Source organism: Notamacropus eugenii, chromosome 5 (assembly GCF_028372415.1).
Source record: "Notamacropus eugenii isolate mMacEug1 chromosome 5, mMacEug1.pri_v2, whole genome shotgun sequence".
Lineage (NCBI taxonomy): Eukaryota > Metazoa > Chordata > Mammalia > Diprotodontia > Macropodidae > Notamacropus > Notamacropus eugenii.
This window is the reverse complement of record NC_092876.1, coordinates 160,693,021-160,765,109: the sequence shown is the minus strand read 5'-3', so window position 1 is coordinate 160,765,109 and position 72,089 is coordinate 160,693,021. Positions and strand designations below refer to the sequence as shown.

The following is a 72,089-nucleotide window of genomic DNA, read 5'->3' as shown; positions in this document are numbered from 1 at the left end:
TTTTGCTTTCTCTGAAATTTTGATTTTGATTTTCTCTGATATCTGTACTTGATTAAAGTGATTTTTAACCCCTGAAAAGGTGCCTTTCCTTTTAGGGAAGTAGATCAAAAAACCTGTGGTAGCAGGCCCTCCTGTGTGTGCTGGGCTGCTTAGTGACACATTTAAGTAATTCTTTTTATTTTATTTTGTTTTGTTTTGTTATTTATTTGCTTGTTTACAGTTTTCAACAATAACTTCCATATGTTTTAAATTTTGTCCCTCTCCTTCTATTCTCCCTCCCAAGGACATGGTATCTTATATGAGTTCTACACATACATACGTATTGAACACATTTTCACATTAGTCATGTTGAATAGAAACATCAAAATGAATGGGAGAAACCATGAAAAACAAAACAACACAAAACATAACACAAGAGAAAATAGTCTGTTTCATTCTGCTGTCAAATTCCACAGTTCTTTCTATGGATGTGTATGGCATTTTGCCTCATGAGTCCTTTGGGAATGTTTTAGGTACTAGCATTGCTGTGAAGGGATACGTCTTTCAGAAAAAGTCCTTGCACACTGTGGTTGTTACTGTGTGCAGTGTTCTCCTGGTTCTGCTCATTTCACTCAGCATCAGCTCATAGAAGTCCTTCCAGGCCTCTCTGAAGTCCTCCTGTTCATCATTTCTTATAGCATCATAATAATCCATTACATTCACATACCACAACTTGTTCAACCTTTCCTCAATTGATGGGCATCCCTTTAATTTCTAGTTCTTGGTCACCACAAAGAGAGCTGATATGAATATTTTTCTACCTGTGGGACCTTTTCTCATTTTTATGATGTTTTTGGTATATCGTCCTAGAAGCAACATTACTAGGTCACAGGATATACACATTTTTGTAGCCCTTTGGGCATAGTTCCAAATTGCTCTCCAGAATAGTTGGATCATTTCAAAGCTCCACCAACAATGAATTAGTGTTCCAACTCTACCACATCTTATCTCACATTTATCATCTTCCTGTTTTATCATGTTAACCAATCTTGTAGGTATGATGTGGTAACTCAGAGATGTTTTGATTTGCATCTCTCTAATCAAAAGTGATTTAGAGCATCATTGCATATGCCTATACCATAGATAGCTTTAATTTCTGCATCTGAAAACTATCTGTTCATATTCTTTGACCATTTATCAATTGGGGAATGGCTTGTATTTGTGTACCTTTGACTCAATTCTCTATATATTTAAGAAATGAGGCCTTTAACACAGACGCAAGTTGTAAAAATTCTTTCCAAGTTTTCTGCTTCCCTCTTAATCTTGGTTGCATAGGGTTTGTTTGTGCAAAAACTTTTCAATTTAATGTAATCAAAATTGTGCATTTTACCCTTTATAATGTTCTTTATCTCTTTTTTGGTCATAAATTTCTCCATAAATCTTACAAATATGCTGTTCCTTTTTCTTCTAATTTCTTTATTCTATTAGCCTTTATATGAAGATCATGTACACATTTGGACTTTATTCTTGTGTATGGTGTCAAGCATTGGTCTAGGCCCAGTTTCTGCCATATTATTATCCAGTTTTCCCAGCAGTTTTTGTCAAACAGTGAATTCATATCCCAGAAGCTGGTGTTCTTGATTTTATCAAATAGTATACAGCTACGTTCATTGACTACTGTGTCTTGTGTACTTCACCTATTCCCCTGTTCTACCTCTCTATTTCTTAGCCAGTATTAAGTGGTTTTGATGATTGCTGCATTAAATACAATTTGTATGGTCAAGTCACCTTCCCTATCATTCCTTTTCATTAGTTTCCTTGATATTCTGGATCATTTGTTTGTCTAGATGAATTTTGATATTACTTTTTTCCAGTTCTAGGAAATGATTTTCTGGGGCAGAGCAAAGATGACAGGATGAGAGCAAGGACTCACCTAAGCTCTATCAAAAATTCCTTCAGATACCTCTAAAAAGAGAATCAACAAATTTTAGAGTGGCAGAATCCATTAGGAAACAGAGTGTGGCAGATCTCTGACTCAGGACAGCCTGGAAAGTCAGTGGGAAGGATCTATTTACACAGGGCTGGGGGAAGTGAAGAACACATAGGTTATATCAGCACAGATCCCACCATGGCAAAGCTGATCAGGAATCACCATGCAGACTGAATCGGAAACAGCAGTGTAGATTCTCAAACATACCAGCCTAAGACAGGAGTTCCATGGAACTGAGTGAGAGAGAAGCACAAGACACCCAGTAACAGCAGCAACTGCTCCTGAGACTATCAGCCTGCAGATTAAATGCTTTTAAGTCACCTACTTGAACTTCTGGGAGCTAAGATGGCAGAGTGATTTATAAGTGCTCATACCCTCCCCTTGTTGATCTTGAAAAATACTGAGAATATTTCCCCAAGAAAAATTCTGGAATAGTGGGATGAGCTGAAGTGGTAAAGAGTCTCTTAGTTTAAGAGGCTAGGAAAATCATCAAGGAGAGATCCTCTTGCTGTGGGTGAAGGAGACCAGTGCAGGACTGGAGCTGTCACAGACAGTCCCACCTCAATAAACCTGAAGGAGATCTTGAGCCTCAAGGGGGTGTAGCCTCTAAGCACCAACACCAGGACCCCACCGCCTTAGCACAGCCAGGGGAATCTGGAAGATATCAGTGCAGATGGGAGTTCACCAAGTTCTGAGCCTGCCTGTGCTCTAGCTCAGGGGAGGAGACTTCCTGTGGCCAGACCACCCTTCCCCCACACCTCACACAGCGAACTTCAGAGAAACTCAGAAAGACTTCACCTGGCATCTGCCTTGGCACAACAGCCAGCTCAGCACCAGGTAAGTTGGAGCCTTCTAGCTGAAAAATACAGAGGCCACAACACACAAAGTCTCCAGTTCTCAGTACAAGAAACGTGGGACAGAGCCACCTGTGTCCCAGAAGCAGAGATTCACTGTAAAACCCAGAAGATAGGTAATCATCATGAGTAACAAGCAAACCAGAAAAGACCGTAGAATCTTTCCATGAGGATAAAGACCAAAATATCAATGCAGAAGAAGTGAACATTGAGAATGTACTCCAATCTGAAACCTCAGAACAGAATATGAACTGGTCGCAAGCCCAAAGAGCATTCTTGGAAGAGCTCAAGAAGGATTTTAAAAACCAAATTAAAGAGAGAAGAAAAATTGGTCAATGATTTTAAAAATATGAAAAAAATAATTCACTGAAGAGAACAGCTCCTTAAAAAGGAAAATTGGACAAATAGACAAGGAAGTACAAAAGCTAACTAGAGAAAATAAATCAATAAAGAAACAATTGGACAAATGGAAAAAAGAGATACAAAAGTTAACAGAAGAAAACAATCTATTAAAACTAGAATTGGGCAAGTAGAAGCTAATGAACCTATGACACATTAGGAAGCATTCAAACAGAATCTAAAGCATGAAAAATTAGAAGAAAATGTAAAATATCTCATTGGAAAAACAACTGACCTGGAAAATAGATCCAGGAGAGAAAATTTAGAATTATTGGTCAACTGGAAATCCATGGTGAAAAAAAAAGCCTAGACAGTATCTTCCAAGAAAATTCTTTCTTGGAAAAATTTCTTTCTGAAATTGGTACATCTAACCCCAAAATAAACAAGAAAGAATTTAAGCAGGTAAATAGAACTCTGTAAAAGTTAAATATGATAGATCTCTTGAGAAAAGTGAATGGGAATACAAAGGAATATACCTTTTTCTCAGCAGTACATGACACATGTACAAAAATTATCTGCGTATTTGGGCATAAAAACCTCCCAATTCAATGAAGAAAGGCAGAGATAGTCAATGCATCTCTCTCAGATCATAGTGCAATAAAATGATGTAATAAAAGGCCATGGAAAGATAGACCAAAAATTAATTGGAAACTAAATAATTTAATCCTAAAGAATGAGTGGGTTAAACAATAAATCATAAAAACAATAACTTAATTCAAGAGAGTAACAATGAGACCACCTGACAAAACTTATGGGTTGCTACAAAAGCAGTTCTTAGGGGAAGTTCTACATCATTGAATGCCTACATGAATAAAGAGAGAAAGAAGAGACCAATGAATTGGACATGCAGCTGAAAAAGGTAGAAAAAGAGCACATTGAAAATCCCCAAGTGAAAACCAAATTAGAAATACTGAAAAACAAAGGAGAGATTAATAAATTTGAAACTAAGAAAATTATTGAGCTAATAAATAAATTAAATGATTGGTTTTATTAAAAAATTAATAAACTTTTGTTCAATTTGATTAAAATAAAGAAAGAAGAAAATCAAATTATCTATAAGAAAAATGAAAAGGGTGAACTCACATCCAAAGAGGAGGAAATTAAAACAGTAATAGGAAACTACTTTGCCCAACTGTATGCCTATAAATTTGACAATCTAAGTGAAATGGATGAATGCTTTAAACATATAAATTGTTCAGATTAACAGAAGAGGAAGTAAAATCCTCAAATAACCCCATCTCAGAAAAAGAAACTGAGCAAGCCATCAATGAACTCCCCAGGAAAAAATCTACAGAGTCAGATGAATTTACAAGTGAATACTATTAACATTTAAAAAAACAGTTAATTCCTATACTATATAGAATAATTAGGAAAATTAGTGAAGAAGGAGCTGTAACAAATTCTTTTTGTGATACAAATATGGTTGTGATGTCTAAACCAGGAAGACCCAAAACAGAGATAGAAAATTATAGACCAATTTCCCTAATGAATATAGATGAAATAATTTTAAATAAGATGTTAGCAAAAAGATTATAGCAACTATTCACAAGAAAAATGCACTAAGATCAGGTAGAATTGATCAATATTAGGAAAACTATCAGCATTGTTGATCATATCAACAGCAAAAAAAGATGTGATTGTCTCAATAGATGCACAAAAGGCTTTTGATAAAATACAACACCCATTCCTATTGAAAACACTGGAGACCATAGGAATGAGTGGAGCCTTCCTTAAAATAATAAGCAGTATCTACCTAAAACCATGAGCAAGCATTATATCTAAGAGGGATAAGCTAGATTCATTTCCAGTAAGTTCAGAGGTGAAACAAGGATATTCATATCACCACTGTTACTCAGTATGGTACTAGAAACGTTAGCTGTCACAATAAGAGAAGAAAAAGAAATTGAAGGAGTTGGAATATGTAAAGAAGAAACTAAGTTATCACTCTTTGCAGATGATGTGATGATATACATAGAGAATCCTAGAGAATCAAGTAAAAAGCTACTTGAAATAATAAACAACTTTGGCAAACTTGCAGGTTACAAAATAAACCCATGTAATTTTCTACATTTCTAGAAGAAGACCATGCCATCAGAGAAATAATGACATGACTTGCACTTGACTTTGTTTTGAGTGAGTGAGGGCTGTGCAGGTTACCAGCCTCACTTCTGCTCCAGAGCCATCTGAATCCAGTGATCAGATATTCATCAGGATGACTGGAGATGACCCAGGATGAGGCAATTGGGGTTAAGTGACTTGCCCGAGGTCACACAGCTAGTGAGTGTCAAGTGTCTGAGGTGAGATTTGACCTCAGGTCCTCCTGACTCCTTCATTGGTGCTCTATCCATTATATTACTTACAAAGCCCAACAGCAAGAGACAGAGAAATCCCATTTAAAGCTACAATAGACACTATAAACTATATGAAAGTCTACCACCTAAAATAAGCCCAGGGACTATATGAACACAATTACAAAACACTTCTTGCACAAATAAAGTCAGATCTAAGTAACTGAAAAAACATTAGTTGCTTGTGGGTATGCTAAGCTTATATGATAAAAATGATTATTCTAACTAAAATAATTTACTTATTCAATGCCATACCAACCAAACTACTGGAAAATTATTTTCCAGAGCTAGAAAAAAGTAATATCAAAATTCATCTGGAAGAACAAAACGTCCAAAATTTCAAGAGAATCAATGAAAAGAAATACTAGGGAAGGTGGCCTAGCCCTAACAGATCTCAAATTTTATTATAAAGCAGTAATCATCAAAACCACTTGGTACCGGCTAAGAACTAGAGGGGTAGATCAGTGGAATAGGTTAGGCACTCAAGACATAATAGTCAAAGAATATAGCATCTACTGTTTGATAAACCCAAAGACCTCAGCTTCTGAGATAAGAACTCACTGTTTGACAAAAACTGCTGGGAAATCTGGACAACAGTGTGCCAGAAACTTGGCATAGACCAAAGCCTGACACCATACATAAGAAGAAAGTCCAAATGGATACATGATCTCAGTATAAATGCTGGTATTGTAACTAAATTAGGGGAGCAAGGAGTAGTGTATTTGTCAGATTAATCAAGAATAGAGAAATTTATGACCAACCAAGATATAGAGAACGTTATGAAGGGAAAAATGGACAATTTTGATTACATTAAATTGGAAAGGTTTTGCACAAACAAACACAATGCAAGCAAAATTAGGAGGAAAGCAGAAAACTAGAAAAGAATTTTTGCAACTAGCATCTATGATAGAGGACTCATTTCTGTAAAATACAGAGAACTAAGTCAAATGTACAAGAATACAAGTCATTCCTCAACTGATAAATTGTCAAAGTATATGAACAGGCAGTTTTCAGAATAAGAAATTAAAACTATCTATAGTATAAGCATATGAAAAAATGCTCTAAATCCCTATTGATTAGAGAGATGCAAATCAAAACAACTCTGAGGTATCACATCACACCTATCAGATTGACTAACATGACACAACAGGAAGATGATAAGTTTTGGAGGAGATGTAGGAGAGTTGGAACATTAATTGGTGGAGCTGTGAGATGATCCAACCATTCTGGAGAGCAATTTGTAACTATGCCCAAAGGGCTACAAAAATTTGCATACCCTGTGATCCAGCAGTATTACTTCTAGGACGATCTCCCAAAGAGATCATAAAAATGGGACAAGGTCCCATATGTAGAAAAATATTTATAGCAGCTCTCTTTGTGGTGGCCAAGAATTCGAAATCAAGGGGATGCCCATCAATTGGGACATGGCTGAATAAGTTGTGGTATATGAATGTAATGGAATACTATGATATAAACAATGATGAATAGGAGGACTTCAGAGAGGCCTGGAAGGACTTCTATGAACTGATGCTGAGTCAAATGAGCAGACTGAGGAGAACATTGCACACAGTAACAGCCACAGTATGTGAGTCCTCTTTCTGATAGACTTATACCTTCATAGCGATGCTAGTACCTAAAGCATTCCCAAAGTACTCTTGAGGCAAAATGACTTCCATATCCGGAGAAAGAACTATGAAATTTGAATGCAGAATGAAGCAGACTATTTTCCCTTGTGGTATATTTTGGGTTTTTTTGGTTTTTCTCATGGTTTCTTCCACTTATTTTAATTCTTCTGTGCAAAATGAATAATGTGAACATGTATTTAATAAGAATATATGTGTAGAACCCATGTAAGATTACATGCCATCTCAGGGAGGGAGGGGAGAGGGATGGGGAGAAAATCTAAGACTTATGGAAGTGATTGTTGAAAATGGTAAATAAATAAATAAATTTAAAAAAATAGCTTTCTGGTAGTTTGGTATGGCACTGAATAACTAAATTAATTCAGGTAGAATTATCATTTTATTATATTAGCTTAGCCTACACATAAGCAACTGATATTTGTCCAGTTATTTAGATATGACTCTTTTTTTTGTTTTTATTTTTTGTAGATTGGGAGCTTTATTGACCCAAAATCAGCAGTGCCTGAGATGCAGTAAGGAGCTAAACAAAGTCAATGCTATAGGAAAAGGACCAGGCTTATATAGAATGATTTTAGGGTTTACTTATGGAGGTTAGAAATGTAGGCTAAGTCTTCCAAGATAAAGAAGTCTTGCAAGATAAAGGCACAGGGTGAGAACGATGAATGTCACAAGATAAGGAAATGCTATTCCCCAGGATGAGGGGGGGGGGTGCAGGGAATCTTAAGTTCTCCCCTGGATGAGGGATGGGGACAGGGGATCTTATGTTCTCCCCTGGATGAGGGGTGGGGACGAGGATCTTATCGTCCAGGAAATGGGGAAGTTGTGATAAAGGGAGACTTTAGGGCACCAAAGACTTCACGAAGTCAATCAATATCATTTTAACTCTTAGGGCACTGTTTCTATCCACATCATTTCTCAACCACTAGGTAGGAGAATTCTTTTGGGGAAAAGGGGCAAAAATCATTGCCTTCAGTAGCTGCTTCCTGGGGAACAGGAGGGAAGAGTCTGCTTCAGGGGCCAGAATAGGTTAGGGGCGGGGTGATCAGTGTGAAGTGCAGAATGCAGGGCCAACTGAATCCACGTTGGAGAGAGGCAATCCACTTGATGACATCAAGGGCAGGGGCTGGTATCCTAAAAGTTGAAAGTGGAATTTCTGCAAGTAAGAAGACACAAAGTGAACCAGGAGGTTAAACAAGCACAGACCAAATAAAATGACCAATAATAGGCTCACAGTGGGAGAAAGAAGGGAGAGAAACCACAACCCCCAAGGGGACGTAGGGGAAGATAGGTTGGAGGGGATGTCTTGCATCCAAGAAACTGCCTGTAATATCTTTTGAGTGCTCAAATGAAACATTCCATGCAGGATCTTCAAGGATTATAGGGAGAGAGTCATGGGGTGTAAGCTAGGATCCTGGGCATGATGGTGACACACCCAACTATCATGAACTCTGCCTTGCCCCACAGAGTCCCCTATTTGAATTAAGGTATTAGACTTCCAGAGCTGAGGAAGCAGGCCTAACCCTTGGCATAGGGTAGGAATCAGGAATCAGGTGGGCTAGGAACAGAAGTGGTTCAAAGTGGGACCCAGAACACAAGTCCTCTCGGTGAGGGACTTCAATGCATAGTTTTCTTTGATCACTTTTCTGGCTAGGCACGCCTTGCATCTTATCTCACATTCTGCTTCCTGCTTGCTTCTCTTCCTCAGCACTGCTGTCTGCTTCACAGTCCATAGAAATACTTTTGGGAGAGGGACAAGGGCACTGTCCCTGCCTGAGTGGGGTGGGGCGGGGCGGAAAATAAAATGAGGTTGAAGAAGAGTTCAGGGGATGAGGAGAGATTAGAACAGGTATCCTTGTTGCATGACCATCTGCAGGTGGACAGCATAGTCTGGGAGACACAAATCTGACAAATAAGTTCAACGTGCAGGCCCCAAATAGGAACACTAAAAGTGATGTCAGAAAAGAGAAAAAACAAAAGACACCAAGAGCCCCATGATATTATTATTTACTTTTGACATACAGGATTTTCTGATTTTGTTATTTTTAGTTTCAACTTTCCTTTAGGAAGATCAGATGCTGTTGAGGATACAACTCTATACATTTAAATATAAGTAACAATACTTTGCAGATAGAAGCTTTCTACCCTTGAGCTCAATAGTTATACAGATGATTTTACTTATAAGAGACTGACATTTACTCCAGTTACCTTAAATACTTAGGAGGATCCATAAGTAATTAATTCCAAAACAGTGCAAATCAAGAAGTTGCTTATAATGAAACATGTTTGTACCACAGAACACAGAACATACAGTATAAATAGGTAACAAACTTTGAATGAAGTTGACTTTTCCATTAATGAGAAAATATTCCATGTTACCTCCTTCTAAGAAAGTTGCACTGAAATTCTTTTTCTCAAACTGAAGATGTTGTTGATCTAGTTTCAGTAATTAATACAATAGCAGGTAGGCCCCTCAATCAGGTGTACCAATACTCAATTATTTTAACATTATTTTAAAACATTTAACGACTTTATTCCATACAGACATAGATCTAGTAACAAGTAGATGACTAGGCCAAATACTCATTTACTAAATTGCTTAACATATAAAAAGGAACATAATCTTAGGCTGAATAGCTCCCATCTTAAACACACACTTTAATGTAGTAGCTCAGATGTATCCCAGCTTTAGTCTATGGAATAATGATTCAGCATTGTGTGTGTACCATCTTTTCATAAATTTCTTTTCCCTTTGTCTAATTGCTTCCATATCATTCAGAAAGAATGTTCTCTTCCAGGGATTTCATCTTTCACATGGCTATGCACAAGTACTAATTTACCCAGCTGGAGTATAAAATAACACCCATTCAGCTGGACCACTTCCTTTGATTACAGAAATTTGCCAAAAAAAGGAAAAGCAAGGAGATGACTAGATAGAACATCACAGTTCAGCAAACATGTAGTATCAATTCCAGTTCATAGCCAAACTCAGGAATATTCAGGTGGGAAACATTCCTTTTCAAAGGAATGCAATAGGGAAACTGAGCCAGGAGGATTCCATCCTAGGCAGAGGCTAGAATTGTCCTCTCAGCTGTTCCAGAGGAAGATCTCCACCTGTAATGGCCTCCGAGTAGCTTGTGGCATTACTCTCAGATGGTGGATTACTGACTATTAATTATTGATGAATTTTTATGATCCATCTGATAACTCAAAACAGTTCATTATGTTCCCAAAAGCTTTTACCTCAGATGGCAAGTTTCACTAATCAAAAATTTACCAGGACTCACATCTCAAGCTTTAAATTAGTCCTGGTGCAAAAGCCAATTACTAGAGATCATTTGTACATATTTTCAAATTCTCACCAAAGTAAGTTCCTTCTTTAGGAACTCCATGAATCAAACAAGTTCCTTAGAGCTGGTGGGACTGTACTTTTCCTTTCCATACATATGCACACAGTGTACCAGCTTTAGGTTTTAGCATTAAAGCTATAGCCAACAAACTTAAAATTTTCATAAGTGAGAACCAAATTGTCCTAGCTCTAAACACAAACAATAAACTTCAGATGACAGAAGTTGCATTTCCAGATCATATAATTATAAGGATCTTACCAAGTACAGACAGTGACTGACTGACTTCTTTTTCTTGACCCATCCTCCTTCATTCACCCTCTTGACTCAAGGGAAGGGAGTGGGGTAAGAGAGTGCTTAGGGTTGTAAGGCGGTGTTTCAAAACTCCTTAATAAGTTTCAAAACTCCTTAATAAGTTTCAAAATTCCTTAAAGATCAATGACAAAACCTCCAGAATCTGCTAAGATTCTAACTTTTCACTCTTATGTTCACCCCTTAAAAATTTAGAGTGGGGCATTGAACCTTTCAGCCTGACATTCACAAGAGTGCCCTTTCTTAGGAGACCTGAAACATGAACCAATGACTCTGTTTCTCTGAAAGCACCTATTTAAGGACATAACAATCCTAGAAGTGAAATTCAGAAAAGTCACAGTCGGTTTGGATATTATTGTTATCATTGGCAAGTAATCGAAAACAAATTAGCTTGCAAGTGGAATTTAATAGGCCTTTAGAATCACACACAAATTTTGCAAAGCATTTTTTTGAAAAAAGTATTTCCCTTGCCAAAAAAACTCACAATTCATCCCAGTGCTAAAAGGGATAATGATTAAACTTTCATAAAGTAAATTAGTTGGAAACCTTAAAGATTTGGGATTTATGGAAACCAAGTTCGTGCAAAATGCCCTAAGACCAAAATTCTCAATAATCACAAATTCCTAAGTACCAAAAGGTGTTTTACCTTGGGGATGAAGTTCAGTTTTTTTCCCTAAGACAAGAACATATCCAATCAAACTGGCCTTATCACGATAAGTGTACCAGGCCTTCAAAAATTTTCTCAGTAGGAACTCTACTACACAGAGGACTACACTGGCTTGATTAGATTTTATGACTAGATAGTTGCAAAAATCCTTGTTTTAGTTAACAACATCATAATCTGATAGTATAATTCTTAATCTAACAACATCTAGATTATGAGAAATTGCTTTTCTAGCAACATAGGTAATACAAAATTACACAATAAGAAAATTCACAAATATAACCATACCACACGTGTGTATTTAAACCTTGAAACAGGACCAATTAATTACCAATCAAGTGACCATAACTTAGTTGAATGAGCAGATTAAATCTGGATTCATAATCTCTAGTGGTAACATTTTAATTTCTAAGGCCTGATACTCTTTTTTTCTATTGTGTTTTTATTTATTTTATCTATTTTTAAAAATTAATTTTATTTATTTTCAGTGTTTTACAATCACTATCATATAACTTATATTTTTTTCCCTTCCTTCTCTTCTAGCTCCCCTCTTCCTCCCTGAGACGGCTTACAATTTATATAGGTTCTACACATACATTCCTATTAAATACATTTTCACTATAGTCATGCTGTGTAGAAGAATTAAAATGAATGGGAGAAATCATATAACAAACCAAAATGTAATACACATACACAAAAAAATGATCTAGTACTTTCTGCAACTGAATTCCACAGTTCTTTCTCTGGATGTGGAAGGCATTTTCCCTTAAAAGACCACTGGGAATATTTTTAAGTCCTTGCATTGCAATGAAGTTACACATCTACCAGAAAAAACTCTCGTACACTGTGGTCGTTGCTGTGCACAAAGTTCTCCTGGTTTCACTCAGCATCAGATCATATAAGTCTTTCCAGTAAGGCCCAGTACTCTTAGCACTTTAAAATAAAAGATTATTATCCATAAATTCATGTTTTTGCTAACCTAGGCGCCACTTGCAGGGAAGTCCTGCTGAGTACAGCTGCAAGGATCTGGTGGCCAATAGGCCAGGAGAAAAGGGTGATCCTGTAGGTCTGGGCATGGGGAACAGGGAGTATTGTGGTGCAGAGGGAAGGGAGTTCCTGCAATTTTCCCAGTTCCCTAGCAATGAGAGAAATGAGGGAATTGAATTTACCCTTCCAGATAGGGCTTTGGAAGGTGTGTCCAGGTCCCTGGCCTACAACTCCTAGACCCAGAGCCTTCCAGTCTTGGCTGGAAAGGAGCTGTAGTTCCTTGTCTTTTTTACCTTTGAAACTTAGACTAGAAAATGCATAACACTCAGGGAAGGGAAGAAAAGGTTAGGGACAGAGAGAAGAGTCAAATCTAGGCAGTAAAAGTGGTGCAGCGGCCCACAGGACACAGAGACCCTGAAACTGGGGTGCAGGGACCCCCAAAGAAAACCAGGGCAGAGGCCCACCTATGCCTCCCCACAATGTCCCACAGGGGAAGGGAAGGAACCACACAGGGTAAACCAAGGTGCAGGGGGAACAACAGAGGCTAAAAAGTCTGCTCAAGCAGAGCAAGGTGCCTTTTCTGTAAGTTTTGGTGACCAAATTTCTTTGTTTAGAAACTCCCTTCACAAATTACTTTTCTAGATTATATTGAGGTCAGGCTGTGTTACAATGGAACACTAGCCACTTTTCCTTTAGATCTCCTCCTGAATTCCCCTCCCAGAAGTCTCCAAGCAGCCTGTTGCCTCTTTTCCCAGGATCCCAGGAAGAAGGGAGAAAAAAATGTGACCTACCCACTGTAAGGGCGTCCCATTATAGGAGCATCCCCAGTCCAACTGGCCAAAAGTCAGTGGAGCTACAGATGTCGTTGGCAGTGTCTGGGCACTCCAGGGGTCTTGCTGCTAGAGAGAAGTAGGAGCAGAAAGGTCTGGGAAAGAGAACAAAGAAAAGGGAGCTTTCCTCATCCCAGTGGCTTGGAGATCATCAGAGTCCAATTATTTTTTGGACTCCCAGGTTTCTGCACTATTATGTTGAAGAGAGAGAGATGGGAGAGTGGATTCAAAATGTGAATGAATTCACTTAGAGCTTCTCTGTAGCCATTGGGAGTTTTATTGATGCAAAAGCAGTGGGCCTGAGATTTAGCAAGAAGCTAAACAAAGACCTATCTGACTTTATTTTTCCAAGAAGTATTTTGTAATTGTGTTCGTATAGTTCCTGGGTTTGTTTTAGCAGGTAGATTCCCAAATATTTTAGAGTGTCTACCATAACTTTAAATGGAATTTCTCTTTCAATCTTTTTCTGGTGGGCTTTGCTGGTAATATAAGGAAATGCAGGTGATTTCTGTGGGTTTATTTTGTATCCTGCAGCTTTGCCAAAGTTGTTTATTATTTCAAGTTGTTTTTTACTGGATTCTCTAGGATTCTCTGAGTATATAATCATATTGACCACAAAGAGTGATAACTTAGATTCTTCTTTGTCTATTATAATTCCTTCAATTTGCTTTTCTTCTCTTATTGCTGAAGATAACATTTCTAGTACCATATTGAATAACAGTGGTGATTATGAACATCCTAGTTTCACCTCTGATCTTACTAGAAACGCATCTAGCTTGTCCCCACTACATATAATGCTTACTTATGGTTTTAGGTGGATACTGTTTATTATTTTAAGCAGTATTTAAGGGCGTTGTATTTTATCAAAAACTTTTTGTGCATCTATTGAAATAATCATATCTTTTCTGTTAGTTTTGTTATTGATATGGTCAATAATGCTGATAGTTTTCCTAATATTGAACCAGCCCTGCATTCCTGTTATCAATCCTACCTGATTATAGTGTATTATTCTCATGATAAGTTGCTGTAATCTTTATGCTAACATCTTATTTAAAAATTTTGGATCTATATTCATTAGGGAAATGGGTCTATAATTTTATTTCTCTGTTTTGGCTCTTTCTGGTTTAGTTATCACAACCACATTTGTATCACAAAAAGAATTTGGTACAGCTCCTTCACCAATTTTCCTAATTCTATATAATATAAGAATTAATTGCTCTTTAAATGTTTGATAGTATTCACTTGTAAATCCATCTGACCCCGGAGGTTTTTTTTCCTAGGGAGTTGATGGCTTGCTCAATTTCTTTTTCTGAGATATGGTTACTTAGGTATTTTACTTCCTTTTCTGTTAATCTGGACAATTTACATGTATTTTTAAAATATTCATCTAATTCACTTAGATTGTCAAATTTATGGGCATACAGTTGGGCAAAGTAATTTCTAATTATTGTTTTAGTTTCCTCATCATTGAGGGTGAGTTCAACATTCTCATTTTTTATACTGGTAATTTGGTTTATCAAACTGTTAATTTTATTTGTTAGTTCAATAGTTTTCTTAATTTCAGTTTTACTAGTTTCTGTTTTGTTTTTCCATATTTCTAATTTAGTATGTAATTGGAGATTTTCTATTGTTCTTTTTCTAGCTTTTTCAGTTGTATGCCTCATTCATTGTCTCTTTACTTTTTTCATGTAGGCATTCAGAGATCTAAAACTTCCCCTAGGAACTGCTTTTGCTGAATCCCATAAGTTTGTTAGTTGTCTCATTATTGTTATTCTCTTGAATGAAGTTATTGATTGTTTCTATGATCTGTTGTTTGACCTTCTCATTCTGTAGGACTAGATTATTTAGTTTACAATTAATTTTTGGTCTATCTTTCCATGGCCCTTTATTACATATAATTTTTGTTGCATCATGATCTTAAAAGGATGCATTGACTATCTTTGCCTTTCACCACTAGATTGTAAGTTTTTCCTTCCCTAGTACATCCTATCCCCCCCCCATTTATGCTTTTATTTCTCCCTTCCCCTCCTGAAACAAATTTTTCTTTTGACCCCTGCTTCTCTCAATCTTCCTTCCCTTCTATCAGCCCATCTCCCTCTTATTTCTGTTTTACCTTATTGCTCCTTCCCTCCCTTTTAACTTCCCCTCCCTTTCCTTTCCCCTTTACCCTCCTTCTGCCTGTAGGCCAAGTTAGATTTCTATACTTAATTGAGCATATTGTTCCCTCATTGAACCAAATCAGATGGGAGTAAAGTCCAGGCAATGCTCACCTCCATCTCTTTTTTCCCTCTATTATAATGTTTTTGTGCCTCTTCCTGTGATGTAATTTACCTTTTTCTGGCTTCTCCTTTTCTCTTCTCCTATTACAATCACTTCACACTCTTGAATTATGTTTTTTTTATCATCATATCAGTTATTTTATCTATTTATATTTATCTATCTATTTATATCCCTGTTAAAGGTCATAATAAATACACAGTTCTCAAGATTAATGAGTATCATCCTCTCCTACAATTTGGCCATATTGACTAACAATTTTTCCCTCATTTACCTTTTTATGACTCTCTTGAATCTTGTATCTGAAGATCAAATTTTCTATTGAGTTCTGGTCTTTTCATCAGGAAGGTCTGGAAATCTCTTATTTCATTGAATGTCCTTTTCCTTGCCTGAAAGATTATGCTCAGTTTTGCTGAGTAGTTGATCATTGGTTTTAGTTCAAGCTCCTTTGCCTTATAGAATATCATATTCCATTTCCTCCAATCTTTTTTTTAAAAATTATTTATTTATTTTTAGTTTTAACATTCATTTGCACATGATTTTCAGTTCCAAATTTACTCCCTATCTCCACTTCCCCCAACCCAAGATACTGTGCATTCTGATTACCCTTCCCCCAATTTTCTCTCCCTTCTACCACAACCCTCCCTTCCCTTATCTCCAGTTCCTCTGGAGGGCATGATAGATTTCTATACCACATTATTATCCAGTTGCGTGCAAAAATAATTTTTAATATTTGTTTTTAAAACTTTGAGTTTCAGTTTCTCTCCCTTCCTCCCCCCCCAACCATTCCAAATGAGAAGGTAAGCAGTTCAGTACAGGTAATACATGTGTAGTTATGCAAAAGATTTTCATAAAAGTCATGTTATGAAAGAACTATGTTTCCCTCCATCCTATCCTGCCCTCACATTTATTCTATTTCCTCTTTTGATCTTGTTCCTCCTCAAAAGTGTTTACTTCTAATTATCCCCTCTTCTCATTTGCCCTCCCTTCTATCATCCCCCACACTTCCACTTATCCCCATCTCCCCTACTTTCCTGCAGTGTAAGATAGATTTTCAATCCAAATTGTTTGTGAATTTTGTTACTTCCTTAAGTCAAATGTGGTCAGAGTAAACTTCACTTTTTTTCCTTTCACTTCCCCCCTTTTCCCTTTCATTGAAAAAAAGACTTTTCTTGCCTCTTTACTGAGAGATAATTTGCCCTATTCCATTTCTCCCTTCTCCTCCAAATATATTCCTCTCTAACCCCTTAATTTCATTTTTTTGGATATCATCCCTTCCTATTCAACTTACCCTGTGCCCTCTGTCTATATGTATATAATCCCTCCAACTACCAAAATACTGAGAAAAGTTTCAAGAGTTACAAATATTATCTATCTGTGCAGAAATGCGAGTAGTTCAACTTTAGTTCATATCTCTTTCCTGTTTACCTTTTCATGCTTCTCTTGATTCTTGTGTTTCAGAGTTGAATTTTCTATTCAGCTCTGGTCTTTTCATCAAGAATGCTTGAAAGTCCTCTATTTCATTGATTGACCATTTTTCCCCCTGAAGTATTATACTCAGTTTTGCTGGGTTGATGATTCTTGGTTTTATTCCTAGCTCCTTTGATTCCTGGAATATCATATTCCAAGCCTTTAGGTGCCTTAATATAGAAGTTGCTAGATCTTGTGTTATCCTGATTGTATTTACACAATACTTGAATTGTTTCTTTCTGGCTGCTTGCAATATTTTCTGAAAATTCTGGAATATCAACAATATTCCTTGATGTTTTCAATTTGGCATCTCTTTCAGGAGGTGATTGGTATATTCTTTCAATGGCTGTTTTGCCCTCTGGATCTAGGACCTCAGGGCAGTTTTCCTGAATGATTTCTTGAAATATATTGGCTAGGCTCTTTTTTTTCATCATGAATTTCTTGTAGACCAGACCAATAATTCTTAGATTTTTTCATCCTGGATCTGTTTTCCAGGTCAGTTGTTTTTCCAGTAAGAGAGTTTACATTTTCTTTTACTTTTTCATTCTTTAGATTTTGTTTGATTGATTCTTGATATCTCACGGAGTCATTGGTTTTTACTTGCCCAATTCAAATTTTTAATAAATTGCTTTCCTCTACCTTTTTAAGTCCTTTCCAATTTGTTCAATTTTCCAAGTTTCATTTTTTGCTTCTTTATTCATTTGGAAATTTTACTTTTTAAGTAACTGTTGTCTTCAGTGAATTATTTTTTCATTTTGTTAATTGTACTTTTAAAATCATTGGTCAATTTTCCTTCTACCTCTCTAACTTGTCTTTTAAAATTCTTCTTATTGCTCTTCTAGGAATGCTTTTTGGGATTGAGACCAGTTCACATTCCTTTTTGATATTTCAGATGTGAGTGTATTATTAGTGCTGTCCTCTTCTGAATTCATATTTTGTCTTCCTTGTCCCCATACTAAGATTCTCTAGTCTCTGCTTTTCTGATTTGCTTCTTGCTCATGGTGATTTCCTTTTTCCTTGCTTTTAAAGTAGATCTGTGCTTCTGGGGCACATGGTGTTTTATTCCTTGTTTCTTATGCTGAGAACTTGAGGACTGATTACTGGCTTTGTGTGTTGTGGCCTCTGGTTTTTTTGGCTAGAAGCTACATAATGCTGTAGCTTACCTGGTGCTGAGCTGGCTGGTGTGTGCCAAGACCAAGGCCAGGTGAAGTCTTTGGAGTTTCCCCAGGGTTACACTGAAGCTCACTACATGAGGTATGGGGGAGAGGTAGTCTGGCTACAGTTCTCCTCTTCCCCTAGGGTTTAGCTTGAGCACAGGTAGGTTCAGGGGCTGGTGAGACCCCATCTATACTGGTATTTGCCCATTTCCTCTGGCTCTGCTAAGGCATGCCTGGATTCCTGGTGTTGGCACTTACAGGCTCTACTTCTGTAGTGCTCAGAATCTCCTTCTGGTTCTCTGACTTGAGGCTTGCTGGGATGACTCTGGTCTTCGATGGCCCCTTTCAGTCACAGGAAGAGGAACTCTTCTAGTTGGTCTCCCTAACCTGCCAAGCTGGTCCCCTTCTGCTGATTCTACTATTGCAGGATTTTTCCTGGGGAAGAATTCTCTGGATTTTTCAAGATCAAAAAGGGGAGGATGAAAGTACTTACAGTTTACTCTGTCATCTTGGCTCCTGGAAGTTCAAGTAAGTGACTTTCACACATTTAATCTGTGGGCTGACAGTCTCAGGAATGGCTGCTGCTATTATGGAGGCCCTGCATTTCTCTCTCATCTAGTTCTACTGGACTTATGATATGTTTGAGAACCTGCATTGTCACTTCTGCTTCAGTATACAGAGGGCTGTTCCTGTTCCACTCTGTTATTCTTTTTTTTTTTTTTTTTTTTTTTACTATAAATAGTAAATTCATTCCAGTTTGCACAGAAATAAGGTACACTTAAGGAACTACCTTGACAGATCTGCCAAGGCTAGAGTTAATTGTATAGGCCAAAGAACATATTGTTTCCAAACATTTGAACCCCAACTAATTAATTTTGCTAATAATGAGGTTTTGTTCCCATTTAATTGTTAAGATAATATCGAATCACAAATGATCATTGTTTGGCTCCTTTCCTCCATTATCCTTTGTCTATGACCTTATAAATATCCTATAACTTAGTTTTGAACAGAATCAGGTTTGTTTCTATTGATGAAGCAATTAGCTTTGTGTGGGATGGCTCAGGTCCCTACATAAATCAATTACTCAGAGGCCTCTCAAAGTGATGACAGAAAAGTGATTTATTCGATTCTCGAGAAGCGGGGCTCACCTGTAGGAGTAGGAAAGCCGAAGACAAAGAAAAGGGCAGTGATTTATATAGACCCTAACGCAAGTCCCTCCTCCCCCCACTGACCATTATCCTCATTAGCTGAGAATATGGTCTTACGTTCTAGACACGAAATCTAACCAATCCCTTTTGAAATGAAGACATCGAGGAATTATGAAAGTTTTGTCCAATCATTGAGACCCTAATACACTACACAGTTTTATATCCTTATATGGAACTATTCTATTCTAAAAATATTATAATCTTGAGCCTTTAGGCCTTACCTCACCCCTGGGAGAAAAATTACAATCTGAGGAGTCTTCACTAAGTCTATCCCACTCAGCTTCTACCTACTTAAATGTACTTATGTTGACATTTTGTTGCTGTTTTGGACTTGTACTTTTAATGGCATAGGAAACTCTGGTGAAGTAATGTCATAACAAATGCAGATTAGCAATGGCTCTGCAACTTGTAGTTGTAAAGAGTTAGTCGGCTTAGGTAACAAGGGAGTCAATAACTTGCCAGATCACCTGGCCAATATGTGCCAGAGGTTTGATGCAAGAGGGTTCATGTTTTTGTGGAACAACATTCCATTCAGTTTAAGCAAATAGTATTCTGGCACAGCAGATAGAATGGTTGACTCAGAGCTGATGAAGACCTGAATTTAACTCCTGCATGAGACACTTACTAGCTATTTAGTCCTGGACAAGTCATTTAATCACTGTCAGAATCTGTTTTATCATCTGTAAAGTAAGGGGATTGAACTTGATAGCCTTTAATGTCTCTTCTCCCTCTAATCTTCTGATTCTCATATGGAAGAACTATATCAGGTGACATGCTATACTCCAATCCATTTCCTTCACATAATCCCTATACATTCCATGTTTGCTCTTTCCCATAGACTCCATGGCAAAAAAAAAAAAAAAAAAAAAGTGCAGTGTGGATAAATAAGGAAATGAAGGATAAGAAAGAAGAAAAGATATCCCAGTGTTCCTGTTATTAACTTCTGAGTGAAATTTATGTAAGACATTAGTTGCTGGAAAAACTCATGGTTCCTCAGCAAGCTACACTTTGAAGGTCAGGAAATATGGAGGAAATAAGCTGAGTCCAATTATAGTGGCTGCTAATAAAGATAGGAAAGAATACCCAGTGAGGAAGTTGAAACAGGACAAGGCAATCCAATGCCTCCAAAGTGACAATTTGCAAGGGGAATGAAAATGAACATATAAATGGCTGTCTGATCCTGCCTAGCAATCTCTCAAACTGATCACTGGCAGTCCATAGAAGTGACCAAAACCTTGTCTTAAAGGGAAGTAACAAAAATCATCGCTGGTGTTGCAGTTTTTCCCAAGGGGTTGCATTTCTAAGAAGACTATAGAATAGCTTTGGTTCTTCAAAAGTTTGGGAAAAATGATTTCATTTGTAGGTAGTCAACCTGAAGAAACCAAAAATAGGAACATTCGAACCTGAGGACATGAAGCCATCCTTGATGGGAGAGGTTAATGGCCTTTCAGAAAAGTTGCTCTACTTGGTATATACGCTGAAGATGCTGCTAAGTGCTGAGTGAATTTCACCCCACCTTTGCCTATTCTGTCAATATTAGCCGTTCTTAGTATTTGGTTTCCATGGGATCCAGGATCTCCAATGACAAGAGAACTTGCCATTGTTATAACAATGTTGGGCTTTGAAACTGTGTCACTGTTGACGCTGCCATAGAATAATATCAGAAGTAAAAGCATCTTTATCTTTTCTCCTTTTTGTCCTGCTTCACTTCACCTTTTAGAATATGGAGAGAGTTAGCATAGCAAAAAGAAGAGTCAGATCACAAAAAGAACTCTTCTTTTGGAGAATCTCTGCAGGTGGTCTTAATTGAGGAGAGCTTCTTATTAAGAATCTAGAGTGAAAGGCTCTGATCCCTTCATAGATAGCCATAGCTGTGATATTTTAAAAGTTAAAGAGACATAGTTTCTGGGTAATTTAATCATTTTATTAATAAGGCCAGCAGGTTATTTGTAAAACGATAGTCATTTGCTCTTCTCTCTTAGACCAAAGACTCAGATAATTCTTTAGAAATAATATCAAATGAGATATATTTAATAGAACAAAGTGAAAGTCAGAATGTTTATCTTTTCTGGCAGAGTACAACCTTGCATTAACTTATAGCCCTAGAGTTAACATAAGCTTAAAGACATTATATGACTTTTTCCACATAACTGATATCAAAATATAAAAAAATGGGATAAGAAGCCAGGTTTTCATGACAGTAGGTCTTCATGACACTAGGTCTACCATTCTATGCCTTAATTATACCAGAGATACAATAAATATTTTTTAATAGAAATTCAATAAAACCTTGATATTATGCTCTAAAACCAAGTCAAGATGTAGTCACAGGAATCCTTATGTCCAGTTTAGTGTCCCCCTTTTCAATTTGAGTTTGACACCACTGTATTACACTAAACTGCCTCTATTTAAGTCTAAAACAATTCCAAGAACCATCTAGCTTTTTATATAGAAGTTTGCATACCAGATCAGATATAGGAACAGAAAGACTTAGGAACCTTGCATGGAAGGGAGTAAGACATATGCTTTAAGAAAACACTGTTAATAATTCATCACTTTTAGGAAAACTAGTGACTACAACTCAGAACCAAACCCCTAAGTTCAAGCTTGGGAAATACTGTAGTCAAGTTGTTGTTTCATTTAGTCATATCCAACTCTTTGACATCTGAAATTTTTCCAAGATGAGTTTGATTTATATGAACAAGATAATTCTTTTGAGAGAGGGAGGGTGGGAGGGGGGGAGAGGAGAGACAGACAGATACATAGAGTTTGAGATGGAAAATGAGTAAAGTCCAATATATCTTGAAACAAATATTGATAAGCTAAACAGTGCTCTAAGATACTTTTAACTGCCTATATCATTTAATGACCTGTAGTGCTATGTTGTTATGGTTACCAATGGTGATCAGTAATATTTAATTCCCTGAGCAAATGTAGCAGGATATAAATGTAGGTGAACACTTGTCATGGACTTGTTTCTGTTACAATGTAAAATTACTTTGGGGACTGAGGATGGTAGATACGGCAATTAAAAAAATAATCTAATGGGATTGTATGGTGTTTAATGGGCTAATCAATTGTACACATTTTCCAAAGGTGAAGCAGTTGAATAATTATGAATTATGAACATTAAGAACATTTCATAATATTCTAATGTAAAGATAAAAAGAGAAAAAAGGGAATTTTGAACTGCTGATTTAATGAAGTTTCCTGCTTAATGCCATGACTATATAACCATGACTAGCCACAGCATGGGGGATCCTTCTGTTAATGAAGCAAACTTTAGTTGATACAAGTGAGCAACTAATAATGTCTACCTTTAGGGCAGATGAATCCATTATTTCAGTGCTAGTGAACAAAAAGAAGGGATAGTACAGGAAATTTAGCAGAATTGCACTCCTCTTAAAGGGGAAACAACTTCCCTTTGATATATATATATATATATATATATATATATATATATATATGTAAAATTTCTTTGTTGGTTCCAAGTCAATATTACTTTATTTGACCTGAAAACAGGTGTGCTGTAAAATCAAAAGCAGTTCCTTTGCTTCTTTTGTGGTAGTTACATTCACTGAATTAATAAACCTATAGAGTCATGGATTTACCTGTCATTCTTAAAACTAATGATTTCAGCTTGGAAAAAAAATACTCAACCAACAAATCAAAGGAACAACCAAATAAAATACAAACCCCCTTCATCTAACAGGTCCCTTTGCCTGTGTGAGTTTAAGATAATTCAGTTCAATTCAGTCCAATACATTTCACTTTGACAAGCATTTATCAAGTACCTACTTGCTTGGTGAAAGACAGTAAAGGCAACAGAGGTGAAAGGTTAAAGATAATCCTTGATCTTTGGTTAGATTCCACTGGGATGTAATGTGAATACAGCAATAATAGCAACAGTATGATACAGAATTTGTGTGGAATCTCAGAAAATAAAGAATTGCCTGGGCAGAAAATTCCTACCCTGTGTATTAGATTTACTGCTATTAGTTTTGTTAGATGAGCTGTGCTACTGATTTATGAACTTTGTGAATTTTAACAATGTATTTGACCTGTGTGTGAGTCTCAGGTTCTTTATATATAATCCAGGGATATTAATGCTTGTACGAGCGTTACACAGTTGTTGTGAGGATAAGATAGAGTGATAGATGCATTATATTCAGAAGGAAAGTGTTATGTAAAGTATTATTATTATTAATTTCTGTCGTTGTACTTAATGCCAAGGAATTACTCAGTTTATGGGGAACTACAGGAGTTTTACACTCAGACCTACAGATATTTGACACAGTAGCAAAAATCTGGTAGGTGTACGAAACTTAGAAAAGTAACTGGATTTAATGTAAAGAGTGTTAGATTTGGAGTCAGAGCACCTGGGTTGAACTTATGACTGACACTTTTAGTGTGATTTTGGGCAGATCACAACTTTTTTGTACTTTAGTTTTATCATCTCTCAAACAGGGGAATTGGACTGGATTTTCCTTGAAATCTATGATCCTCTGTAAATTCAGTTAGTTTAAAAGATGGAGTCATCTTTTAACCCTCATCTTCTTGACTTCAAGCTTAATGTTCTACTCACACTGAGACATTGTTAAATAATGACAACAATAATGACAGCAATAATATAAAATTATTGTTAAGACAAACGAAAAAATTTATTAAGTAAATAGGCTGGGCACCTAGGTTGCTCAGTGAATAGAATTTTGGGTCTGGAGTCAAGAAGACCTGAGTTGAGACCTTGTTTGCCTCACTTTTCCTCATTTGTAAAATGAATTGAAAAAAGAAAATAGCAAACCACTTCTGTATCTTGGCCAAGAAAACCCCAAATGAGGTCACAAAAAGTAAAACAAAAATGAAACAACTGAGCAATAACAACAAATTTGTACAAAGCGCATGAAAATAATAATAATGTGTATATTAATACAAAATATATACTTGACTATATGTATATAACATGTTATTTAGGCAATCATTGTAAAGTTACTACATGAATATGAACTATTGTTATAATCATCAATATCACCTTGGGTGGGTAGGTATGACTCTCATATTGCAAAAAAAAAAAATAATACCCTTTTCTCTTAACTGGAGAAAAAAGTTGTCCTTTCCCCCAAATCTGTGAGTATACATGGTACCTTAAAACATTAGAGGGTAAGAAACCTTATTAAGATTAAATCCATTTCGAGTTCCTAGAAGTATAAGTCTTGAAGTTTTGCATTCAGTTAAGTCTAAAATAATCAGGGGGAAAGGGAAGCCTTCCAAGCAAGCCCTATGACCAGAAGTATTTGGCAGGAATTCTGAGCATTAAGAATGTTCCATCAGCCTGTTAGTCATCAGGGACAGATGAGAATAGAAAGTCACCTGTGAATTTCACTCAGTTCTCATTCCCAATAAGTAGGAAGTCATGCTGAGCCGTCACTAAGGAGATGACTGTTTACAATAAGGAAAATTACCATGCTGGCTAAATTTGGTTATTTTCCTCATACTGAATTTTAATTAAAAATAAATTAAAAGTTAATAGAGATAGCAAGGCTCAGCTGTTACAACCAAGACACAACGCCATTCAAATATTGAAAGCCTCATTGAAAATGGTAATTAAAATAATCTGAAAATATGATGAATATTAATAAGCCATAAAATGTTGGCAGTGATAACAGTGGACCTGACAAGGTTAGTAGAATCCAAAATAAATCTCAGTGATCATAATCTGAGATTGAAAATTAATGATTCCTACTTGTGGCAGTATGGTGAAGTGGAAGGAATGCAAGATGTGGCATGTTTATCCTTGGTTTTTTGTATCTTACCTGTTTGACCTTGGGCTGGATTTCTAGATCTGTAATTATATTCAGAGATGTTGATTGAACCCACAGATGATGATGAGATCACTAAAGAGAGAGAGAGAGAGAGAGAGAGAGAGAGAGAGAGAGAGAGAGAGAGAGAGAGAGAGAGAGAAAGAGAGAGAGAGAGAGAGAGAGAGAGAGAGAGAGACATAGACAGAGAGACAGAGAGAGACAGAGAGAGAGAGAGAGAGAGAGAGACAGAGAGAGACAGAGAGAGACAGAGACAGAGAGACAGAGAGAGAGAGACAGAGAGAGAGAGAGAGAATTTCCGGCCCTGCTTCCAGAAAATATTGGCTATATAATTCTGGATAAATCACTTAACTCCTCAAAATCCCAGGAAACATTCTAAGAGTGTAAGAGGTAACATGGCCATGTAACACGTACACAAAGTTTCTTCACAGTGTGTTCCTTACACTAACATAATTACAGGTACAGAAGTACATAATGATGATGATAATGGTGTTATTATTATTAATCACAATACCTTTATTATTTACAAAGTAATTTACTTATATCATTGTCATTATATAAATTGCTATTATTCTCATTTTACATGTGAAGAAGGTGAGACTAAGAGGTTAAATGACTTGCCCAAGATCACACAGTAGCACCTAAGGGAAGTTTTGAACTCAGATGTTTTTTATTCTAAGTCGTAGCTGACTTGTATATATGTTTATTGCATGTGTGTATGTACATAGATATAGTATATACATGCAAGCACATATACATGTACATGGATATTTTACATATCATATGTAATTTCACAGCATTGGGGCTATTCCTATAAATTCTATGTCAATGGCTTAAGCAATATTTTTTTCTTACCTGATATAAATTCAGAACCTCATCAGTGAGGATTTCACTTTCCCATGTTTTAAGATTTGCTGTGTCAAAGAGAACTTACCAGGGCTGTTGCAGTTTTGGCTGAAGTAGAGCTTCTACTAATCAGAAAATTTATAAACTACACATCTTTGATTGTTAATGTTAAAAGTCATTTCTTGTCTTTTTAAAATTTTTTTTTCGTAGGCTGGCAGAAGGTAAGACATGAACCAGTACAAGTTACTATTGCTTTAGTACCACGTCTAATCATATCTGGGATATCCACCAAGTATATACACAGCTTGCACCTGGTTTCCATGTTCACAGTAGATCTCATCTGTACAGCCTAAACTCATTCTTCCTTTGTGATGAACATGTATCACCATCATCTCACTTTCTAAGGTTCCCAATTTTGGAGTAATACTTAATTTTTCTCTCTTCCTTACCTTCTCCCCACCCCATTCCCATATTTGATGGGTTGTTAAGGCTTATTGATCCTATTTCCACATATGCCACATACATTTTCTTGGAGCAGGTACTCATCACTTCTTGATTTGGCTATTAAAACAGCCTCCTACTTGATGCCTCTGGGCCTCTCTTTTCACAAAACCATCAGAATAATTTTGTCAAAGCACAAAGTCTGATCATATAACTTTCTAAATAAAATAGTTTTAGTGGATATCTATTATATAGAGAGTAAAAGAGAAACCCTTCAGTTTGGAGTTTAAATTCCTTGACAGTCTTCTAGAATGAGATTTCCCTTTCTACCCTTTCAGGCATACTGTACATTAATTTCTTTCTTAGCATTTGTATTCCCACAAACTTGCCTGCATATAATTTGCTGAATTCAGCTTCTATGTGCATTTTTATTTCATTACATTTTTTCCAATTGCATGTAAAATTTTTAACATTTTTTTAAATTGAGCTCCAAATTCTTCCCCTCCCACCCATCCCTCAACCCTTGAGAAGTCAAATAATATTACATTGATTATACATGTAAAGTCTTGCAAAACATATTTCCATGTTATCCATGTTGCAAAGACACATGCTTGAAAAACTGCACTGATTATAAAGTAAAAAAGTACATTTCAATCTGCACTTGGAATGCATAAGTTCTCTCTTTGGAAGCGGATAGGGGGTGGAGCCAAGATGACAGAGTAGGACAGATCTGCTCTAGCTCTCCCCCATAGCCCTTAAAATACCTGTAAAAATGACTCTAAACAAATTCTAGAGCAGCAGAAGCCACAAAATGACAGAGTGAAGAAGATTTCCAGTCCAAGATATCCTGGAAGGCTGAAAGGAAAGGTTTATTGCACTGGGCTAGGAGTGGAGTGCAATCAAAGGTGGGCTGTGCAACTAAGACAGGACTGGAACAGGCTTCAGGGTACTGAATCATGAGAACCTGCTGCAGTTCACAGATTTCTCAACCCACAAGGGCAAAGAGGTCAGTAAGACCAGTAAGAAAACTTCAAAGGTCAGTAAGAAAGCTCTTTCACCTGGGTGAGAGGGGAACAAGGTGCAGCCCCAGCCCTGGGCCCATGGCAGTGGCAGCCACTGCCGCAGTAGCATCCACTTATGGAGCCCTTGGCCTAAAGACCCTAGGAGAATCCAGAAGCTGGTTTGGCACTGAGAGGCAGTCCTAGGGTGAGGAGGTGCTCTGGCATGGTGAAGCTGGTAGTGACTATGGAAAGGGAATCATACTCTCACTTCCAAGGCAGATAAGAGTGGTTTTGGTTGCTCACAGACCAGAGTGTAGTCCAGAAGAGGAATAAATTTTTCTCCATTGACTATGCCACCTTGGAGGAACTGAGAACGTACAGGTCTAAAGAGATATCTCAGAGAATAGCTGCACAAAATCTCTGAAGCATAGGGTAGTATACCCTCCACTTAACAATGGACTAAAACGTCAAGTAACTGACTGGAAAATGCCCAAAAAGGGTAAAAATAAGACTATAGAAAATTACTTTCTTGATGAAAGTGCAATTTGTTCCATCTTTTTGGATGGGGAAGAGCAAAGCATAAATTTAGAGTAAGACAACAAGGTTAAAGCTTAGTCCCAAAATATGAAATGGTCTCAAGCCATGGAAAAGCTCAAAAATGATTTTGAAAATCAAGTAAGAGAGGTGGAGGAAAAAATTGGGAAAAGAAATGAGAGTGATGCAAGAAAATCATGAAAAGCAAGTCAACAACTTGCTAAAGGATATTCAAAAAAATGCTAAAGAAATAATGCCATTAAAAATAGACTAACCCAAATGGCAAAAGAAGTCCAAAAAACCAAAGAGGAGAAGAATACTTTCAAAAGCACAATTGGCTAAATGGAAAAGGAGGTTCAAAAGCTCACTGAAGAAAATAGTACTTTAAAAATTAAAATGGAGCAGATGGAAGCTAATGTCTTTATGAGAAATCAAGAAATTATAAAACCAAAAGAATGAAAAAAAATAGAAAACAATGTGTAATACCTCACTGGAAAAACAATTGACCATTGACCTGGAAAATACATCCAGGAGAGATAATTAAAAAAAAAAATTGTCTTCTTGAAACCTGTGGTAAAAAAAGTACCTAGACATCATCTTCCAAGAAATTATCAAGTAAAACTGCCCTGATATTCTAGAACCAGAGGGTAAAATAGAAATGAAAAGAATTCACTAATCATCTCCTGAAAGAGATCCCCAAAGGAAAACTCCTAGGAATATTGTAGCCAAATCCCAGAGTTCCCAGGTCAAGGAGAAATTATTGCAAGCAGCCAATAAGAAATAATTCAAGTATTGTGGAAACACAGGATTGAGCAGCTTCTACTCTAAGAGACTGAATGGCTTGGAATATGATATTCCAGAGATCAAAGGAGCTAGGATTAAAACCAAGAATCACCTACCCAGCAAAACTGAGTGTAATACTTCAGGGGAAAAATGGAATTTCAATGAAATAGAGGATTTCCAAGCATTCTTTTTGAAAAGCCCAGAGCTCAATAGAAAATTTGACTTCCCAATAGAAGAATCAAAAGAAACATGAGAAGATAAACAGGAAAGAAAAGCCTTAAGGAACTCATTAAATTTGAACTATTTATATTCCTTCATGGAAAGATGTTATTTGTAACCATGAGACCTTTTTCAGTTTTATGGTAGTTAGAGGGAACATACACACACCTACACACACATATTTATGTATATATGTATGTAGGTGTGTATGGGTATGCATGTATGTGTATCTTATATATGTATAGGTATGTGTATATATATGGATTATGTGTATGTGTGTGTATATATATGTATATATATACATATATATATACACACATGCACACACACATAGAGGGCACAGGGTTAGATGAATATGAAGGGAGAATACCTACAAAATAAAACTTACTGTTGAGTTAAATGTACTAGAGTAAGGGAAAGGGAGAGTTAGAATGTAGCAAATCATCTCACATAAATGAGGCAACAAAGAGCTTTTACAGTGGAGGAGAGAGAGTGGAGATGAAAGGAAATAAGTGAGCCTTACTGTCATGGGCTTTGGCATAAAGAGGGAATAACACACACTCAATTGGGTATGGAAATCTATTTTATCCTGCAGGAAGGCAGAGGGGAAGGAGATAGAAAAGGGAAGATAATAGATGGGACAGCAAACTATGGAAAGGGATAATCAGAAGCCAACATTATTGTGGGAGGACAAGTCAAGGGAGGAAATGGAATAAATGGAGGGCAGGACAGAGGGAAATGAGGTTAGTCTTTCACAACATAATTATTATGGGTGTGTTTTGCATGACTACACATTCATGAGCTATATTGAATCACTTGTTCTCTCAATGAGGGTGGGTGGGAAGGGAGGAAGGGAGAGAATATGGAATTCAGTGCTTTAATAATGAATGTTAAAAATTGTTTTAGCATATAGCTGGAAAATAAGATGTACAAGAAATGGGGTATAGAAGTCTATTTTGCCCTACAGGAAAATAGAGGGGAAGGGAGAATGGAAGAAGTTGGCAGTGAACGAAAGAAGGACACACTGGAGGAGGGGATGGATGGGATGCATGCTGTCCTTGGGAAGGAGAGATGAGGAGAAAATTTTGAATTCAACTTCTTGTGAAAGTAAATGTTGAGGACTGAAAAAGGAATAAATTACATATTTTTTTTTTATAAAGGAAGTGGAGAGCACTTTGCCATCATGGGTCCTTTGTAATTTTCTTATTGTCTTGATCAGAGTAGTAAAGTCTTTTAGAGTTGATCATACTTACAATATTGCTGTCACTGTGTATAAAGTTCTTTTGTTTCTGCTCAATTCACTTTGTGTCATTCATATAAGATTTTTCTGAAAACATCCTACATTTCATTTCTTATGGCACAATAGCTGTTCAGTTGTTTCAGTCCTGTCTGACCTTTTGTGACTCCGTTTAGAGTTTTTGTTGGCAAAAATACTAGAGTGTTTTGCCATTTCCATCTCTAACTCATTGAATAGATAAGGAAATTGAGGCAAAGAGGGTTAAATAACTTGCCTAGGGTCACACAGTTAGTAAATGTCTGAGATCAGGTTAGAACTCAGGAAGATGAGTATTCATGACTTCAGGCCCAGACCTCTGTCCACTATGTCACCTGGTTTCCTAGTACAATAGTACTACATAATATTAATATACTTCAACTTGTTCAGCCATTCCCCAGTTGATGGGAATCCCCTCAATTTCCAATTCTTTGTTACCAGAATAAGAGCTGCTTGTTAAAATTTTTGTGTAATTAGGTCCTTTTCTCTTCATTTATATATATATATATATATATACACACACATACACATATGTATATATGTGTATATATATATACACAGACACACATTATATATGTGTATGTACATACATACACATATATATGTATGTCATACACACACATAGATCTAATACAATTTGGTATATAGACCTAGTACACTTTACAACTCCACCAATGGAGCTTTTGTGTTCCATTTTTTCCACACTGCCTCCAGCTTTTGTAATTTTCTTTTTCTGACATGTTAGCCAATATGATAAGTATGATGTAATATCTTAGCATTGTATTAATTTGCATTTCTCTAATCAATAGTTATTTAAAGCATTTTTGGGTGTGACTATTGATAGCTTTGATTTCTTTTTCTGAAAGCTGCCTGTTTATATCCTTTGACCATTTATCAATTGGGGAATTTATATATATATATTATATATATAATATACATGTATATATGTGTGTACATATATAAATATATATAAATTTGGCTCATTTCCTATATATTTGAGAAATGAGGCCTTTATCAGAGAAACTTGAAGTAAAAAAAATTTCTCCAAATATCCTGTCTTCCTTCTAATGTTGTTGGCATCAGTTTATTTGTGGAAAAAATGTTAATTACATACAATTAAAATGATCAGTTTTACTTCTTGTGGTACTCTCAGTCTCTTGCTTGATCATTATTCATATTTCTGATGCATCCCTAATTTAGTAAAGATATGACCCTTTATGTCTAAATTATCCATTTTGACCTTATCTTGGTGTACAGGATGAGATGACAGTCCCTGCCTAGTTTCTTCTAAAGCACTTTCCAGTTATCTAAGTAACTTTTGTTAAACAGGAAGTTTTTACCTCAAAAGCATGGATCTTTGGATTTATCAAATACTAGATTACTATGGTCATATACTACAGTATATTGTGTACCTAGTAAAATTCGCTTTCTTCCTTACCCAGTACCACATTATTTTCCTGATTACCGATTTCAATGTGGTATGAAATCTGATAGTGGTAAGCTGACTTTCTTCACATTTTTTTTCCAATGTTTCTTTGATATTCTTGAACTCGTTTTCTTTTTTATTTTCTTTTTTATTTATTTTTAACACAGTTTATAACAGATAAAGCAATTCAAACTTTTGGTCAGGTGATACTTCTTTTTAAAGCATTTACAATATGGACCACAAAAGAATTTTTTTTTAAAACATTAACCAACTGAGACACAAATAATATTTATGTTGCTAACTTCACAAGCTCTTGACCTAATTGTCTCCACGGTATTACTAAGAATTAAAGGACCCTAACTTATTGTTGTTGGTCTAACGTTCTATGCCTAATAGCTTAATTTTAGACAACCTCAGATGTTCCCCTACTCATAATCTATAATTGAATAGATCTGGTATTAAGCTTACAAACCTTTTGACTATAGGAAATTGCCACCAATAGTAAGGACATTGCAGGGATACAATATCTCCCCAACTTCATGTCAGTTCCAGGCAGGATCAGATTATCCGTTTGCATTGTCAGGCTTAAAGTCCACCAGGTGTCAGTGGGGAAATTGAGTCAGGAGAATCCCATCTCAGGCCATGCTGAACAGCCGCTCTTCCACTTTTCCCTTGAGATCACCTATGCACTTCATACCAGCATCTCATCAGCTTACTGGCATCACGGATTGGAGGCTCAGATTGCCTTTCTTGCTACCCGTACCTGGAGTTAGACTCAGAAGAACAGTTACTTAATAGTCCCATAGCATCTAAAAATGTCAAGTTCCAATAACCAGGTTTCAAATATGATTATAGTTTCACTTTGACTAAGGAACATCTTTTGAGGCAAGTCTTAAGTGGCTTACATGCCTTTCTATACATGTTCTAGTTCCTGATTAAATGACAATCATAAAATCAAATTTGCCATTAAAATATTGACTTTTTCATCAATGCCAAATGTTACCCGAGGTTACCTTCCTCTAGGAAATTTAGACTGAAATTCTTTTCTCCAAACTAAAAATGTCATTGATTTATTCTCAATAATTAATTCAATCTATTGTTTAATTACTAATTGCTTTTACCTCACTTTATAACATGTCCAATTTTTTCCCCATCACTCCCCTCCTCCTGCTTCCTAATACCTTGCATTCTGATTACTCCTTCCCTCAATGTACCCTCCCTACCATCACACCTCACACCTCTCCTATCCCCATCTTCTCTCTTTTTTTGTAGCGCAAGATAAATTTCCATACCCCTATCCCTGTAGTTTTTATTTCCCGATTATATGCAATAAAAATTCTCAACATTCGTTTCTAATACTTTGAATTCCAGCTTCTCTCCCTCCCCCTCTCCCTCCCCAGCTCTACTGAGAAGGCAAGCAATTCAATACAGATTAAATATGTATTGTTTTGCAAAAGACTTCCATAATAATAATGTTGTGTAATTATATTGCCCTCTGACCTACTTATCCTCCCTTATTTTTTCCCCCTGCAATTGACCTTGTTCCTTCTTGAAAGTGTTTATTTCTACCCTTTTTCTTTCAGATGATTTTTCTTGCTTCTGTAAAATAATTCTTTGGTGGTTTGATTGGTATGGTATTGAATAAGTAAATTAATTCAGTTAGAATTGTCATTTTCATTATATTGACTTAGCCAACCAATAAGCATTCACTATTTCTCCAAATGTTTAGTTCTCTATTTGTGTGAAGAGTGCTTTGTAATTGTGTTCATATAGTTCTTAGCTTTGTTTTAGAAGATAGACTTCCATGTATTTTATATTGCCTGTTATTATTTTTAATGAAATTTCTCTTTGTATCTCTCCCTGGTGTAATTTGTTGGTAGTGTATAGAACTGCTGATGACTTATGTGGGTTTATTTTATAATCTGTAACTTTGCTAAAGTTGTTTCAACTAGTTTTATGTGATTCTATAAAGTTTCTTAAGTATACCATCATATTATCTGCAAAGAACGATAGTAGTTTTCCTCATTGACTATTTTTATTATTCCAGTTTCTTTGTTTCTTGTCTTATTGTTATACTTGCATTTTAACACAATATTGAATAATAACAATAAATGTCCTTGTTTTACCACTGATCTTATTGGGAAAGCTTCAAATTTATCCCCATTACATATCCTGCTTGCTCTTGGTGTTAGATATTACTTAACATTTTAAGAAAAATTTATTGATTCCAATGTTTTCTATAATTTTTAATAGGAATGAATAGTTTGTTTTATTAAAAAGCTTTTTCCTGGATCTATTGAAATAATTATGATTTTGTTGCCTTTGTTATTGATATGGTCAATTATATTTATGTTTTTCCTAATATTGAATGAGGACTATAATCTTGGCATATATTTTAGCTGCTCAGATTGTATGATGCTTTTGGATATATGTGTGTAATCTTCTTGCTAGTAATATATTTGCTTACTTTTTTGCATGGATTAATGGAATTAGTCTTTGGTTTTCTTTCTCTGTTTTTGTTCTACCTTGTTTGGATATCAAAACTGTATTTCTATTGTAGAAGGAATTTGGTAAGATGTCTTCCTTACCTATTTTTTCAAATATTCTATAGTGTTAGGATTGATTAATCTTTAAATTAATTAATTAAATTAACTAATTAAATTAATCTTTAAATGATTAGTTCTATTCGTTTATAAATTCATCTGCTCCTGTTTTATGTTTCCTTACCAAGCTCATTTCTGTCTTGTTCAATTTCTTTATCTAAGACAAGGCTATTTAAGCATTCTCTTTCCTTGTCTGATAATGGTGTGTATTTTTGCCAATGTTCACCTATTTCACTTTAACCAATTTAGATGAGAGTTGTTCAAGAATTTTCTACCCTCCCATCATTTTCCTTCTACTATAAAAACTCCTTCTTATGTACCACTTTTATGTGAGATAATTTTCCCCTTTCCTCCCCTCGGTTCTTTCTTCTCCCACGGAATCATGCTTTCTTACCATCCACTTTTTTTATGTCACCCAACATAATCTGCTCTCTGTCAATATAGAAGACTTCTAATAGTCCTAATAATTATAAGATACTTAGAAGGTGCACTTCATCTTTCTATGTAGAAATCTAAATAGTTTAATCTTTTTGATTTCCTTATGATTTCTCTATTATGTTTACTTTTTTATATTTCTCTTGAATCTTAGATTTGAAGGTCAAGTTTTCAATTCAGGTTTGGTCTTTCCATCAGAAATGCTTGAAAATCTTCCATTTCATTGACTATCATTTTCCCTTGAAGGATTATATTCAGTTTTTCTGGGTAGGTTATTCTTGGTTGTAATCCTAGCTCTTTTTCCTTCCAGAATATAATTTTTCAAGTTTTTTAGCTCTTTATATGGTAGCTGCTAAATCTTGAGTGATTTTTGAATGTGACTCTGTTTGAATTGTTTCTTTCTGAAAGAATCCACCTTTCAATATGCATTTTACCATCTTTATCACTGGATAGTTTTCCTTTCTAATTTCATTAAAAATGATTTATAACCTCGTTTTTTCATCATCACTTTCACACAATCTAATAATTCTTAAATTACCTCTCCTAGATCTATTTTCCGGGTCGATTATTTTATCTGAAGAGATATTTCAATTTCTTTTCATTCTTTTGATTTTGTTCTATTATTTCCTGATGTCCCATGTTTCCTTTGGCCAATTCTACTTTTTAAAGAGTTATTTGCATCAGTAAAGGTTTGCACTTCTCTTTCCACTTGGCCAAATCTGGTTTTTAAGGATTTATTTTCTTCAATATCCTTCTGCCTCGTTTCCCAAGCTATTGGTTGTCTTTAAATAATTTTATTTCTTTGCTTTCATTTTCTTTCTTTATTTTTTCCTCTATTTGAAAATAATTTGTAACCTTTTCAGGAATTCTTGTTAGACTTATGTCCAACTAGTCTTTTTATTTTTCTTTGATACTTTTCTTATAGTGGTTTTTTTCTTTGTTTCTTCTCAGTTTGTTTCTTGTTCTTCCCCGCCACATTCACAGATTTTTATGTTCAGGTTATTTGTTATTGTTGTTGTTGTTGCTGTTGGTTGTTCTTTTTCCCAGGTTATTTTTTGACTTTGAATTTACATTTAAGCTTTTTTTCTGTTTCTGATATGTGTGTGGGGAAGAGCCACTATCCTGAGTCTCAGGCATTTTTGCACTGCTGTTTTCAGAAGTAATTCTGGGTTTTGGAAGTTATTGATATTTCCAGTGTGATATGATCTACACAGAGATGTGGTCATAGCTCTTTTGCTCTGTGCTCTTGTCCTTATCCAGTAAGGGTCCCAGATTCCTTGGGACTAGAAGTGATACTAGTCCTCAGGGCCCCTGCTCCCTCTTAAATCAAAGTGTTTTCTTTTCTGTCTTTAAACTGTGACCCAGAAATGAATACAGGCAATGAAATTGGCAAGCAGCTTCCAGTTCTGCATGCAGTCCTAGAACAGTTGTCCTTTGTAATCTCTTTCTGACTAATTGATAGGTCTCTTTGTCATTTCCAACTTGAGAGCACTACTGTTGCTTCTGTCACCACCATCTAGTGGCCTCCAGGCCAACTTCCATCACATTTCACAGATCTCTTCTTTAAATTTCCTAAGTTGTATTAAGCTGAGATAATGTCTCACTTGTCCTTTTGTTGACTCAGCCCCTCACCCCCAATTCGTTTTGAGGAGTTATTTCAAAGTTGTTTAGAAGGGAATGCTGAAAGAGTTCAATGAAATGCTTTTTCTGGTCCATTATCTTGGCTCATTACCCCCCTCCTGATATATCAATGGAAGAGATTTTATTTTATTTGTCTATCTGTCTGTCTGTCTATCTATCTATCTATCTATCTATCTATCTATCTATCTATCTATCTATCTATCTATCTATTGTTTTCTTTAATTTGGATTTTGTATTCCTATTGCTTAGTACAATACCTTGTTCATAGTAGGAATTTAATTAGTACTCATTAAATTGGATACTATATAAATATATGTATTGAGGCAGCATGAATCATAGATAGAGTTCTGAGTCTGAGTCACAAAGATCTGAACTTTTTTCTCTCCCTCTTGTTATATGTTTTACCTTAAGCAAATAACTTTATGTCTATGTATCTTGGGCAACTTCCCAGGGCTTATCCACGAAGTCAGGAACAAGTTATAATTTTCCCTGGTGGAGGAAATTCCTTGCCCTAAGGAAATCTCATGTCATTCCTCTGTATTTGTGTGTGTATGTGTGTGTGTGTGTGTGTGTGTGTGTGTGTGTGTGTGCAGCATCATAGTGGATCAAAAGTCAAACTTGTAGCTTGAAAGACCAAGATTCAAGTCTCAGCTGTGATATACACTTCTGCAGACCTGTTTTGGGTATTTTTTTGCTTTTTTTTCCCTCCTGAGCTACAGTCTAGTATTGCATGTTTCACATATAAAATTTATAACTCTTTATTGGCTGAGAAAACAGCGAGCAAAGGTAACTTGTGTTAGACTTGAGGGGGAAAAAGAATTGTGAGATGGTTAGAAAATATTGAGAGAAATTGTTGCAAGAGAAATAATGACCTTTTGAAAACTTAGCAAGAGACTGCAGCACCATAGCCATGTAGAGAGTTGGCCCTTCACCCCTTGTCTATTTGTTTGTAGTGCTTACCACTCTTGAGATAGTTAAGAGCAGACTTCCCACAGCAATACCTTTCTTTCTCCTGGTTTAAACTGAAACCCTATCTTATTCCCAACCAAATCTCTTTGTCTTTTGTGTATCTTTGATTTATTCTAATCTGTACAACATGATCTAATATCTGTAGTATTTATCTTTCTCTTAGATAAATATGTTTACTAGCTGTTTATTCATCGTGTAATTTTGTGTCTAGTATTTGGTGAGAAGGACCTAGATGGCAAGTATAAGCTAAGTGCTACCCTCTCCTTGAAAGTGATCAGGGAGAAGAGCATTGATCCTCTGCTTCCATCCCCAGCCCCCCCTAAAGTTTTGTACCTATAGTCCAATAACCCTCTTGGAAATAAGACAGGAAAAAGCAAACATCTTGTCCTAGTCCTACTTCTGCTTCTCACAACTGCAGAAACCAATATCTATCTGGGAGAAGGATATCCCAGATTACAGTTCAGATATTTTTTAGCACTGCATGTGAGCTCTATTTATAACTTATAATCTTTATATGTATACATAGTGTGTTTATATACATATTTAAGTACATACATGTATTTAATATGTACATATATATATATACATAGGTAAAATATATGAGCACAATATATAAGCACAATAATTGGGCAAGAGACAAAGCAGCAAAGTAGAATATGATATACTGTAGTGGTAGTAATATAATTCATATCAATAATGATTCTGTTTACAATACTTTAATGGCTACATTGATTAAACTTGGAATAATGAATTGTTTGTGTTAATAGTAATTGGAACACACTTCTTTAAGCACCTATCATTGCCAATTTATCTTTCCCAGTAATGGGAAATTAAGACTGCACAGTTAAAGGAATATTATCAAGGTTGCTTTGGGGGAAAACATGAATTTTTTGTCTTATGAAAACTTATTTGAGCTTGACTTTATTGTAAACTAACAAGTTCATTAGAAATTGAGAGATTTATAATTCATGAAAATTTCCATTTAAGTAGATGTGCCTAATTCTGGTCAGGATTTAATCCTGTGGAGAATATTGAGTGCATTTTTCAAAATTATTTAGCACTTTAATATTTTCTAAGTGTTTTATAATTTTTATTTTAGTTATTATTCATAACAGTCCTATGAGATAATTTGATATTATTCTTAAACTGGGGTCCTTAGAGATTAAATAGCTCCTTTAGAATGTTCAGACGCAGATATGACTTCAAAATAATCTACCCTAGTCTGGTGGCTTCTTTGACAATTAAACTAACATTTTTCAAAATAGTATGTTTTTAATGAATACTATATTTTAGCCAGATGACATCCAAGAACATTTGTAAAAGTGAACTTATTTGTCCGTTGGTCTCCACTAGAGTTTTCCTCAGGGTGATAGGTAACAGATGTAGGAAGAGATAAGTGTATCTCAAATATATATTAAATAACTGATCTCAGCTAATGTAAACAATTTTATCAGTTGTCAGATGTAGGGGGTTATACAAGGACTAAAAAGTAAAGTTACTAAACTAACTAAAGTTTACTAAAAAGTAAAGTAAGTTTACTAAAAATTAAAATTACTAAACAGACTAAAAAGGAGTTAAAGTTACTAATGCAGCAGTGTCACACTTAAAAAGAAATGGATCACTAGTTCATATTGATTTAGAAAATCATAGATTAACATTATCTATATTGTATTGCATTTTTATTTATTTTTTACACATTTCCCAAATATACTTTATATCTGGTTTCAACCACATTCAAGTGTGGCACCTGTTTGCTGCTGCTTGCTTCCAAAGGCAGCAAACTAAACATACCTAATCTAGTCTATAATGCATCATCCCTTCTATGAACTCAGTACACTTTAGTTCAATTTAATGAGAGAATGTTCTAAACAGCAAATTTATTCAGGAATAGACTACTTTGGGAGGAAGCAAGCTCCTCATCATGAGGCTAGCAGAGTGAATAAGCACGTGTCAGGGGTGCTTTAGAAAGGATTCTGACAATGGACAGAAGAACATTGTACTAGGTGATCTCTCAGGTGTTCTGGAAGTGCAAGATTGTATGTCTAGTTCTATTATCTAAAACATTAATTGAATAATTGATCATAAGCCACCTTGTCAAATTTCATATCTTGTTATTCCAGGCTTAGGTTGTAGGTGGGGAAATGGAAAGAAGAGAATGCAAGAGACATTTCATATGATTTGGTGATGATGACCTCCTACCATTAGGGGGTTAGCAATCAGAGGAGATTTCAAGGTCTCATATATCTGTGATCAAGGGAAGACTGGGGACATTAAGAAATCGAAAAGCTATGAAGCAGAAAGAGCTTTGACAGAGAGTGGTGATGAATTCAGTTTTACACAGGTTCCAAAAGAACAAAATATCCAAATGCACTTGGAAATGTGGTATTGGAGCTCAGGAGAGAGGCCAGGATGAGGGATGCTAATTCATGATCCATCTGTATAATTCAAGAAGAATAAAGCATTTAAGCTTTATAGGGAAACACACACAACTTAAGTTCAATAAACATCTGAAAGTCAGAATGGGAAAGCTTTGGTCTTGGACCAGACTCATACTGGGTACACATTCTGTGGCTTTTGGTGTTAGAATATATCACCTGAAGATGGAGCTATAACCATGAGTTTAATATATGTATTATGGGTGAGGTCTTATTTAGACCCCCTGGAAGTGATACAGTCTTATCATGGCCATTTTAGGGCTGGTTCATTAGTATGTCTGAGTCATGGTCAGGATCTAAATTAGCATCTACCTCAGGGCTGTCTCCAACAGCCAGTTGCCAGGGTGGGGTAAGCTGCTAAGCCAGTTACTTTTTCAAAGGAGATCACCTTACCATTTATTTGAACTGGAGGCAACTGGGTAGTGCAGTGGATTGAGTCCTGAGCCTGAGTTAGGAAGATTCATTTTCCAGAGTTCAAATCTGGCCTCAGACACTTCCCAGCTGTGTGACCTTGGGCAAATCATTTAACCCTATTTTCCTAGCTTCCTCATCTGTAAAATGAGTTGGAGAAGGAAATGGGAAACCACTCCAGTATCTTTGCCAAGAAAACCTCAAATGGGGTTGCAAAGAGTTGGACAGGACTAAACAAACAACTGAACAATATCACAAATGATTACATTGTAAGACACTGAATAACAGCAGGGCCTAAAAGGATAAGCTTGTCTTCCAGGGCATGATCTCTAGTCTGGGTAGCAAGGATATCCTTAGATCTAACTCACTTCTTTATATTTTGTCCAGAGAGATATGATGAGACACTTTGTCAAATGCTTAGTTTACATCAAAGAATAATCTTCTTCAAAGTATAATATTCCCCTGATCTATGAGTCAAAAAAGACAATGAAGTTAGTCAGCATAGTTTATTCTCCATGAAGCCAGGATGGTTACCTATTGCCTTCGGATGAGGAAGGACCATGGGATCCAGGCCTGCATAGTTATTGCCGTATTTCTTAACAACTAATCTGAGTTTGAACATCTTTTTTTTCTCTCCATAATGTTTCCACCCATCATTCTCTCTCTCTTTCTTTCTCTCTCTCTGTCTCTCTCTCTCTGTCTCTCTCTCTCTGTCTCTCTCTCTGTCTCTCTCTCTGTCTGTCTCTCTCTCTCTCTCTCTGTCTCTCTCTCTCTGTCTCTCTGTCTCTGTCTCTGTCTCTGTCTCTGTCTCTCTCTCTCTCTCTCTCGTTTGTTTTTAATTTGCATTTTGACTCCCAGTGCTTAGCACAGCACATTAGTGCTATATATATAGTGCTCATGTAGTAGGAGCTAAACAAATGTTTATTGACTGACTGATTACTCTTTCCCCTTTTAATTGCTTACAATCCATCCCTTTATTTAGTACAATCTATGATTTAGAGAAGAAGAGAAGTCGTCTTTTTTGAAACTCTGGACAGTGACTGTCCCATCCTAGGATATATCTCCAATCACTCATAGTCTTTCAAAGATCACTTAAAGTTGTTCAGCCAGGATTCTTTGCGGTTCTCTATCACTATTATAATGTAGTTTTCCTAATCTTGAGAACTTGAACTCATTGATGACACCCAAGTGCTCTTTTGTCATACCCTCACTCATCTTGGGTTTCAACTCAATGTTACATAGTTTCATTCTATTATTCATTATCTAAAGACAATCCTTCTTGCCAGAGAAAATAGAAACACAAGGAGAGCTGTATTATTTTTATTTTTTATGCTCAGCCCACCCACCCTGAACAGCAGTTCACCTCCTCCTTCATTACTTTTTGCCTCAAACAGAACAAAACACAAAGTGATTTTTTGTTGTTCTCAGTATTTCTTATAACCCTAGTACATTTTGAGTTTTAGTGTTCTTGACACTACTGTTATAGCATAATGAAAACACTTTTTGTTCATCTTACTCACAAATATACCTTTCTCAAATTTTGGTTGGTTAAGAAATTCCCCATGCATCCAGATTTCTCTCTTTAGACAGCTTTCTCTTCATCTTTTCAAGAATTGATTCATTGCTTTTTTTTTGATGTTTTTCAGAATTTCATTCTTGAGAGTTTCATGACTCTCTTCTAATTTGCCTTATAGAATTTTGTGGGCATAAGAGTCTATGTTTTTCTTATCCCTTTGAAATCCAATCTTCTAAAATTGAGGGTACATGCCAGACTGTATTCCTCACTTTATCATTAATTGTACAATGAAGTGGTCATTTCTTCTGAAGATTCCTATCATTTCCATTTCAGTAAGCATTTCCTCATTATTGGACAGAATTTTCAGAATAGATGTCTTTATTGTTTCGTATACCTGTTGAAAAATGAAACCATTGTTAAGGTACTACAGGAAAATTTTGCCTGCCCTGCTTTATGGGGAAGGAGAGGCAGAGGGGGAGGGGGAGGGGGAGGGAGAGGGAGAGAGAGAGAGAGAGAGAGAGAGAGAGAGAGAGAGAGAGAGAGAGAGAGAGAGAGAGAGAGAGAGAGAGAGAGAGAATTAAGTATATAAATATGCAAATCTTGGCCTATAAGTTATGCCTTCTGTATGTGAAGGTGATTTAGTAGGTCCAGTAAAGGTTGTATACATATACATTCCATATATTTTGTATTAATCTGAAAATAGGGTCATGATTAAGAATTCAACTAGGCCTCTACGCCCTTCAGGGGTGAGTTGTTTGCCACATGCTCACATTCTTGATTTTGGTAGATCATCATGTCCTGGTGAAGAACTTATTAAAATAAAGTAAATGAGCTTGCTGGTATATTTGTTGATTTATTGGCCATGTGACCTAAAGATGCTCTAAGTGCTAATGATCAGAGAGGGCAATGAGCTGTCATGGTCCCTAGAGAAGGTACCTCCCTTTCTGAAATGCAGGTTATATTATCTGTAACTTCTTCTTGCATATTGTATAATTCTCTTGTTCAGTGCTAAGACTGCTGAAGAAGTAAATGCAGAACTAGGGTTTGGGCAATGGAAATATAGCCTAGAAAAAGATAGCCCTAGGACTCTACAACAATTTTTTTTTCTGTAGGACTGAGTAGTTACAGCTAGGAGCAAAGGCTCTTAGTTATAAGTGCATAGATTTAAAGCTAGAAGGCACCTCAGAGGCCATGTATTTCAAAGTGCTCATTTTGCAGATATTATCTAGTATACAGAGGAAAGGACTGAGTTTCTAAAAATCTTTAAATTCAATAGTTAACCTACTGTGTAATCTTCATGAAGCACTCCATTCCCTCTGCCCTATCTCTTCAATAGAGAAGGTAATAGGTGATCTGAAGGATGTTTTTAATGGGCTCTAGACCTGTGATTCCACTGGTGTAGGTGATTCTTACTATAAAAACTCCTAGCAAATCAACAACTCTTTTTCAAGTTATAGTTACAAAGTTATCTGAGACACTAAAATGTTAAATGACTAGTCTAGCAACTAGTATGTGACCAAGGTTGGACCTGAATTTCCTTACAATATGATTCTTCTTTGTTGTGAGTACCTATTTATTCATTGCAAAGCATTTTTTAGGCCTGGTACTTAATCAATTTTACTTACTGAATGATAATGAGAAAGACCTTACAATTAGCTTTAGCTTATACGTATTGTAACTAACACAGCAGTCACTGTGGTTTCTTTTTTCTTAAAGATATATATTTTGCATTTTATTCTGTAATTGAGAACATTTCCTTTGGTTACTGAGTTAAATGTATTTCTAAACAGATTTCTGAACACAAACACTTTTCATTTTGGGTCAAACAAAAATGAAGCCTATATGTATATATAATATAGACTTTTTGTATGTATGTATATATATATATGTATATATATATATATATATATGTATATATATATATATATGTGTGTGTTTGTGTGTGTGTGCATATATATAAATATATGTAAATAAAATTTCCTGTTCTTTTCCTTTCCTTTCTTTCTTTTCCTTCACCCTTCCTTCTTTCTTTTCTTTCCTTCCTTCTTTATTTCATTTTTTTTCCCCTGGTGATCTCTATGAGAGAAATGTAAGACATTTTTATGTTTGCCCCCCTTTCTCAAAGCAATTAGTCATTTAAAGTTACTGGGCAGCCAAATGAAATGCAAAGTCTTTCACAGTGGTTGTTTTGGTGCCAGCTTGTTAAAGGCAAATTTTTGCCAGTGCAAATAATGGTCCTTTAGCAGCTTTCTTTAAAGGATGGTTACCTTGGCAGCTGGTACACTAAGCATATGCTGTTTCTGAGATAAAGAATAGACATTTCCTTATCCACAAGCCCACATGTCAAAGGCAGGATGTTTTGTGTATCCACTTTCTCAGGAAACTCATCTACTCTCATGATTTCATCTCCTACCTGCCTTTGAATGATTCCCAAATTGACATCTCTCACTCTTCTTTACTCCAGAGACAGCACTATGTCCAGGCACCTCAGAGTAGCTCACTGGCTCCTGAAATAACTGATTTAGGGTTTGAAATAGTAAAAATGTCTGTAGACCTAAAGATGGTGGAGAGTACTTTTTTCCACATCTAGAGACAATAGTCAGTTTGGGATAATTTTGTCACTTTGTATTTACATAATGCTTCATGATTTTAAAGAATTTCCATTATAACAACTCTGTGACGATGACAGCAGGATAAATTTTGTAGGACCCAGTACTAGGAAATAAGTGGCTAGAACATATACCTATGAGGAAAAACCTATGAGAAACTAAGTAGCTTCCTATAATTAAGGGAACTGCAAAAAAGTCATGTCTCATGTCTCAGTATATTACTGAGAATAAGTGGAGCTTGATAATGAAACCAGACCCATCAATAGGTAGCCCAAGAACGTATGAGGGTAGGATACCATTCAACATCTATCTACTGATTTTACTTTTCTGTACTGGGCTCCCTCATCATATCTATACCCGTATCTGCAGGTCCGTTTCATCCTTGATTAAAGGTGTGAGTGAGGGAAGACAAGGCAGCACTGGCTGTGAACATGAGGTCACAACTCATTACTGTCTCTCAAGGTATTAGAGGCAACCATGGAATGAGAGAATGCATTTCTATTACTCAGAACTTTCACTACTTAGCCCTACTTGTGTGCTTTCCATTTATACAAAATCAGTCACTATTACACTACTAACTTTTTAAAATAAAGTATTTACTGCAAAGAATAAATAAAAGACAATAGCAATCATAATATATACCAAGCAATAAGCCTAATATAATAGTCCACCAATAAGTCCAGTTATACTTTTCTACTAAAATTCACATACTTTCCAAATGAAAATAGGCATTGGCTTACAGAAACTTAGTAGGGAAGATGAGTAGGGTTCCTGGAGTAACTAATAACTCCATACTGAAGGCCTTGATGTATTTCTTCCTGTCAAGTACAATTACTGTGTTATACAATATATACCACTTTTCTACACAATTGTGTTATATAATGTATGCCAAATGAAGCTAATTCTCTGTTCACTTGTTCCCTTTCTGATCCTCACTTTTTTTCTGCTAAGCAAAGGTGTTCTGCTTCAGCTTTTGAACTGATGAAGCATTTTCCACTCATAACCACAATTATTCAGGGCACTGAGAAAATGTGTTATGTTCTTTCAAAGATAAGTTTTTCCCCCAAGATGAAGTGCTGAGCTCTTTTGCCCTGCAAACAAATAACTGAATATTCTGCTTTGTCCAAACAGTTCCAGGTTTCCTCTCACAGTAAAGCATAGCTCACAGCAAAACAGATGCAAACTTGATTTTACTCCCTCTTATTTTTTCTTTGAAATCAGAAAGGGCAGAAGAATGTAAGAAAGAATCTCTGTGTTCTTTCAATCTCAAACTGAAGATGGTGGTAGAACTCAAAAGCCCAGATGAATTAGCTTCCAGTGAGCTTCCAGAATTTGCTCTAGCCTTTCTTCAGCCAACTTGAAATAAATTCTACCCTTCCAATAAGCAGAGTTCTAGGAAAGCTTCTAAAGACTCAGCCCTCTCAGTTAGAAGATTTTGATGTCTATTGACCATGGCTTCTTAGGACTCTTCCCACATTCAGTTTACTCTCCATTCTGTTTTTTTGTCTCTCTCTTTCCAAGGCTTCATATGAAGGTTTCTTCTCTTTCTTCTTACTGTTTCTAATGCTGCACATCAGAATTGTCTGGTGGTCAGTGACTTATCTCTACTTTATGGAATAAAATTCAAGAAATCTACATTTCTGTCGAACATAAACCCAATAGTCTTTATTTACTTATTACATGATCTCCAAGTAGAAACTTGGTTTACAAATTGTATCAGTTATATCCTTCATAACTCTAAAAACAGTCACATGAAAATTAATTGCTATATAGTGCAGATATTTCTTCCCCATTGCATTGGTTCACAGTTAACTTTGGAGACAAAATTCAACATTTATGGGGAAAAGACTTTTTTTTTTTTTTTTTGCAGATGATTGATAACATCATCTTTTCAGTTCAATCAGGAAGTTTCAGACTAAGATGCACTTACCAGTCTTGACCTAACTCCTCTAGTTCAGTGCCCCATATTTCAAACAAGATCTCCTTTTTTCATATAAGGGAAATGCAATACAAAGATCTCTAGAGCCTCTCAAACTTAGATATTTTGGTCTTCTATCTTGGATTTTCCATTCTGTCTTCTTCTGCCTTCTCTCCAAATTTTCATTTATCTAGTTACACAGATTATTCTTGTATCCATCTGGATTTGGCTTCCCCAGGGTCATAGGACCATAATATGGGAAGAAAATAAAACCACTTAAAAGATTGATTTTTCAGTTGTTCATAGCTTCCCCTTCTCTAGCACCCAAAATAATACTGATTTTACTTAACTCAATTACTTTAACCACTTTTTCTAACATGACTCATATCCCATGAATTTTCTCTTCCTGTGGACTCTTGTCAGAGATAAAGTTGTTGATGCCTCTACCAAGATCATTTACTACATGGATTTCTCATACTAATAACAGAAGATATTTTATGATTTTCTATCTAATAATAATAATAGTTAACATGAATATGACAATTACTCTGTGCCAAGCACTGTGCTAAACATTTTATAATTATTTTCTCATATGATTCTCAGAACAACCCTGGGAGGTAGGTGTTATGATTATGTTTATTTTACAGATAGGGAAACAGGGGGAAGCAAAGGTTAAGTGAGTTGCCCAGGGTAACATAATGTCTGGGGGAGGATTTGAACTCCTGACTCTAGGCCTAGCACTCTATCCACTATGGCACTTAACTACGCTATGTGTAGTCTTCATACTTACCGTAAAACATAAGTAAAATTATTTTTGGGGACACTGTGTTTTATAATCATCTTCTAAATATATAACATCCAAATGAAATTGTTTTTATGGTTCCTTACTAAAGGAAGGATAAGGTCTATCCTGATGAAATGCACATTTTTTACTTAAAAGACAAATATTTCATTTCAAAATGTTCAATGGAATGATATCTAAAGATAATTCTCACTTGTTAAATTTAGGGAATTGGAAAGTCAAATACAAGAATATTCCTTGAGCCTTTATCATTTTCATTTGATTATGAATAGGATATTTTTAAAATTTTCTTTCTGCTCTATCACTTCCAAGATTTTATTTTGTGAAGATTGTATGACCAACGGTAGGAACATTAGGCTTAGTAATATTTAATGTGGTCTCCTTTAGTTGAGTTATTTGAATCATGGAACAGTATAGTCAGAAGAAAACTCAGTGGTTACTTGATTTGTATAATACAAGGCTGTCTTTTATAGCATTCATCTCCTTTATATAGAAAGCTCACTGAATTTTTCCCAGGTCATTCTGTTATTGGGGAGGTCTAGGTGGGGAAGATTCCAATGTATATATAGGATTTCGAAGAGTTGCCCTTTGAGGTTCTTGAGAGTCAGAGAATCAGTGATTCTGTGCAGGGAGTCAATGCCTCAGAATGGCCAGAGCTCAGTTCACGTGGCATGATGTTGAAAGCTCACATCAACCTAGTCCTTTACTTCTGCATTGTAGTTTATCAGAGTCCTTCATAAATGTGGCAGCTACAATTGAGCCAATATTTAAAATGTGGTCTGACTGGAGTTGTGTATTATTTCCTGTGATCAAGACATTATATTTCCATTAATGAAGCTGACATTGATGTTAGGTTTCTTGGCAGCCATATAACATTACTAGTTTAAATTGAATTTCTTGTCAAAAAACCATCCCCATGCCCCATTTTTAAAGGAAATGATGCCAAGTCAGAACTTCTTTATCCCATGCTTTGTGTGATTAGTGTTTTTTTCTCCAAAATCAGTACCTTACATTCAGTTCTGTTAAATTTCTCCATGGTTTTAACATAATGTTCTAAACTGGCAAGACAATTTTTAATCTTGACTTTGTCATCTATCTATAACCTGTCAAATTAACTATCCTGCCCACCTTTATCACTTGTACAGCTGATAAAATGTACCTTCTGTCTTCATCCAAGTAACTGATGAAAATATTAACAGAATGAAATTAAGGATGAAGCCCTGGGGCACTGCAGAAGAAAACATCCCTCCAGGTCAGGACCTTTACATTAAGTAATAATTAGGTATGATTATTTAACTAGCTTTAAATTCACTGAAGTATATCACCCTCCATCTCACATTTAACAAACTTACCTACCAGGATAAGATGACATTTTCATTAAAGGTAGACAACTCAAGTCTTACCATACTGTAGTATGTCATAGGAATGGCAGCTATGTTAGTTTCTTAAAAGCTATGCCAGGGGAGCATAAACTCTGGCAGCTCCAACTAAGCAGAAAAAAAAAAAGAAATCTTGTGGCCATTGCCTGAGAATCAGCCTCACTGTGTTGTAGAGACTCATAAGGGTTTAGCCACAAATCAATGCAAATTTTATCAACAGCAGCTTGTAAAGCCCATCTACTACATTTAGAGTGCTCTTGTACATTGGTGGAGGCATTGCTCACACTGATAGAACCACAGCTGTTCGATGCATAGAACTTTATGTAAGAATACTATTGTGGGACTTTATCACACCAAATATACCAGTCTATGGTGTTAACCTAATCTACTAGCTTAACAAATCTATCAGGAAAAGAATCTAGACTAATTTGACTCGTCTTGTTCTTTGTAACTTTCACTCTTAAGTTCCAATATATTTTCCTTAGCCAAAATCATTCAATAAAAAAAAAAAAAATACTACTCATCTCCTGTCCTAGTAATTCAGCCAATCTTATTGTCTTAAAGACTGTTAGGGCATCTATTTTACATATCCTTTGTATTCTGTAGTTCTCTTGTTTATTTAAAGGAGACAGCAAGGGGCGGGGGGGGGGGGGGGGGGGGGGGGGGGGGGAGGGGGGGGTGCGGCTGGAGAGCCATTCTGGATGATAATGAGCACAGTCTCAAAGAACAGTTTCCCCAAATGTCCATCCTGAACTTTGCCTACAGCACTCCATCCTGGCCCTCAACGTCTTTCTTCCCCTCCATTGTAAAAGCTCTTTATTGCCTCTATTATGAAGAATGATTAACTACATTCTCCCTCTTCCTTTCTCTTTCTCCTAGTACATTCCTCTGAACCCTTAATATTTTTTTAGATAGCATCCCTCCATATTCAGCTCACCCCATGCCCTCTGTCTCTCCCTGTATATGTACATATATACATTTATACACACACACACATATATATACATCATGTAGACACATATACATATATATGCACAATACACACATTTATTTATTTTGTTTGTTTATTCATTTATCTGTTTATTCATTTATGTATTTATCTATTTATCTGCTCAATTATTTATTTATTTGCTTACTTACTTATTTGCTTATTTTCTCCAACTATCCTAATACTGAGAAAGATCTCGTGAATTCCAAATATCATCTTTCCATATAGGAATGTAAACAGTTAAACTTTAATATGTCCCTTATGGTTGTTCTTTTCTGTTTGCCTTTTCATACTTCTCTTTACTCTTGTATTTGAAAAACAAAGTTTCTATCAGTTCTGGTCTTTTCAACAAGAATGCTTGGAAGTTAACTACTACATTGAAATTTTATTTTATTCCCCTGAAGTATGATACTCAGTTTTGCTGGGTAGATGATTCTTGGTTTTAATCCTGTCTCCTTTGACCTCTGGAATATCATATTACAAGTCCTTTGATCACTTACTGTACAAGTTGCTAAATCCTGTGTTATCATGATTATATTTCCACAGTAATTGAATCATTTCTTTTTGGTTGCTTGTAATATTTTCTCCTTGACCTGGAAACTCTGTTGACTACAATATTCTTTTTTGTTTTGTTTTGTTTTTGTTTTTAAATTTATTTATTTAACTTTTAACATTAATTTTCACAAAATTTTGGGTTCCACATTTTCTCCCCATTTTCCCCTCCCCCACCTCAAAATGCCCAGCATTCTAATTGCCCCTATCACAAATCTGCCCGCTCTTCTAACATCCCTCCCTTCCCTTGACCGCATCTTCTCTTTTGTCCTGTAGGGCCAGATAACTTTCTATACCCCATTACCTGTATTTCTTATTTCCTAGTAGTAAGAACAATACTCAACAGTTGTTCCTAAAACTTTGACTTCCAACTTCTCTTCATCCCTCCCTCCCCACCCATTCCCTTTGGGAAGCAAGCAATTCAATATAGGCCATATCTGTGTAGTTTTGCAAATGACTTGCATAATAGTCGTGTTGTGTAAGACTAACTATATTTCCCTCCATCCTATCCTGCCCCCCATTGCTTCTGTTCTCTCTTTGGATCCTGTCCCTCCCCAAGAGTGTTGACTTCAAATTGCTCCCTCCTCCCATTGCCCTCCCTTCCATCATCCCCCTCACCCTGCTTATCCCCTTCTCCCCTACTTTCCTGTATTGTAAGATAGGTTTTCATACCAAAATGAGTGTGCATTTTATTCCTTCCTTTAGTCGAATGTGATGAGAATAAACTTCATGTTTTTTCTCTCACCTCCCCTTTTTCCCTCCACTAAAAAGTCTTTTGCCTGCCTCTTTTATGAGAGATAATTTTTCCCATTCCATTTCTCCCTTTCGCTTCCCAATATATTTCTCTCTCATTGCTTAATTTCATTTTTTTAAGATATGATCCCATCCTATTCAATTCACTCTGTGGTCTGTGTGTGTGTGTGTATGTGTGTGTCTGGGTGTGTATGTAATCCCACCTATGATCCAGATACTGAAAAGTTTCAAGAGTTATAAATATTTTCTTTCCATGTAGGAATGTAAACAGTTCAACTTTAGTAAGTCCCTTATGACTTCTCTTTGCTCTTTTCATGCTTCTCTTCATTCTTGCGTTTGAAGGTCAAATTTTCTTTTCAGCTCTGGTCTTTTCATCAAGAATGCTTGAAAGTCCTCTATTTCATTGAAAGACCATTTTTTCCCCTGAAATATTATGCTCAGTTTTTCTGGGTAGGTGATTCTTCGTTTTAGTCCTAGTTCCTTTGACTTCTGGAATATCCCATTCCAAGCCCTTCTTTCCCTTATGTAGAAGTTGCTAGATCTTGTGTTATCCTGACTGTATTTCCACAATACTTGAATTGTTTCTTTCTAGCTGCTTGCAATATTTTCTCCTTGACCTGGGAACTCTAGAATTTGGCCACAATATTCCTAGGATTTTCTCTTTTCAGATCTCTTTCAAGAAGTGATCAGTGGCTTCTTTCAATATTTATTTTGCCCTCTGGTTCTAGAATATCAGGACAGTTTTCCTTGATAATTTCATGAAAGATGATGTCTAGGTTCTTTTTTTGATCATGGCTTTCAGGTAGTCCCATAATTTTTGAATTGTTTCTCCTGGATCTATTTTCCAGGTCAGTTGTTTTTCCAATGAGATATTTCACATTTTCTTCCATTTTTTCATTCTTTTGGTTTTGTTTTGTGATTTCTTGGTTTCTCATAAAGTCATTAGCCTCCATCTGTTCCATTCTAATTTTTAAGAACTATTTTCTTCAGTGAGCTTTTGGACCTCCTTTTCCCTTTGGCTAATTCTGCTTTTTAAAACATTCTTCTCCTCATTGGCTTTTTGAACCTCTTTTGCCAATTGAGTTAGCCTATTTTTCAAGGTGTTATTTTCTTCAGCATTTTTTTGGGTCTCCTTTAGCAAGGTGTTGACCTGCTTTTCTTGCTTTTCCTGCATCTCTCTCATTTCTCTTCCCAGTTTTTCTTCCACCTCTCTAACTTGATTTTCAAAATCCTTTTTGAGCTCTTCCATGGCCTGAGCCCACTGGATATTTCTTTTGGATGTTTGGGATACAGAAGCCTTGACTTCTATGTCTTTCCCTGATGGTAAGCATTGATCTTCCTCATCTGAAAGGATGGGAAGAGATATTTGCTTACCAAGAAAGTACCCTTCTGTGGTCTTATTTTTTCCCCCTTTTTTGGGTGTTTTCCCAGCCACTTACTTGACTTTTGGGTACTTTGTCAAGAATAGGGTATACTCTGGAAATCTGGGAGATCTCAGTTCCTCCAAGGTGGCAAAATCAAGCATGTACTGGTCTGGACTCAGAGAGGGATTTTTATGCCCAAAATTTTAGCAGTTACCTCTCCACAGCCACCTTGCCTCCAGTTCCCAAGTCAGCACTGGGGGCTGATTTTCAGATAAGCTGGATGGGCAGGGCCACCATTCAGTGTGAGACAAAGACCAGCTCAGCCAGGGCCTCCACTCAGGGCTGAGGTAAGACTCAGCTCTTCAGTGCCCCCAGGGATTTTTACGGTCCAACAACGAGCGGTCTGTATGGGCTTCTGTGCAGGCTCTATGGCCATTGTCTGCTGCCAGAGCTATGGGAAAGCCCTTCTCCCTTCCTGGCAAGCTGATAAAACCCTATCACTGACCTTTGGTGCCTGTGGGTTGAGGGATCTGAGAACCCACTAGTGCAACTGGAGATTCTGCACCCGGGCTGTCCTCTCAGAATCTTGTTGCACTGCACTACTTGGCCAAGACTGGGCTGGGCTCCACGCTCAGCTCTCCATCCAGCACAACCAATGTTTCCGTGGGCTTTTCAGGTCACTGTGGGCTGGAAATCTCCTCTGCTCTGTTGTTCTCCACTTCTGCTGCTTCAAAATTTGTTGAGAGTCCCTCTCTACAGGTATTTTATAGGCTGTGGGGAGGACTCTGCGTGAGTGTGTCTTTCTAGTCCACCATCTTGGCTCCACCTTTTAACTACAGTATTCTTAGGAGTTTTCCTTTTGGGATCTCTTTCAGGAGTTGATGGATGTATTCCTTCCATTTCTATTTTGCCCTCTAGAATATCAGGGCAGTTTTTCCTTTATATTTTCTTGAAAGACTATGTCTAGGTTCTTTTTTTGATCATGGATTTCAGTAGTCCTATAATTTTTAAATTATCTCTTCTATATCCATTTTCCAGGTCAGTTATTTTTCCAATGTGATATTTCACATTTTCTCCTTTTTTTCATTTTCTTGGTTTTTGTTTTATAATTTCTTGATTTCTCATAAAGCCATTACTTTCCATTTGCTCCATTCTAATTTTAAAAGAATTATTTTATTCAGTGAACTTTTGGACCTTGTTTCCCATTTGACCCATTCTGCTTTTTGAGGCATTCTTCTCCTCATTGCCTTTTTGGACTTCTTTTGCCATTTAGGTTAGTCTAATTTTAAAGGTGTTATTATCTTCAGCATTTTTTGGGATTCCTTTAGTAAGCTGTTGACTCTTTTTTCATGATTTTTTGGCATCACTCTCATTTCTCTTCTCAATTTTTCCTCTACTTTTCTTATTTGATTTTTAAAATTCTTTTTGAGCTCTTCCATAGCCTGAGACCAGTTTATATTTTTCTTAGAGGTTTTGGATGCAGAAGTTTGGGTTTTGTTGTCTTCTTCTGGCTGTATATTTTTATCTTCCTTGTCTTCACTGTCATAAGCAAATTTCTCTTCACTAAGGAGGTGAGAATATATAGTCTATTTCTTTTCCACATGTTTGCTCATTTCCTCAGTCAATTACTTGACTTTTGAGACTTGTTAAGTGGAGGTCTCCAGAAGCAGCTTCCACTTCAGCATTGACTACATCTGCCCTAGGGCTAAGATCAGGGCTGGAACCTGGATTGGGGCTGGAGCAGGACCACATTTTCTCTACTTTGTCTGTGCTGGTGCATCCCATGCCAAACTGCACTCTGCTCCTAGCCTAGTGTGATATACCCTTCTCATCAGCCTTCCAGATTGTCCTGGGCTGGTAATTTGCTTTAGTTTGTCATTTTGTGGCTTCTGTTGCTCTTTCAATTGTTTAGAATCATTTTTACAAGTTTTTTGAGGGGTTTGGGGGGAGTGCTCTAGCTGGTTCCTGCTTCTTCTACTCTGCTATCTTGGCCCTGCCTCTCCAATCCAATTTGACATATAGTTATTAAGTACCTACTATGTGAAAAAAATAGTGCAGTGCTGTTTTCCATAGCTTATTTCAGAGTAAGGACATCATGGATTCAAGTTCCTTGTATGATATATGGTGACTTTTTGAACACAAGAAAGTAATTTTATCTCTCAGCATCCCAAGGTAAGTAAGACTATAAATTACAAATATATATATATATATATGTATTATATATATGTATATATGTACATATATATAATACATATATATAATACAAATATATATAAAAATACATATATGTATATACATACAAATATACAAATACAAATATATATATATGTGTGTGTGTGCATGTGTGTGTGTGTGTGTGTGTGTGTGTGTGTGTGTGTATAAATTCCTTCTAAATTAGCCTGGGAAAATTCCAAAATGCATGACATCACAGGTTTGTTTTAGTTTTAAATGAATAAATCTTTGAATTAGGTGCAAGGGATTCAAAAACAAAATGTAAAAAAAAAAATAGTACTCATCTCTAATATTCAAATACATACACACACATACACGGACATGCTGTAGCACTGATGCGATATTCACAGCACTCATGGCAACCATGAATGTGATTACAATATGATATGAATATGATCCTTTTTAGCTTGCTCTCCTAAAGGAAAGTTCAGCATAGAAAGCTTCTCTTGCTAATCAGCTAACTCCTTTTCCATCTCAGCTTTCTCCTCCAGCAGCTTGTCTCTGCTTTTACATATAATTTGATAGCTTGTTAACAATGATCATCCTCTTCTACATACCCCTGCCATTTCTTTCCCTGGTTCTACTGGTATTCCCTGCAAACTTCTTTCTAAATCTTTAGATTATTCCATCTGTAGCCTTGGTTCCCAGTTTTCACAGAGCCCTGTGCTTTTAGCCCATTCTGTTGCTAGGGAGGAATAAGTCAAATCTTCCCAACCTGGGGCATCTATTTCTTCCTCTGTCTCCCCTGCCTTTCTCTTTCCAAATAGAGATCTGATATTTCATGATCCCATCCTCATCATCATGTGTAGTACCAATATGATATTTACAAATCCATGCTGGCCATGAATATCCCGGCACAATTCTGAATCTTGAAATACAACAGACTCTCCACACAGAAGACAGAACCAAAACATTTATTCAGATACTAGAAAGTCAAATTCATCATAGTAACACAAAACTATACACAATAGCAATGCAGGAAACAACACCATCCCCAAGCCCACAAACCAGGTCCCTTAAACAAATCACAAACAGGCTTCCCTTAAACAAAATTCCCTTTTCACACTCACAGCCAGCTGCCTGTTTGCCTGCATCCTTCAGTTCTGACTGCTCTCTCACTAATTTCTTCTCAATTCTGCTTTAACTTCACCTCTTCCTGTTCCACCCTTCCTGTTCTACACTTCCTGTTCCAATCATTCTGCATATTCCTCCCACCACATGCTCCATGTTACTCAGGCTTCAAAGTGACCCAGGCAGGGCCTGTTAATGAATGGGAGAGATCTCTCCATTTAAATTACCATTACACACACACATACACACACTCATATATGTATATGTATAGCAGTAAATATAAATATATATGTACACACATACATACACACACACATATACAGATATGTAAATATATAAATACATGTATACATATGTGTATATTTGGGTTGATTCTGAAATTATTGACATTGTAATACTAATTATAATATTCTAAAGAAAGATTTGAATTTCAATTCAGTCTGATCTAGAACCAACATTTGTATGTTTTTAGCCTTTACATTTGAGATAGCTCACTAACCTTGCGAACCAGAGCAAGAAATATGCTGCCTTTGTAAACACTGAATAACACCTTTCAGAGTAATTGATCCAGTTCCCCCTTTCTGCCTTTTTTGCTGGGGGAGCATTAAATAAGCTAACTGGATAAATGAGTACTCTGAAGGTATGAAGTCCTCTCTACTATCATACTGTAGAGGATGATAGGACACCCAAGGAGGAAATTCAAAACTTGATATAAGGGGGAAAAAAGTGTATGTGGAGGTTGCGAAAAAGTTTTGGCACCCATTTTTTGATGTGCTTTCTGGATAATAGGAATTGTTTCCCAGGGTGCTGGAGTGTTAAATCACAATCAGTCCTTGCACACAAGATTAAAAAAAGAAAGGAAAGACAGAGAGTAACAATTGGCAAATGTCTAGCACAGCTGCATTATTGCCTATAAAAAATGGCAATGTAACAAACTCATATCTGGGGTAAATGAGATAGATAAGCCCATATAGCAGTGCCTCCAAAAATGATTTTAACTCATCATCAGTAATGAGAAAAATGTCTAACTGGCTTAAAGGGACATTTGAAATTTATGTGGTTTGACACTTAAAAAATTTAGAAACATCCAAAATAGCATGAAAATAACCCAACTCTGGGGTTAGAATGTATTGCAGTCCAACCTATAAATCTCCGTCAGAAGACATTTATTTTAAAGGAACATCTCAAACAAAGTGCCAGTTTAAACTCCTCAGTAGTTCATTTTAGAATAAAAACAATAAAAATGATTTTTTTTCTAAAAAGTAAGTTCAATAGTAGTCTTCTCTACTTGGAATGTATGCTATTCTTAGAAATGGTTTGGTTTCTAAACCAGCCTTTTGGAGATCAGGTATGGGAAGGTCCCAGGTAAGGATCAACAAACTGCTTTTGCTCAAAGCACTTGGATTTTAGTTAAGTGGTAATCTTGATGATGATGCTGGTATTGATATTATTGGCAATAATATACTTATAGTGTTAATGTTACTAAATTTCATTTTTGTCTAGTCAAGAAGTTTTCAAAACCTTGAATCACTTCTAAACTAAGGGAAATTTTCAAATAGATTGGCCCTACTCTAAAGATGAGTAAAGTTCATAATAAAGACAATATTGCAACCAAAGAAGAGTTTGCATTTGTTTATGTCTTTCTATGAATCTCAAGTTCCCACTGGAACATATTCAATTTTCCACTAGCATAAGCTGAATGAAAGGGAAACATTGATTTTGTTTCAGAAAGTTACACTTTCAAAAGATAAATAAAAAAAAAAAGTTTTATTTCCTAGACAAAGAGTCTCCCAATGATGCCATTTTAACTCTAATATTTCTTCTGACTCATCTTTAGACTATTTAAGGTCTGATCTTGTTTCTCCTTGTTCTGAGATGGAAGCTGACCATTTTTAGCTTTAGAATTTCTCTGGTCAGCAGCTATCATATTATGTTGCCTTTCCAACTGGATATAAAAGGTCATTATACTAAGGGATTTCCTACCAAATTCTATCCCCTCTATTCATGGTATTATGGGGGAAATGTGGCCAATATAAGGGGAGTGATAGCAACTGAACTGAGACATCAGCAGGCTTCTTCTCACATAAATAAAATGTTTATTCATAGCATAGCTAATTTTTCTTTTCCTTGAGTTAGGAAGAATAGAAGACTTTCTCAAGTGTTTGGTTTTTGTTTTTTTTTTTTTTTTACTTTTGTAGAAACTGATGGATAAATGAATAGAGTGAATGAATGAGTGGATGAAAAAATGAATTTCCTAAGGTCTTAGATCTTTATGGTTTCTGAAGGTGCAATGTGGATTAATCTACAGACTTCCTAATTCTTACTGGCTATAGGGAAGAGTTTTTGAGTGCACAGCATGGATAAATTCCTCCTCCTGAAATGACTTCATATTCAGAGGCCCATTTCTCACTTTTCGAATCCCCTTGATGCTTGAAGGCTTTGCTCTTCCTTCACTCTTCTTCAAAAACTACTCAAATACTTAAGATGTCCTTTCATTGTAAAAAATAATCATAACCTCATTGACATTCATTGGCACAGCCCTTCACATGCCTAGTTGAGGTATTGTGTTGCTTAGTTTTCTGTCATCTCACTACACTTACAAATTTGGTATTATTGTGTTAACTTACTCAATCTTTGGTAGGTTGGGTTTCTTTTGGGATCACAGGGAATAGCTCTCATTCTGCCGGTAGCAAGTGAGTCTAATTTGCTTCTCAATGTCAATTATTCTTTTGCGTCTGCTCTTGTATTTCTTAATGAAAGTTTCCCTAAATCACAACTATAACCACAACAACCACACACTAGAAACAAAACAAAAGCCAGTACTTGACAGTCCAAAAAATAGGACACAGCTATCAAGGTTGAAGTATAAGTCTATAGACAGCCTTGACTTGGGCCATGTCTGCTTTTACCATCACTTTTTTCTCTCCTGGCTTCCACTGCCTCTCCTCCTGGTTAACACTTTTGCTAACACAGCAGTGTAGTACTTGGATTGTTCATCTGTTAACTTACTATCATGCTAAATGACTAGCTCTCCCTTAAAAATGTATCACTTCATTAATTCTCCAAATATTTATTTGGAAGTTACTATTTACAAGCACTAGATTGAATTCTCCCAGAGAAACAACTAAATCCTGATTAGTACGAATATTGAATCCCATGCAGTAGTCTAATTACTTAAACTTCCACTACATATTTCCACTGGGCTGAAAGTAATAATCATGTTTTAAAAAAATATGACTTCAAATAGTGCAAATTCAAATGTGTATAACTATTTCATAGATTATTTTCAATAATCTAAATATGGCATAGTCCCTGTGCTCAAGGAGTTTTTATTGCAATGTAGACACTGATTGAAAATATTTTCCATGAAGTAGTCAAATTCTTTTGGTTTGATTTCAATTCAATAAATTCATGAACCCCAATTATGTTAGTAATGATATAAGATGTAATTTAAAAAAGCACTATCCTGTGATCCTGAAATTTATCAACAAATAGTACTTGAAGACTTTAGTTAATCTGTTAGTCAATGAACATGTATTTAGTGCCTATTATGTGTCAGGAACTGTGCTATGAACTGGAGACATATAGAAAGGCAAAAGTCAAGTCCCTGCCTTCAAGGAGCTTGTAGTCTAATGGAGGGATAACACACAAACAGCTATGTACAAGTAGGGTTCTCATACTAGAAGGTTGGAGGAGAGGAATCCTGAGAAGATCTGAATAGGGAGGAAAAGACTTAGAAGAGTAGGTATGAAAAGTAGGTATTATAAATTGGTTAATTAGATAAGTTAATTAGGTGGTTGTTAAATGATTGCCTTTTCACAATGAGAACCTTGAAATTATGTAATATAAATTTGTAGTGGATCCAGTCACCATGGTTAAGTACGTTTCCCCACCTTCATTCAGTAGATGGGGAGGAATGGAGGCAGCTAATGGTAGGAGTAATCCACAGCTGAAATTGGTAGGACATAATCAGAAATATTATCAGGGGTTATGGGACTCAGTAGAAGAGGACAGTGTGGATTTTAAATGCTTCAACAAGGTATCTAGATGTGGAAATAAAAAGAGGGTAGATTGTGCAGGGATGATAAACTTGAGGAGAACTGAGGAGTTGAGAGACTAGAGGTTATGGCATGCAGAAAGAGCAGGTTTTGGTTATGGGAGGTAGAAGAAAAGGTGGTATGACAACAAATTTTGATCCACGTTAGTGGAGATATGATATCATAGACTGTGGGCATTGTATTTCCCATTCACATTTTCTAATTTGTAAAATTCTCATCTATTCATCAGTACACCAATGGGTATGTGATCTAATCAGTGCAAGTATTCCCTCCACTCATGTAGGCTATTCATAAATTCTCCACAGAATTCTCAACCAGTATAATTTTTATCTACATTTTCCCATAGATAATCCACAGAATGCAACATGATAGAAGACTTCTTCTAAGTCTTTTTGGATATAATGGGTACCAGTGATTTTTAGGGCTGTTAATCTATTTTTGTTCATTCTCATCATGACTTACCCACCTACTTTTTATGTCATGAAGATAAGCTGTATAATATTCCCTTTATATAGACTATCACTGAAACAATGCCACAACCCGTTTGCACATGCACTGTATCTCCCATTGCCCCTTGCATCACCCACAATTTTAATTACTCAGAAATTGAGGTCTTCCATGATTTATAATTACACAGCATTATAAGGAGGACATTTGTGGAGAAAATATGCCTCTTTGGGTTGAAGAACGTCTTGGAAAACTTTAAAAACATTATGCATTTCCCAAGGGTAGAATAGCCCACTCCAATGTTACTGTTTAATCTTAAACCTAACTCATCTATAGTGCCTGTCACATATGTAATTATTGATGAAGAAATCATTAAAAACAAGCTAAAAACTCTCTATAATAGTTGCCAATTCAATTTCATGTCATAATCTAGACAATAAGCATTTACATTCATTCAATTTTTTCCTGTTAATATAATTCCCTTCTAGTAATTGTCAATCTTGTTGAATAGATTTTATAATGCTCTTGATGCATTAATGGGATTAATTCATCAGCACAATACCTTTAACTCCTCTCTTCTGTCTACACCTTGAGTAAGACATTCTTTATGACAGTGGCTAGCACAGTTGATGAACATAATCTCCTTCTTTTGGGCCCTACCTGAGTCAATGAACAAAAGGTCTGTGGTGTTGTATTTGTCAAAGAATCGTATTATTTTAATATACATGAGACAATTCTTGTAAAAGAGACTCAAAAGTTGTATTGTGCTCTATAGCTAAATGTTTTTAAATTTCATGAACAGTAGTCACAATGAGATCTTATACTGTTTGAATATTTCATTTCAGTCAGCTGTGTAGTCATAATGTAGAGGTTTGTTGTGCAGAATTATTTGTGAATGCTTGCCTTCTAATGTTTTCACCAAGGATATGCTAGATATTCATGTAGACCCTTCTGATAAAGATTTTATAAAGACAAGAAAAGTGATGTATGGGTCTATAGATATTTCTAGATGACTTCTTTTGGCTATGAATATTGTCTGTGATTTCTCTCCATTTGCCCCTCCAAGATATTATGTCAAACAATCTCTAAATTATTTTAAGGTTTTGTTGTCTTAGTACTGATTTCTCAGGGTGCATTTGATCTGGTGTAGCTTAACTTTCTGACTTCATCTTCATGAGTTCCTTTTATACTACTTTATAAAATACATCAAGAACTGAGATGTTAAGATCCAGATATAATATTTCCTCTTCCTTACTATGAAAATAAATCATTATAAAATAATTAATAAAATTGTTTCAACTTGAATTGATTTGTTGCTTTCTTCTAGTTTCACCTTTTGGCTAGAATGCCTTAATTGGATTTCTCCGTTTTTTATAGACATTTTAAAATTTTTACTGTTTTTTTCAAGATATGACAATGTTAATAATTTTCCATTATTCTCAAATACTGTCTTACAAAAAGTATGTAATACATACCAGTGTTTCAGTGTTTCCCTATGCTGTCATCTCTTTCTGTCTGGCTAGGATGGCTTCTCAGATCTTTTAATCTCATTTGTTAAAATTTTCTAGGAATTGGTGATAATCATGGTCAATATTTCCATTTTTCAGCATCAAAATTATCAGGGATTTGGTGCTTTCAGAATATTCTTTGTTTCCGGTATTTTCACAGCCAATGAATTTATCGTGTAGTGGCCATCTGTCCATATTTATCTAGTCTTGTGCAACAATAGAAGATTCAGTCTCTTTCTAGAACCATACTCAAGGCCTATCTGGAATGAGGGGACTTGTTAGTGTTTCCATTCTTCTGGCATAGTCTTCTAGAACCCAATGTCACCTCTAGGCCATGGGATACCATGCATGAATTAATTTCCACCCATTTTCAAAAGTCCTGTATAAAATTCATCAAATATTGGAGTATTTATTTTACTGTGTAGTAGATGTGCATAGAACACAGATTTTCCATCCATTATCACTTAATGTATGACTGACTCATCCCTCTTCAGACATATATACTGTATATGATACATTTGCTCCCAGATAGCAGAGTGGATAGAGAGCTAGACCTAGAATTAGGAAGAACTAAGTTCAAATCCTACTTCAATCACCTATTAGCTGTATGACCCTGGGTATATTACTCCATTTGCCTCAATTTATTCATCTACAAAATGGATAGCAGTAATACGACCTTTCAGGGCCATTGTGAGGATCAAATAAGATAATGATTATTAAATATTTTGCAAAACTGAAAATGTCATGTAAACTCTAATCTATTGTTGTTATTATTATTATTATTAACATTATAACCATCATTATTAGCATTACTTCTTGTTTGCAAGTAATTGTTGTTAATATGAATTAGCCTGCTTGTACACCATAGATCTCTCTACTCCACTTTGGTCCATCTTCACAATCATAATTATTATTAGATTTTTTTCAAATTTTAATAATTATGCCATGTTTGGGTGAATATTAATGTTAAAAAGAGGCAGTTTTGTGCCAGGGGAGGCTTGGGATCATTGAATGTGACGCACAATTTCTCAAATATGATCTAATCTGCTTTAGTAAATTCTAAACCCTGTTTATTATTTATTAGCAACACCTGTACAAGGCATACAGTACTCAAAGAACTGGCTCTACAAATTTCTATCATATTCTGGATAGCATTAATTTATCATCCACTTTGTTTTTTCCATTTGCATGATTAGAGTAATTGCCTTTGAGGAACTATGGAAATTTATTAAGGATTCTTTTTTATTCCATGGAGACCACCTATACAATATCCTCTTCAAACAGGAACATATTTATTGTAAATCTCATCATTTGCTAGTAGTCACTGACAGATGCAACACTCTCAAGCACTCAAAGTAATTTTTATATACTTTAGCTCACTTCGAGTTAAACATTTAATTAATCTAGAACAAATGAAGCTAGATATGTAAAGCTCTTTGTCAACTGTAACTGGAAGCTATTGTTATTAAAGCTCTTCTCTGGTTTACATTTCGGTGTTTCTTCAGAATGTGTCTGTATAAGTTTATTCTTGAGTTCTTTTCTCTAGACATATGAGGAGAATGTTAAAGCATAAGTAATATGAAAATAAACTCATTTTGGCTAACACTACTTCTACTGCTATGACAATAGTTTGTATTTATATAGTTCCTTAAAGGCTTGCAAAACACTTATAAATATCATTTCATTTGATTCTTACAACAATTCTGGGAGATAGGCCCTAATATTATCACAATTTATCGATGAGGAAACTGAGGCAAATCAAGGTTAAGTGACTTGCCCACAGTTGGACAGCTACTGTATCTGAGATCTGTGACTAGCAGGCAATTAAGCAGAACAATGGGTTAGAGTGCTGGATCTGGAGCTAGGATGACCTGAATTCAAAACTAGGCTTAGAATTTTACTAGCTGTCTGATTCTGGAAATGTCACTTAACTGCTGTCTGACTCAGTTTCCTTATCTGTAAAATAAAGATAATAGTTGCCCCTACCTGTCAGGAATGTTGTGAGGATGAAATCAGATAATGTCTGTAAAGCACATTTATAAAACTTAAAGTACAGTAAAAATACTAGTTACTAAAAATAACAACATTCTACATTATTGCAAGAGCAACAAAGAAGGGACTTAGAGACCTAGGATTTGACTTTGTTTCTGTCACAAATTATATTTGTGCCTTTGTCTTTAGAACACAGAGATGTAATAAAGTCTTTCAGATTTCCCAGAGATTATTTGTAATGATTTAACATCTCTGCTCCTCTTTCTTTTTCTGTAAAATGAGAGATGTTCTAGGTAATCTCACTTTTAGTCTTATACTCCTGATGCACTTTCATAGATTAATTTTTTAACATTTGTATGCAATTATACTAGCATCATAAAATGCTAGAGTTTGGAGGATCTTTAATGAACATCTAAATCAGCTCCCTAAATTGATAGATAAAAAAATAAGATTCCAAGGAGCATAATGACCTGTCAACATTATGATCTAAGCCCCAATCTTATACTTTATGTTGTATCATACTGTCTTTCACATGAAAACAATTTTATTATCATGGTTATAAACTATGGAAGGAAATATTAAAGAGGTTGTTTCCCAAGGCAGTAGAAACAGGCAGGAATCACTAATTAGTGAAAGAATCAGTATTAGAATCCAGTGTCTTCAGCACAATCCAAAAGACTTTTCATTATACCTTGCTGTCATCTATTGGAACATGGAATAAACTATATAATTGTTGTGAAACCAAGAAAAAACTATGATTTTTGTCACATTTGTATGCTGTGATAATGGGAGTCCAAACTAAACATCCATATCATAATAAGGAGAGGCAATGTGACACATTTGGAGAAGACATAGGTGTGCATCTTGCCTTAATACTTGCTAGTTATCTTGGGCAAGTGACAACTCCTTGAGTTTCAATTTCTAAATCTGTTAAATGGGAACAATCATGGCTAAAGTTGTACAACGTCAGAGGGCTGTTGTAAGACTCAAATGACATAACTCATATAAAATACTTTGCGAACCTTGAAGTGTTATATGAATGACATTTATCAAGTAAGGCAACTTTGTTGATAATGGGCAGAACCTTTTGGGGGGAAGAAAGCCCTAAGAAGGGAACTAGCTTCTACTATTCTGAGACTAATAATATGACTAATATATCAAAATAGGGAGAACCTGAATCTCCACATGGGAGTTTAGGCTGGCCCATTTTTAGGTGATAAATTCTGAGCCAGGTAAGATATCTGAGCAGAATACTGCAAATGTCTGTCCTCTGATTGTCTGGATAATCTTCCTCTATTTCTATTAGTCGGTGATCTTTGTAACCTTAGGGAAAGGGTGATGATTTGTGAGATGTTTCAAAAAGCTTGAGGTCTTAGGCATAGGAGGCAACAAAAAGGGTGAGTAGTGACAACCTTCGATCACACACTGAGTGAAAATTCCTCCATAATAACATCCTCTGACACATGTACTATTCTCTAGTTTGACTATGAGAGGATTGGAGGATAATGAAGATTAAAAAGAATCAAAATATAACTTAGCTACCTCTATGAAACATTCCTTGATTTCTTCAGTCTATAATAATGTCTCCTACCTGTGAATTGTATTTGCTGTAGGTACAGCATATTTTATCCAAATCATATTCTGCTCTATTTGGTTATACAACAATTTTGTTCAAGTAATTCTTACTGAAGAGCTAGAGAATAATTTTATAGAGTGAGGATGAAGCACAACAGTTATGTCTCCTTTAGGATCTCTCATGGCTCATAGCACAGTGCAATGCAACTAAGAGGTGCTTGGTAAATTTTATTTCAATGGGAATGAATTTCACTAATGTCATTCTCTCAGAACTGGTGGATATCTCACTACTGTACAACTGAACAAATACCGATTAAGCCTATAACCTGGCTAGTATCACTCTGAAAGGAAACTGGACTATGTTCATTTATATAATCACCAAGGGATTGCTGTCAGGTGCTAATAGTTGTTCCTAAGGCCAAGGCAAGAGTGAGGAAGTGATCTAAGAGTAGCAAAGGGTGAATTGGCTTCCTTGCTATGGTACAATAGGGTTGAATCAGGAGTAGGGATGCTAGGATTGAGAGAGGGGAAAAAAAGGAAAATCAGCTGAATCTCCAAAGTCCTAAGACACACATTGCCCATAGTTCCACAGATCAATTTTGAAAGGCCAGGCTCTAGCTTTGGACCTTATGTTCCTTGAAAGAGGGTGTTAAGAAACTTGCTTGAGAGGGGTGTAGAAGCAAGGCTTTACTGATTGAATTTTGGGGTAAGATTGAGAATGAGAAAACAATCTGAGTTGAGAGTAGCAAGATTCGAGATTGCTCTCTGTGGTGAGAGAATTATGTCAAAACAAATGCAGAGCTGGATATCCTCAGCTGTGCATTCTGACCTGGTAAATAACGGTTTTCTTCAAAAAGAGCATAGATGTCCACTTGGTGTATGATATAGTACCACCTTTAAAATGTTCTCTTTCCTCCCCAATTCAGTTATGATATATGAGCTGAAAGATCTCTGATTGAAAGATTCAAGTTCATGTTTTGAACTTAAAGGAAGTGGTCCTAACAAGGGCATTCAGAAGTATTCCTGGTTCTGTTTCAAAAATAGGATGCTTGGGAGGACATAATAATGCTAGCATTTAAAGAAAATTTTAAGATTTGTAAAGCACTTGACATATATTATTTCATTTGATCCTCACAACAACCCTGTTAAGTAGATTCTGTTATCTCTTTTACAGATAAGAAAACTGAGACCAAAAGCAGTTAAATAGTCACATGATTAGTAAGTGTCTGAAGGTGGATTTGAGTTCAGATCTTCCAGACTCTGTTAACTTCACCACCCAGTTATGGCCTAGGGCAGAAGGAAGAGTGCTAGAAAATAGATTTATAGTTTACTGTGAGGAAATTTCTCCTGTTAAATAACCTAATATTAATGTCCTTTTATATAGTACTTTGAAGTTGGCATAGAATTGTCCAACCATTATTCCATTTGTTTCTTATATCCTTGTAAAATAGGTGAGATGGCTCAGGAGAAGAAAGTGAGGCTGGTGACCTTCCATAGCCCTCCCTCACTCAAATCAAAGTCAAGGGCAAGTCATGTCATCATCTTGATGTCATGGTCCTCTTCAAGAACAGAAGGACAAACACAGCCTGTGAGTGAGTAGCAGCTCCTCCATCTTTTTCTCCTCCTCCTCCTCTTCCTCCTCCTCCTTCTCCTCCTGTGTTCTACCCAGGGGAAGGTACATTCCATGCCCCAAAGCTACCTTTTTTCTGATAGGTTTACTGGCTACATTTCTTCCTCAAAGGTCAAACCTCAAACCTAATTCACTCTGGAGATCATAGATTGGACAAGTCCCCACCCACTTAGCACAGAGTGGATGTAAACATTAAATAGTAATTGTTTCTCTTTTACTCAGGAGCCCTGAGGGTCTTTCCCTCCAAGTTTGATTTTTTTTTTTTTAATTAAAGAAGGCATCCCTTGAGAAACTACTTGAAGAAGCCTATACATTGAATGTGCATATTTCACTCACAGTGAAAATGCTATAAGACGTAAGCCTGAAAGGGCAAAGGTCTCACATTGCATCTTGGGCCATCTCCAGCTGTCCTGATAAATATCAGACCCCTGGACCCAGATGACTCCAGACAAGAAAGTGAGGTTGGTGGCCTTGCACAGTCTTTCCTCCCTCAAATCAAAGGCCAAATCATGTCATCATTTTGATGTCATAGTTCTCTTGGAGAAGAAAGAACAAACACAACAACAACAACAAGCTGTAAAGTAGGTATTGTAGATCTAATTATCTCCAGGTTTGTAAATGTAGAAACTGAGACTTAGAGATTTTACATGCCTTTTCTGTGCCTACATATCTAGCAAGTCTGTTAGTCAGTCAACAAGCACTTATTAAATGCTTACTTTTGTCCGGCACCATGCTCAAGTGCTGATAAGGAAAGCATCTGCTCTCAAAGAGTTCACAGGAGACAAAATGCAAACAGCCATGTATAAACAAACTTTAGCCAGGATAAATTGTTTCTTCTAAAATCAGGGCCAGTGCTTTTTCTACTAATTTTATAGGTGTTTGAACCTATTTCTTTCTCTAGAAATGTGGAACATCTGGTCATTTCTCTCTCCTAATAATGACCTTTAACAAAACTCAGGGTGAGAGGATCTGGGAAAATGGCAGAGTAGGTCAGAAAATTTCAAGCTCTCAAGATTTTCTTCTACAAAAGAGATAAAATAAAGATGCTGGGTGTCCATAGAGCCCTGAAAACAAATAAGAGTAGGGACAGAACAGGGGTTCTCTTAGGAAAATGGCAGAAGACCCAAGGAAAAATCAGAAGATTCAATTTCCTCCCTGTAAAGAGTAAATGCCTCTACTCCAGGGTCACTTTAACAACAAGCAGCAAGCCCTGGGGTTAGTTGGTTTGAGAGGTTGCCTCTGCCTCAGCCACAGGAACTTTTCCCCAGGGATAGTGACTGGAGTTGGCCTCTGACCAGAGGAAGATCTAGGGACCTCTGCTGACAAAGAGTGAGAGACCCAGCTGTGCTGTGGAGAGCTGGAGAGAGGGAGAGCAGAGTGGTGGGGCTAGAAGGAATCAGCACATGCCAGGTGAGTGCAGAAGCAGAGGGGCAGGGACACCACTGACTGTGGGCATTTAAAGGAGGCTGGAGGTCTTCTTTGAGTTCAAGGTCAGAGGGGACAACTGAAAAGGATTAGAGACCAGAGGTACCATCCCCCTTATTCTAGGGCTAAAGGTGATTATAAAAACTAAATTATTACCAAAGGAAAAAATGCACAGGCAAAGGAGAAAGAATCTAACCATAAGAGCTTCTATGGGAATAGAGAAGATGGAGATTCATCTTCAGAGAAGGATACTGAAGCAAGGAAACCCTCTTCTACCCCAAAGAGTAATGTCAAATGATCACCTGCCCAAAAAGAAACCATTGAACAACTTTAAATATCAAAGAAGAGAGATAGAGGAAAAAGTAAAAAGAAAAACAAGAATAATATAAGAAAAACAAGAATATTATGAAAAGAAAGTCAACCACTTAGAAAAGGAGATTCAGAATCTTAAGGAAGAAAATGACTCCTTGAAAATCAGAATTGGACAAGGGGAGATCAGTGAAGTTATAAGAGATGAATAAATAAATAAATAGATAGATAGATAGATAGATAGATAGATAGATAGATAGATAAATACATAAATAAATGAATGAATAAATATTTACACAGATAAATAAACAAACAAGCACACAAACAAATAAATAAATAAAACAAGCACTCATATACTAATAAATAATGAAAAAATGGAAGAGAGGTGTGAAACATCTCATAAGAAAAGCAGCAGATCTGGAAAACAGATGAAGAAGAGAAAATATAAAAATAATTGGACTCCCTGAAAGTTGTGACCAAAAGAGAATCTTAATACAATGATATAAGGGATAATTAAAGAAAATTGTCCCTCAAAAGAAAAAGAAGCAGAACAAGAGGGGAGAGTAAAAAAAAAAAAAAAAAAAAACGAAACAGAAGAAATCCACTGAACATTACCTGAATGAAATTCTATGAGGAAAACTCACAGAAATATTATACTTAAATTCTGAAACCTCCAGATCAAAGACAAAATATTAGGAGCAACAAGAGAAAAAACAGCTATTTATACATAATGGTACCACAATCAGAATCACACAAGACCCAGCACTGGCAGCATATAGTGCCAACATGATATTCACAGAACTGTGGTAGCCACGAATACGCTAGCACAATTCTGAATTGTGAAAACCAATAAACTCTCCACATGAAACACAGAACCAAAACATTTATTCAGATACCAGAAAGCCAAATCCATCACAGTAACAAAAATCTATACATGATAAGAAAGAAGAGGACAACACCATCCCTAAGATTTCCTCCTGCTAACCTTCCGACAACCAGCTCCCTTAAGCAAAGTCACAAACTCTTTCACTCAGTCTAATCAGCTGCCTACTTGCCTACACCCTTCCTAGCTTTGATTGCTCTCATGACTACCTTCCTCTCAGCTATGCTCTAACTCTGCCTCTTCCTATTCCACCCTTCCCCTTCCACCTGTTCAGCAAGCTTCGCCCACCACAGGCTTCATGTGACTCATACTTCCTTGTGATCCAGGCAGGTCACATGGGCCTATTAATGAATGAGAAATATCTTCCCATTTCAATTACCATTACATAGCACTAAAAGAGTGTAGTGCTTGGAACACTATATGAAGAAGAACAAAAGAACTGGGACTCCCAATGAAAATATACCCAGCAAAGCTAAGAATAATTAATTATGTTAGTTAGTAAAATGATTTGCCCAAAGTCACATAGGTGTTATATAGTAGAGCCAGAATGTGGATTAAAATTCTATGACTACAAATTCAGCAGCCTTTCCTCTGTATCATGCTTTCAGAATACTTCTTTCTGTTTGAATTTTGTCAGGGCAATCTGATTTGGGGGAAGAGCTAATGCAATTTCATTTTTACCAATTTAGCCAGCTCTAAAATCTTAGCAATCAGATTAAAAAATTAAATTATTGAGTTGAGGACATATGTATCAATATAGATAGTCTATACACTCAATTGATTGCAAATGGTAAATTGAATCAATCAAATTAGCAAAGTAATTGCTCATTCAGAATTTGAGCTAATTATAACTATAAAGGTCAATAAGTTTGGAGTCAGATGAACTGGCTTTGAATCCAAGCTTTGCCACTTCCAGTTTGCATGATTTTTGGCAAATATCTTTGTCTCCCTGGGCTTCAGTATTCTCATTAAAAAATAGTAATATTTTATTTTCCCTAATTAGATATAAAGGCAATTTATTTATTTATTTATAAAGGCAATTCATTCTTTTTATTCAAATGAATTTCAGATTTTGTCTCTCCCTTTCTCACCTACCCCTTCCCTTAAACAATTAGCCTTCATTTTTTTTTTAAAATAATAAGAGGTTTGGACTGGATTTAATCTAAGGTTCATTTCATTTTAAAATATATTGTACAAAGCAAACAATTCAACCTTTCTTTCTTCCAGTCTTACTAATTATGAAGATTGTGAAAATAAAATAAATAATATAGTTTAAAATCAGTAACTTCTTCCTATGATAAGTTCGAGATAAATATTTTTAAAAATACCTCTAACTTCTGAGTTTTAACAGTTAATTCTTGAACATCAGATAACTTTTGTTTTGATTTATTTCTATTTACTAATGTTTGGCATTGGAGGAGGCACATTCCACAATGGGAGTTCACATTTCAGTAAATTTAGAGGTCTTTCATATATTGCCATACTGATTGTCTGTTTGTTGAGGTCATTTGAGTTCTCTTCTTTGGGACCATAATTTTTTGTTTGTTTGTTTTGTTTGGTTTTTGTTTGGTTTTTGGTATTCTTATTCACCCATTCATGGCTTTTTCTTCTTTGAGTTTCACCAGGATCTTTGTATTTTCTACTTCTCGTTCATATTTTTCATTCTTTCAGGCTTCCCAACTTTCTTTTTTTGCACTGTCAGTATTTCCAGGGAAGTTCTAATCTCTTTTCTGGCATATCCAGTATCATTTTTATCCATGATACTTTAGTAGAACAATCACATATCTCTTTAACTGATCCCTTCATCTTTATGAGAGCGGGTTTGTAACATGAATGCCAATAGAGATTTAACTAAATAACCTCACAATTGCATGATTTGACATTAAAAAGAAAAAGATACTGAAATGATTTTAAAAGTGATCATTTTTTCAGTTTCTTAGGAATACCATTAAGGTAAAGATATTAAATTAAAGTCTGAAACAAGAAAAATTGATGAAGGTCCATTTTCAGTCCTTACATCAGAAGGGTAGGATTTTTAAAGCTTGAAGCATTGTATTTTCTGCTTAAGATATTTACCTGATAAATCCTGTGGCAATTTTGAGGGGCAATCTCTTGAAAGAATACAGTAATCTCTTTGAAAGAATACAGTCCATTTGGCAAGCAAAATGGGAACTGAATGAGCAAATGAACATTATATCCTGAATACCTCCAACTATATGAATTTCTAGCATTATTGGGTGCATATGTGTGTGAAACTGAAGTGAGTATAGAGTTACTTGTAGTTTGGGTTCAGGAGACCTGGTTCAAAGTGACCCTTGGCAGATCACTTAATCTCACTGGGCCTCAGGCTAAAGTTTCTTCTAGCTCTAGAACTGTGATCCTATTTTCCTATGCTTTTAGGTTTGCTGATCAGTAGGAAAAATAGGAAGGGTAATATGGCAGAATAGATAAAAAGGTTGGCTTTGGAGTCAGTCAGACCTTGGTTCAGACACACCTGCTTCTGACACATACTGGCTGTGTAGCCATAGCCATGTCCCTTAATTCCTTAGTATAATAGGTAACTTTCTAAGGTGGTAAGTTATGAATAAGTTAGTCTTTAGCATTACTACAGAACTTCCTGGAGGAAGAGGGGAAGGATGGCGAAGAGAGGGGAGGAGGAGAAAGTGGGAAGAGAGATAGCTAAGAAGAGTAGAAGCTTTTTGCATCTTCATAAGCGTAAAGTTCATTCTGGCTTAGCCATGGATGAAGAATATTGGCTTCTTTGAAACTTAGACAAAAAGTTC

At 36.0% G+C, this 72,089-nt stretch overlaps 1 pseudogene; it reads right to left on the bottom strand.

The window, feature by feature from the left end:
* Positions 1–20,220: 20,220 nt before the first annotated feature.
* LOC140503191 (steryl-sulfatase pseudogene) lies at positions 20,221–44,209 on the bottom strand (annotated as a pseudogene).
* Positions 44,210–72,089: the final 27,880 nt, after the last annotated feature.